Source organism: Poecilia formosa, unplaced genomic scaffold (assembly GCF_000485575.1).
Source record: "Poecilia formosa unplaced genomic scaffold, Poecilia_formosa-5.1.2 Scaffold418, whole genome shotgun sequence".
Taxonomy (NCBI): domain Eukaryota; kingdom Metazoa; phylum Chordata; class Actinopteri; order Cyprinodontiformes; family Poeciliidae; genus Poecilia; species Poecilia formosa.
In genome coordinates, this window is record NW_006800357.1 from 225,857 (window position 1) to 297,945 (window position 72,089).

At 38.5% G+C, this 72,089-nt stretch overlaps 2 protein-coding genes across 2 annotated transcripts; both read right to left on the reverse strand.

Moving 5' to 3' along the window:
* Nucleotides 1-19,250: 19,250 nt before the first annotated feature.
* LOC103155240 (PR domain zinc finger protein 1-like) lies at nt 19,251-23,249 on the reverse strand. Its single transcript, XM_007576870.2, has 3 exons — nt 21,942-23,249; nt 21,598-21,726; nt 19,251-21,487 (listed from the first exon to the last, which is right to left on the reverse strand). Exons 1-3 carry the CDS (start codon nt 22,995-22,997, stop codon nt 20,882-20,884), a joined length of 1,791 nt encoding a protein of 596 aa, XP_007576932.2. The 5' UTR covers nt 22,998-23,249; the 3' UTR covers nt 19,251-20,881.
* Nucleotides 23,250-27,239: 3,990 nt separating this feature from the next.
* On the reverse strand, nt 27,240-42,077 carry LOC103155236 (PR domain zinc finger protein 1). The gene is made up of 7 exons (XM_007576863.2): nt 41,696-42,077; nt 38,710-39,042; nt 36,706-36,825; nt 35,483-35,735; nt 29,933-30,999; nt 29,589-29,717; nt 27,240-29,478 (listed from the first exon to the last, which is right to left on the reverse strand). Exons 1-7 carry the CDS (start codon nt 42,053-42,055, stop codon nt 28,873-28,875), a joined length of 2,868 nt encoding a protein of 955 aa, XP_007576925.2. The 5' UTR covers nt 42,056-42,077; the 3' UTR covers nt 27,240-28,872.
* Between the last annotated feature and the right edge of the window lie 30,012 nt (nt 42,078-72,089).

Sequence of the window (72,089 nt, forward strand, 5' to 3'; positions counted from 1 at the left end):
ATGTTTAACTGCAGTCAGTTTTATTTATTCCTAAAACAAGCAAGAGATATAAAAATATTACATTTTCTCCCTCCATGTTCTTCCAGTATGAATTTCTACCTCATTAACAGCTTAACGAGAACAGCAAGAACTACAGATTAGTTGCCATGTATTTTTATGTTGCAGAGCCATTATGTCCAGAGTAAAACAACTATTCATCTTTAGTTATTTAAAATTAACCGATGCATTTTGTTTTGAGAATGAAATGCACGTTGTTTTTCAAAGCTGGTTTTTATTTTATCACCAAGTCAAAAGTGTCGCAGTTGAGTCCTTTTTACTCAACTGTGACATAGCAGCTTTTAGTCTTTTCATAAAACATTCCTCTCTGTATTATCTTTCAGAACATCCACAGTTCTGTGTCTTCTCCCTAGATTTTAGGTCAGTGGTAGCCTGGCCTTTGCCTTCATGTGCAACTCTGCTCCAAACAATTCTCACTTCCAGCAGTCTGGACTTTCTCCCCTTCACTCTGATTCTCACAGGTAGATTTTCTACTGGGCCAGTCAGCGAACAGAAGTTTTGGACAATGTTGATTTTCTACGCTGTTTTAAAATTGTATTCTTCCTGTAGTTTTAGCAATGGCAGCAGAGGAAGTGAAGGAAGGCATTCAGTCTGTGTTGGCCAAGCTCCCTAATATTGAATTGACATTAATAGCCGCCTCGGTTAGCTTGGCTCTTCTCTCTTTGGAGTGAAGGATTGTTGTTTACGGCACAGACAATTTCCGGTAACCTTCATAACGTAGAACTGACGCATTACATTCGTCACAGGCAAACGTTAGCAACTGGGTAAAATTTCAACACAGTCCACGCCTCCAGGAAGAAACTGTTTCTCAATAGTCGAGAGCCCAGTTCCTCTGTGCAAAGCAAATGGTGTTTAACCAGGCTTGGTCTGGATGGAAAAAGATCAAGCATTTTTGTTTTGATTTGCTCATCATCCTAAAACAAAATGGCATGGTGACTTATTTTCAGTGGTCTTATTTAAATTATCCTTGAATTTTAATATGCAATCTATTAGGATCCAAAAAGACAAAACCTTCAGAGTCTTTATTTTTCTTTTTTAAAGTTTGCGACACAAACCGTTTGTGTTGTGATGCGTGTTGAGTTTTACTGAAGACTACAGAGGTGCAACTTTCAATTTCCTTGAAATTGAAAATGCAAAATAATTAACAACCTCAAAAATATGCAAAACAACAAAGACTGGAATCTGAGTTCTCAAACTTTCAGATGTCAGTTGCTGCATTTATGTTGAGAACAAAAACACTCATGGTCATGAGGTCAAAGTAGTCTGAGAAAACAACCAAAAAACTTTTCCCTGGAAATGCTGTGTCCTTTCAGCAGTCATCTGTTTACACACACACATGCATGCACACACACACACACACACACACACACACACCAACCTGTTATTAACCCTGTCGCCCTCTAATAGGCAGGTGGTGAAGAGACGGAGACGGACAGACCCACAGAGAAACAGAGAATATGACAGGAGGATGTGGCTGATGGGGGCAGCCAAGTCATTACACTTTGATCTCTGCCTCTCCGATACCAACACACGCATGCACACCCACACACACACACACTCTCAGACACCATTAATAAGCAGTGTGTGTCGCTTTCCGCTCATAGCCTTGGGGTCGGGACATCAGGTTTGCTACCCAGGCGTGTGTGTGTGTTTGTGTGTTGATGTGTGGCTCCTGACTGTCTGGTATCGTTTGTCACAAACTGGGCAAGTGATAAAGCTGTGTTCAAATTAATATCTCCCCGTCTCTAAGAGACTGAAACTTTCCCACTGTAAAATGCAACTCAGGGAAAATTATTAAAAGCAAGTTTTGCAAAAAAAAATAAATAAATAAAAATGTGTCTGATACAGATCAATTTTGCAACCAAGCTTAACTCTAGGCTGTTATTTCTTTCTGAAATTTTCTCCTCCCATCCCCACAACCCCCCAAATCATTCTCCTATAAAAGCATTTGTAGGGGGAATGTTTTTATGATCTTTTTATAGATTTCAAATGTTAAATTTTGAAATCTGTCCAATTAAACCTAAAAAGACTTTGTTCACCTTAATGAGTATAAAATGACTCATACTATTTTCTTTAGAGATGTAAATGCTGATGACTGAATCTCCTGTAGCAGTCCTTATTGCAGTGGCTCTGTCATAAGGACTGAATACACTGCTGTGTTTTAATATATTTAGAAAGGTTTTAGTGCCCTGTAGATGGTTTTACTGTTCGTCCAGGTGGGCAGTGAAATGTTTATACTCCACCATCTCTTCTTCTTCTTCCATGATAGAAATGTTGCTTGACCTGTTTCTTCTCAAATCTACAAGAATCTACTTTTTTTTTCCCATTCAAAGTGAGATGATTGTTCCCACACCATGGCACAAAGCTTCTTGACCATCTTTGATATGACGGCGTAGTCTTCTCTGTATTTCTCCAGATGGTAAGAGTCTGTTTTGTATTGGATGTATTTATCTAATTCTGTTATAGCAAATAGTTTATCTCTTACTTTCCCTAAAAGTTGGGGGAAAATTATATAATAAAATTATGCAATTTTGAAATTTCATGGGAATGTTGTGTCCTTTTTTTGTTATGTTTTCTATATTTTTTATTTATTTATCATTTTGTTATGGGTAATTTTGTGTGGTTTCTTCATCCATTTCCTGGTCAAGGAGGCTATTTTGAGAAAAGTCTGACATGTTCGGATGTTGCGTGGGATTTTGTGTTGTGAGACAGGCCGAGTAAGGACTTTCCGAGAAGTGGACTTGGTAGCAACGACCTCTGAAGCAAACATTCATGGTCCGACAAGGACAACAGAGGGAATCTCGCTTCTATTTCTTGGCTGTACTTGTCTGTATCATTTTAAGTTTTAGTGTTTAAAATGATCGGTGTAATATATATTACACCGGTGTAATATATATATGTGTGTGTATATATATATGTCCAGCTATTTGTCCATATTAATATACATAGCATAAACCTGCATATGTTCAGTAGTCAGCTGTCTGGTTTCGACAGTCAGTGATGATGTTACACTAACTGTTAATTCAGTTTTCAATGAGTTGTCTGTCATCGTTAAAGTGTGGATTTGTGGGCAAGCGATCATCTTCAAATCCCATCAAACCCTCCAGGGTATCCATAGCTTCCCGGTAACCATATAAAACATTTCATCGCTGAGCGGCTCAGATGTGTGTGAGTGGATCTGAACGTGTGGATGGTGTACAGGAAGAGAATCTGGCTCTTTGCGGTTTCAAGAAGAATTGAAGAAGACAGAGGCTCCACATGTGGGAGATTCAGGAAGATCGGCGGGCTGCTTTCTGCTGAGTCACTTAGTCATCCCCCTGCACATGTTCGACAGCCTGAGACGCTGATCTTTAATGAGATGTCTGGCCTGCTACAGACAAAGATGGAAAACATAAAGCCAAACTGCAGTGTGGAATCCAAAATGGTCCAGGCAGATTATTGAAGCTGCCATGGTATCAGCTGTGAAAAATAAAACTGTTGAATCATGTTAGTTTTTGTATTCGCATAAAAATGGAGTAAATGAATTTAAGAGCAAAAAACATGAAAGAATTTCAAACCATAGGATCTTGGTTTTCCTGTGTATTGTTTTAGTGTGGAGCTTGATTCACATCTATCTCCCATGCATTTTATTATATATATATAATACTAGGCAGTTTGTTCCTTGTCTGCATGGTTGTTTATTAAAACTTTCTCTGATAATTAAAACGCATCAGGATTGTAAGGAATAAAAACCATAAAGTTGTGATTAAAGTAAAAAGTCTGTTTCTGATAGGAAGGTAGGAGCCACTTTTTTAGAATACATTTTGTATTCTAAAATACATAAAATGGCATACCAAAAATCCTGTACGCCCTCAAAAGATCCTTCTTACAATCGCCCTAATCTTTAGCTCTCTTCATAGATTACGTTTTTTTTGTTGTCTTATTTTTATTTTTTTTCAAATATGTGAATGATGCCAAGCTTCCCACTTAAAATAAGCTAAATTCAAGTCAGCATTCTGGCTTAGGAGCTCTCGAAAACATATAAATATCTTCCAGGCACGGAAAAACTTAAAACCTAATCCTAAATGTATGGGTTCAAGTGTACATAAAATTAAACTGAGATGACACAAGTGAGACTTGATTCCATGCATTTAATTAGACTGTGTGGGCACTGTGTGTTTAATATACATACAGAGTGTATATGTTGAAAGGCTGCTGCAGTGCATATTGACTTAATAACTTGTGGTTTGGAAGAACCACATCAGCTATCATGCACTCACTTCCTGCGCCATACAGGGGCTTCTGTGATGTGGCAAAATTAAGAGCCTGTCAGCCTCCAACTCATTTCCAGCTTGGGAACCGATGACGGCATTTTACCTTTTCACATGGCTCCCATTTCAAGCAGAGGTGTGTTGAGAACCCAAAAACTGTAATCAAGTAAGAGTAGCTTACTTCGACCTATTTCAACTCCTCCAAAAGCAAAAAGTAACTTTCTAGAGTATAAAAGTACTTTGTAAAAAGGCTAGTCAAGTAGAAACTGATCAAAACATGAATCATTTGATATTTAAACATTACATCATCATACAGACCATCATGTGGAAACCTTGCCCTTTCAAAGACAAAAATGAAAATTGTTCACAATAACAATATAATCATAGTAGCAATATTTCATAATAAACGTACATGTTAAAAGAACAGTGTAGTAAACATATTTCTAAAAGTTTTTTTTTTTTTTTTACAAAGTTACTCAAATAAATTTAACTTGGTACTCAACTTTGTTTTTAATAATGGTACATGTTGCTGTGAAAAAGAAACTTATGTAATGAGAGTGTTGTTATTCATCTGTTTTCCATCCAGAGTCGAAACCTTCCATGCTAAAGAACTATATTTTGTTCTCACCGTGGATTACTCTCTACAGTAATAATTAGACTTAATCCTATCATATATAAACCAGCCACGGTAAATTCTGCTAACATGGCAGTATTGTAGAAACATTTAAGCCCACAAAGCATTGCATCACGGCACGTTGAGTCTTGCTAGTGTAACTTTCAGACCGCTGCTGTAGAACTGGGCGTCTGGAGAAAGTCAAATCTTATACTTTAAACAGATGCAGTAAAAGTCAATGGTGAGGTGAATAGGTGGGAGAGTTATCAGAGCTCCAGGTGTCAATCACAGTGGTTCATAAAAAGCCACGTGGGAGATATTACTGCCTTTTTTAAAACCTCAAGGTTTTATTAGTTGCAGCCTGAGACTGTTTGAGACCATACTGATATCATCTGTAACACCTGTGTTGCTATAGGCAAATGATCGAGTTCTTTCATGTCCCCTTATATACACTAGAGAAGCACATATTGGTTAATTAGTGAATAAGTTTGTACCCCTTGAACTGCAGTCATACCCAATAAATTAGAATATTATTGAAAACTTTCCGTATTTTAAGTAACTTAGTTCACTAAGTGAAAAGTATTATACATTAATTAATGTTTAAACCTTTTATTATTTTAAATGTTATGAAGAAATCTTTGGCTCCATGCATTTTTTTCTGCAGCTTCTATACTCTTACCATAGGTTTACTGCCTACTCTTTTTATTTTCAGATCATCAGATTATCAGATGTTCAAAGATTAATTGTTTTATAATGTAAACTTTCTTTAAATTTTTCCACAACTTTATCCTTCATTATGTTTTTTGTCCTCTAGTGTACTCCAAAACCAGGTGTGTTCGTTATAAGATTACATTACACACAAATGAACTCAGTTTATTATTTAGGTACTCTTATGCGAAGAGATTGAATGCAAATATTCACCACGCTGTTTTGGTTTTACTTGTAAAAATGTTGAAAACTGTATCCTTCCCCTTCCATTTCACAGTTATGTGCCACTTTGTGTTTGTCTGTCATGTCAAATCGCAATAAAATACCATTAATTTGTAGCTGAAACAAGGAAACATTTGAAAAGCTCAAGGATTACAGATACCCTTGCGTGACATTAGGTTTTGTTGCTCTCTAGTTGACTGCTGAGTCAATGAGTTGTGGTATAGAGGAGTCTGGGAGCAACAATGACAGGTTATCCATGATGTATGAATCACATGAATCACTGGCTTGGATTGATTATTCGAGAATTTGAAGTAGGACTGGCTATGCTAACCTCAGCCTCAACATATCTACACCGAGCTGACACACTCCAATAATGCAACGTGATGCAAGACATTATCATCTGTTCAATGCTCTTCTATGATCTTGAGATTAATAATTCATAATCTCTGCTCCAGTAAATTTCTATTGAAAGAGGTCTTGATTTTTATATATTGTTAAATAAATGTTTTAAAATATATATACAAGCACAGAGACCACCATTTTAAAATTGTTTTGGTCTTCCCTCCTCTGCAGCAAGGCTGACACTGATGGTAGAGGTGCATAAAACTCTCATTTATATAGGGAAATTCCCAAAAATGGCAGAAGACATCCTGGTGCAGACGTGACACCAATTGTGCAAAGCAGCAGGGAAAGTCCTACTTCACAATAACAGAGCACAGCAGCGTCAAATGTTGACCGTCACATTTGAAATCATTTTGATGTAATCCAGGCACATTTTAACTGTCATGAAGATCTTTCAGACTTTGGGGAAAGTCTCAGATTAATTGGGTGCTAGTAGAGGTAGCTTCAAGCTCAGCTTTGATTTTTCCAATTTCCTGAAGAAACTGTGATTTCATAATGAGTTTCCCTTTGGTTATGGTTTGTCAAGTTATGTCTTGTTGCTTTATCAGTAGCATATAAAGTGGAATGACATGATGATAATCAGCAACAGGCTGATGTCAAATTCAGACTTTAACTTTCAAGAAAAGTTACTATTAAGGATCTGGTGGTTTTTGATCTGATGATGTTGTTGATTTAATCATAGCATTGTCCTCACCTAATGGCCAAGATCAGCACTCATGGAGCTATGCATCTAATACTCTAACAAAAACAATGTGTGGCTTTTGGAAAAGAAGCAAAAGATCAAATGAAAGAAATGATTGTCCAACAGCTTTTTCCATTTTAATTAAAGACAAAAGAGAGAATACTGAAAAAGAACAACATGAATGGATTTATAGGAAATATGGATCTAATTCCATCACATTTGCTTTCAGTCATCTGGATCCCATTTATGGTGAATGCTTTTAATGAAGTACAGAGGGTGACACCTTCCATAATTGTAAATTTAACAGAACACATCCAGAAGAAATATTTACTGCATATCATTTGGCAGCAACACCAACAGAGTCTTTGACTTCCTGTCAGAAACATTTGGAGACAAAAAAATTATTTCTGGGAAGCAAAATAAAGGGATAGAGAAGTAAGTGGGTTTAGTCACCCATTCAGACCAGTGACCTTCCACTTCTGTGTCTCAGCGACATCATGACATGATTCTGCAAAGCACTTACAGGAAAACAGCCGCTGGGGATACCGCTCAGTTTCTTTAGTGGCGTCACGCTGGAGCGCCGATTAGGCGAGATGGAGGATATGTTTTTCGTGTGTGCGTCTCTGTATATATGTCTGTGTGGGTGTTGAAGGGTTTGTTTGGTTTGTGGTTTTGCTTTGATAGAAGCTAATCGCAACATGTCAGGGAAAACTGACTAGATCTCCCGAGAGACAAATGATTAATCAGTAAATCGAGATATGAAAAAGGACAAATGTGTTTTTCTTGTGTTAGCTGTTGAAGTGCATGTTTTTTGTTTTTTTCTTTGGGTACATGTTTTTCCTTGTGATTTAATTTATTTGTGGAACAGGTTCAAGTGTGTTTATGTGTTTACTAAAGGAATGACTGTTTGTTTGAATGAGTGAGATTGTGTGTGTATGCATGTGTGTGTGCGTGCGTGTGTGCGTGCGTGTGTGTGTGTGTGTACATGAAACATGAATACAACTCCAGAAAAGCAGTCACTGTTTTAGTAGTCTCTTCAGGCCCAAAGTTGGAAGAAAAGTAAAAGTCTTTAGATCCACAGGTTGTTGTGATGAGGTCACTTCAACTTGATCCCTCAATACCTGTCCAGAAACTTGGCATTACAGTAGCTATTGGCGAAATATGTTTTTTTGTTTGTTTGTTTTGTTATTCCTGTAGAATCATCAATCCATTTTATTAAGGAAACACTGGGTCTACTGAGAAAAAAATAAAATTCAAGGTAAGCTTAGTAAATGATAGTTTGGATCTCAATCAAAACAGATTGAGCTTTACGTCACTTTTCATCTGCAGTCAAGTATCATCAACATTATCAGCGTTCATTATCTTTGTCAGCATTTGCTAACTGTGTCATAACATTGTCAGTCATCAGTTTGTTTTATCATCATAAATGATCACATTCACTTTTACTCACAGTGACTAAAAACACAACAATATTATGTATCCTCAGGACGAGGATGCAGGTGTCAAAAATGCTTCGCTCTACAATCTGTGGACTGAGGTTTTCAGAAATACTTTATATTTTGTGGCAATAGTTGACAAAATAAAAGCTCCTAGATACCTCAGGATGTTTAATTGTTTTAGAAATTCAAACCAGCGTCCATTTTGCTGTAAAAATGTCAGTGATATATTTATTTGCACCCGTCTATAAGGATCCTTTAGATTCCACCCTGGCCAACCATTTGCATCTCAGTACGGCACTACTTCAAAACGACAGAGGATATAAAATGTTCAATTGACACAGGATATTATTTATTTACAAAGAAAAAAAATGTCAATGTTCCCTCACAGGCAGGAAATATCTATATATGTCACAGTACCAAACTAAACAATTAATTACCAATGTAATATTTAGTTCACAGCTCCAAACTAAATATTAAGTTAGCATGCTAAGTAAATATTTTTTATTTAGTGTGCAATTCAGGTAGTGGCTTGCTAACTAAATATTAAATTTGAAGCTAAATATTTATCTTGTTAACTAAAGATATAGTTTCGAGCTAAATATTTATTATGCAAACTAAAAAGTTAGTTTGGAGTTAAATATTCATTTTATAAACTAAATTCTTAGCTTATTTAGCTTTCCAGCTAAATACTTAGTTTGGAGCTAAATATTTAATTTGGTAACTAAATAATTAATTTGAGACAAAATATTTAGCTTAAGTAAATAATTAGTCTGGTAATTAAAGAATTAGTTTGGACTAAATAACTTGGTGAAAATATAACGTTGAAAAATGCTTCCTGTATTTCAGGCTAAACAACCCAACTGACTGTGTAACTTTACAAACAACAACATATAATACATCACTGAGGTCAATATAAATATCAAGTTTTATGTTTTAGAAGTTTTTCAGTGGACACTTGCTTTAGTTTTTTTTCACCTCAATGATTAATAGCTTTCAACAGGATCTACTCAGTGCAGAAAAGCCAGCACAGCAGTTTCTGCAAAATATTCCTGAGATTGTGGCCACCAGCAATATATGTTTACAACACATGACAAATAATGACTTAATGAAGCAGTGAATGAAACCATTGTAGGAAGATAAGGAATGTTGTACTGTAATGTACAATTTTGGTAAAGTTTTAAAAATGTGTTTGCGATATTTCCTTAAATTGTAGGTTATTATAAATTACTTGGATGTGTTTACAAAGACATTCATCTATCATGGAAAATCAAGGCAAAGCAAATATTACCACAAATTTAGAGCAAATACCTCATATTACCGTAGGGACAAGGATAAAGTGAAGGGAAGTGAAGCAAGAAGCATGAAGCAGTCATCATACTGTCCCGAAAGCACACTGGTTCTGTGCAGCAGAGATGGATGTGTTTTTGTGTCACATTTGCATATCAACCCCAGAGCTACAAAAATAATAATAAAAAAAAAAACCTTAAGAAGATACTGGCTGAATGACGTGTTGAAGCATGCTTCAATGAAGAAGCCATTACTCCAAAAGCAACATAATAACTCAAATTACATCAAATTCCTCCAGAGAGCTTCATTTTAGAACAAATACACTGTGATCCAAAGAAACTAAAATTGCTTGGCTTAGTTATTCTTGCATGTGGAGGAAAAAGTTGGATGCTTGAAACCTGCAATCACCTAAAGTAGAGTGGTGGCAGCATCGTGTTTCAAGAGAGAGTGGTGTGCTTCATAAAAAAATGACATTATGAGAAAACAACATTGTTTTGAAATATTAAATCATCAGGCAGGAAGCTAAAGCCTGGGTGCAAATTGATCTTCAAAATAAAAACTGATTCTAAACATACCCCCAAATTAGCTACAGGGTGGTTAAAGAAGAATAAAATCAGTATTCTGGAGTTGTTTTCAATGGTCAATTATAATGCAAATCTGGACCAGTTTGCCCACACACTTTGAAATGAACATCAACATTTTTAACAAAATACAAAGATTCAAGAAACGAATCTGAGAAAAGCTCTATTTTAAAGAATTATTGAACAGCAGTCGTCACGTTACAGCTTCACGTTTTCAGGCAGAGTTCAGTTCACAGCAGCAAACTCTGTTAGAAATTAGAGGGACTTGGCCCACTTTCAGTCGTGGGCGTCCTTTTTCTTCAACACAGTGGGCGTTTTACTTGGAAATGGAGTGGTGTGTAAAACGAGATAAGATTTGAAACTTTATCAATCAGTCTTGTAAAGTCAGAACTCATTTAGCTTCTGTTCAGCACCGTTTTCCAACAAATACCAACAACTGGCTATGCACCGTTTCGTTTCAGTGAACCTCCCACTCATGTATGCTTCCCCTCCCACCTGTACTCCACAGGTGGTGGGCAACAGATAACCACACAGTTGGGTGAAGTGAATATTGGCTTCATGGAAGAAAAAATATTAAAAATCCATTCTTTTTTTCTCGCAAATGAGAGCCAAGCTTTCTTTAATGTTTTTTTTTTTCTTTAATAGGCATGTAGTGCAGAGCAGATTTCCACAGATTCAGTCTTTAAAAGATCGACATGGCGCAGTATAATTTTCACGATCACTAACATCTTAGTAAAAGCGAAATCTGGGGGTCCATAAAGGCTGACTTGTGAAACAATTACATTGTTTCGATGCCTGCAGCTGGAGTTATATTAACTCTAAATGTCACCAGTATTCTCAGGACCTTTTCGTACTCATGTAACCTTTTAATTATAAATTGTGGGCGTCTCTTTTCTTCAAAACTGTGGGTGTTTCACTTTGGAATGGAGCTGTTTGTCTGAAAGGGGGGCTGTGCAAGATGAGATAAGATTTGAAACTTTATCAAACCATCTTCTAAAAACGGATAGCGTACAAACAAACCTCGTCTCGACTCAGGCAAGTGGAAGGCAAACTTGTCGTTTCGGTACATGCATCTCGGCCTGTGGGATATCCCCCCTCCTCCAGAGCTGGAAGGTGATGTCCTCCCCCGGTCAGAAAAGTGCCGTGAAACCCCGACGCCATCTTGCTGAGGTAGTGGAACTCGCTGTGTCAACGTGTGACTTGAGAAGTTTCCCTGATAGTAATAATAAGATCGAACAAACAGGAAAGAGCGATGTAGTGTGCAAAAGTGAAAGATGCTGAGTCAAAGGCTGGGGGCGCACCGGGTGTTTTTAGTTGGGTGATGAGGTAATGGATGCTGCTTTTTTAGAGTCATTTTTTACTCTCCTCGGTATCCTGGACCATGTGAAGATGGAATATGTTTCATCACTTCTCGATGAAAAGTTATCTGCAACAGCTGACTGATACACAGATTAGTTTCAAAGGAAAAACTCATCTGTCATAAATATGCTGCCAATTCGACTTCTTGGAATTTGCATGAATGTGGAACATCAACTCATCATTTTGAGACCTTGTTATAGTTTTAACTGCAACAACGCAGCATTTGCATCATAACCATTTCTAGAATTTGGAGGCAGCTTTTATTTCTTTATAATTTACTCAACATAAATCCATATTTTGACTGTTACTTTGAGAAAAGTGTTACATCCTAGGTCTGTCATCAATTTCTGCAGAGACCTGGCAGTGAAATGTGTGATTTATATAGATTGTTTTAACCATGTAAGCCTCCAAAAACACATTGGACACCACTGCTGGCCCGCTCTTTAGATCACTTCTTAGGTTTTTCCAAGCAATTTAGATCTCTGTACTGAGAAGACCATGATAGAAAGTGAAAGGTGTGGCCATTGAGGTATTTCTGCTTTAGTTTTGCTGTAAATTTTGGCTAATTATTCTGTTAGAAAAAAATTAACATTACCCATTTTTCATTGGCTGACAGTTGTCATAAGATTTTTATTATCTATAATGTGATACACTTTAAAAAAGTGTACACTATTGCCTTTGTGGGGGAGAGGCCCACAGAATCCCACACCCTCCTCCATACTTAACAGAAATTTTCCCACATATTCATACTTTTTGTGACTGTATGTCACACTCTGTGTGCTGCAAAAAAGTTAAATTTTAGTTACTTTTGACCAATGAGTTCCAGTTACAACCCAAAAAATGTATGGCAAATGTCATGTTTATGTACAGATATACACATATAGTTTAGTTCTTGTGGTCATTTCATGAATTATGATCAGCTGTTTTGAATTGTGTGTTTGAAGAACTGGGCCTTTGTGTTACATCATACATGTAACACAATATATGTGTTTAATAGAAACAGCAAGTCGTCCTGCATAGTGTAAATAAAAAAAAAAACTTCAGTTACTTTACATTCATTTTGTAGAAAGTGTTTTCTAAAATCTGATTTTGTTAAATATGTGTGATTTGTTCCCTAATGTATGAAATCATAACATGGATTTAAAAATAAAAATAAGTTAGTTTTAAATAATGCTACAGTACAGCAATAAATGACAAATTTGTTTTTATCTTGACAAAAGAAACAATGTAGCAAAGATCTATAATTTTAAGTGTGCTAGAGCATTGTTCTGAGCACAACCTGTGTTTACGATAAACCATTTAAAACCAGGTGTGAACTACGCATCTGCAATGAGATTCCTAAAAGCCCAATACCCAAATTGGAACAAAACAAATATTTGTGACAAAGAGTTAAATTGTTTTAAATGACAGGGTTGAAGCGTGTAATTGGATAACCATTTCTCTTCTGGTTCGTAAATGTCTACATCTAACATGGGCTGACGCTCTGAAATGAGCCATGTTTCCCATCTCCTGTACGGTAGGATAAAAGACAGACGACAGTTACTGCAGCCCAAAGGCAGCAGGAGCTGTGTTCCCATTTCCTGCTCTAGTCTTAAAGCTTAGTATTGGAAGGAAACAGACATAAACATTCACGACTTTCCACCAAAGAGACTGCTTAACTTCAGGCCCAGTGATAAAAAGCAAGAAAATTGTTAGCTGTAAGGTTGAATGTAACAACAAAGAAAAGAATAGCTTATTTGACACTCATTGTCATATCGTTTTGATAAGTCTCTAAATCTTTGAATGCTTTTTCGTTCTTTTACTTACATTTCTATTCCTCTGATAACTTTGCTTGAATTTAATACATCTTTCACAGCCAGGTGTTCTTAGTTATTCTGAGTGATTAGACCTCTTCTCGGGTTGAAGCCAGGCAGAGTTACGATGTAAAATGAGAGTCCCGCAGGACGTTAGCTCTTCTCCTCTCTGGCTGCTTTCACATTTGTTACTCTAAACTGGAGGTTAAAATAGGATTTGTTGCATGTTTATGTGGCCTGTTTTGCAGGTGCTACAGTGGGTCTATTACATGTTCAGATAGACTAGAAAACCACAAATGAGTGATGAAAGATTCTTTTCCGGCTACTTTTTAATCAACATTGCATGCAACAACCTTTCTGTTGACAAGTAAATGTGAGATTAAGTCTGCAAAATAATGAAGTAGCAACTACAGTTTATATTTCAAAGACATGTGCTTTAAAACCTGTGTAACATTATTAAAAACATATTAAAAACATTTAAAGATGTTACACAAATAAGTGCATCAGATTTCTATTGATCATCTTTGACAAGTTTTTACAACTTGACTGGAAATTAAACACTTTGAGTTACACCCTTGTCTATGGAAGGTCTTACAGTTGATGGATCAGAGCAGAAAACAAAGGAGTAGTGTGTTGTAGCTTGATCAAAATGTAACTAAGAGTAACATTGGCTTGGTTGTAACATTTCTGGTGACAAAGTGTGTCCAAGATTTTTCAGAAAAATCAAAGGGAGCCTGCCAAAGAAAAATTGACTTTTACTTTCATGGAAAATGATGCGTCACTCTTCCCATAAAGAAATGTTCTGAAGAAGCTGCCTCAAGCTCAAAAGGTTGGAGGAACTGCAGGAAAAGAGCAGCAATTCACACTTTCCTGCAACCTGGCGGGGATGTAATGTAGAGTAATTAGAAGACGCTTAAATTCTGTGATAAAAATAGTGTTTAAAGCATTGTGTCTGACTGTGTGTGTGAAAGGAAATTTTATTACCACTCAGTGATATAATTTAATACCAATTTAATGTGTTTGATTGTTGATTAAATAAATGTTGCATGACTCTGTGTTTTTGTGAAGCACTTTGAAATGCCATGCTGCAGAAATGTGCTATACAAATAAAATTTGATTTGATTTTGATTCTAATGTTTTAATCAGTGCAAAATCTTTGTTATTTTGTGAAAATTTTGACAGATGCACGTCTTCAAGACTTGTTGTAAAAGTTCCTCAAAAGTATTCATGTTGTTTGTGGATTAAAAAAAATGCATATTGGAAATCAACTAAAGTTAAATATCAACATTGCTGTCTCAGCGAAATTACTCGACCCAGGCCTGATGTCGAGAAGGGGAGGAGGACACCTCCCTGCGAACAGGGTGACATTTTTTTCTACGAGAACCGATTTCAACACTTCAGATGAGGCACAGGAGATTCTTTAGTCTGTAGATCGGCTTGCAAAGGGACTTGTCCTTTCCTTTTCCTGTTCCCTGCTTCCCAGGCAAAATACAGATTAATGGCACCTTTGCTGTTTGCCTTTTGGACAAAAGAGAGGGGCAAACGTTCCTTTCAAGACATAATTTCTGTATCTCACCGTTTGACTGTAAGTCATCACTGTTAGGTGAGGAAGGGACAGAAGCTGCGTATCTATATGTCAGCAGCATTGGTTTGGGAAGTTGTGTGCCAGTAAAGGATTAGTGGACATCGACCTTTAAGCAATCAGAGGGAAAAGGACCGTATCCCCAACTCCAACATCTCAATTCCCTTCAGCCAGAAAAACATTTAAAGAGGAGTGGCAAAAGCAAAGGTGGTGAATTTGCTGTGCTTATTAATGACTGATGATATTATTCATTTACTATTAAATTTCATCCCTGCTGCCGGGAAATTGAGTTGTTAACTGGTCATGACATAGCAATGAGACTGTCAAACAGTCTTCACTCAGAAGTTTTTTTTAATTTACTGGACGGCTGCGACTGGAGATCCTCTCTGACATTCGCACAGCTTTTCACGACTATGAAGATACTTGGATGTTAAAAGTTAAAATATTTAATTTCCTACTGGGGGAAAAGTATTTTTGAAAGAAATGTTGAACTTGAAACATGATGCATAGTCATGATGTTAAAGATTATTCCTGCTTGTTAAAGAAAAGCAGGTTGATTTGAAAGAAAAACTGACATTTAATCCATAAATGATACCCTTAACAGGTGCCAGAGTCAGAATCATGAGGGTTTAGACCACCAAAACATTAATGTGGAGAACTCCTTCCTTTTGTGAGTGAAGCCCACAGTTGACGTCGAGTTGGATAATAAATATTCCTGTTATCACTTTTATGCAACCATTAGGCTGTTGGAAGACACCTTGGGCTACAAGTTTTTTATCTGAAAACCTAAAATTCATCTGTAAGCTACACTGCAGTGAGCACAGATTGAACATGTACCAGGCTGCCCAAGACAATAAAAATGACACTGTCTAATTTATGTGCATATGACTTTGACAATCCCTTCAAGCTGTTTAAGTTTTGAAAGTAGACAAGCAGCTCACTGTTGTAAAAAGTATCATTGTTGGGCCTATGTCTAATACATACTCTGTATTACAAAGACATGTGTCTTATTGCTTGAGGCCTACAGAACCAGTTCTTTCTTGCCAGGACATTTTATTCTTCACAAGAACTCAGATGAAGAACTGCTGGGAAGCCCTCACAGGTCCCTCCTACTAAGCATTTAAACCAGACATGATCTGAGTCCTGCTCTGATGTTGTCAAGGACAAGCAGTGATAACTCCCAAACCAGGGCTGCAAGACCAAAATAAAGTACTTCTGTTCTTGTAGCCCTGGGATCAAGAACAAATTATGTTTATGATTATGCATAAACCTTTAGACCAGGGGTGGGCAATCCTGGTCCTCGAGGGCCGGTGTCCTGCAACTCTTAGATGTCTCCCTGGTCCAACACACTTGAATCAAACAACTGAATCACCTCTTAAGTGCAGTCAAGTTCTCCAGAGTCCTGCTAACAACCTCATTATTTAACTCAGGTGTGTTGAAGTAGAGGCACATCTAAAAGTTGCAGGAGTCTGGCTCTCGAGGCCTGGAGTTGCCCATCCCTGCTTTAGACAATAAACCATTCTTCCTTTACAAAATATGGCACTAACAAAAAGGGGAAAACATGTAATATGAAACAATATGAGCAGATGAAGGCATCCTTCCTTGCATTTTGTCAAATCTACACCATCAGTGTCTTGATAATTCCATTGCCTACTCATCATACTTTGTGATCTTGACTGCCTTCGTTTTGTCTGATTGCACAGTTAGCAACAAGTCAGGAACCTAATTTTGAATTAAAACAAAACCTCTTGCACTGTTGTTTCAGTAGAGGTGCCTGATTATTTGTTTTTCCTTCGGAGAGACAACAAGAAAGTTAGCTCACTCACCAGTGATGTGCGGTCAGCGGAGGCAGAGAATAATTCATAATGATGAAATAATTTATATTGCTATATTTACCCTGTGGTTTATACAATAAAGTATTTATTTTTCATTTAGCTTAACCAATTTTGATAATTTTTTTCTTAAGTCGCTGAATTTTCACTATTTCCTATTCAAATGCTCAGCAGCAAGCTGAGCTGAGCCTCACCTTGGATTGCGCAACCCCTCGCTAACTGCTGGCTGCCATTCAATGAGGGCATGCTCCTCTTGTCTGTACGTCGCCAATAAAATGGTTAAAAAACATTTAATATATGAACTGGTTTTCATAATTAAACTTATTTATATAATGTACAGTGTTTTTTTTGTCACCAATTATGACAAAAAAACACGACCATAAACGGCAGAGAACAGATTCGAGGTGAGGCAGGCAGTTCTCTTGCTTCATGGCAGGGGGCGCTCATGATCCCAGACATTGTGACTCCACAACTGCAGAGTAAGTGACCGAGAGCTAGCAGTGCAGTAACTAAGTGAAGTGCAGCGATATATTTATTGTTTTCTCATCTCTTCCGACGTCAACATGGATGACTACATTTCTACACTTAGTTTTCTAAAGTTGATTTTCAACTGAAGCAGGAAATAATGCTATAGTAAAGACCAACACCGGAGCTGAAATGTTTGCTTCAAAACAGAAGGATACCCGCTCTTCTCAAACGAAGTGGTATACAAGAAAAGACAGGCTTTGAGAATGTCCTTCGAGAAACGGCCTTTTCTGCTTTCCTGACTTTCTTTTCTCAGCTTGCTGCACTCTGTGGACTTGGATGGGATTTTGTGACTTAAACCAAACATGAGCGATTTGGGATGTCGAGGATAAACTTGGCTTTGGATTAACGGACATGTTTGTGCTCTGCATGGACTTCATTTATAAGTAAAGGTAAGACAGGAATATATTTTTTAAGGAAATGTGCGTTTTGTGGTCGACAGTTTGTATGTGATGTATGTAATCTAATGCCTGCTGTATTAGATTAGCTAGTAGCAGCGGTAGCTATAATCTACCACAGCGATAACATTTGGACTAAAAACATACTGACTGAATGTTCTGCTCTTTGTGTAAAATTGTTGCCAGTTGCTATGGCAACGAGTCTGCGTGTAGCTTCACCGACACAGAGGTCACCACTTAGTGATTTCGAGTTGTACTTTGGTTTTTCTTTTTGCTGTGGAGCATAGCACGAAATTATTACCTACATTTTCAAGTTTCATTGAGCTAACGGAATTGTCATCCATGTCATCCATAGCTGCGGCAGCGCGACTATGGATGACATGTAAGAGTAGTCTTCTTGCCCTCCAGCGTTGTGCGCATGCGCAAAATTTCCGTATGTAAAAAAATAACATGCAAGGTGTCTGTAAACCTGATTAAGTCAGTGCCTCACCAGCTATGAACCTCACCGCAGATCACTGTCACTCACTATTGCAGACAAAAGGCCTCGTCATTGGTCTATGCCTCAAAGATAATTTTAATATGCCACAGAAAATGCTAGAGTGATACATTTTTCTGAGGTTGTAAGGAGCAAATAGATGCTCTCTCATTCACATCTGCTTGACGGCTGCTACACTTTCCCTCACTTACGGGGACAGTTCTAGGACACTGAAAACATCTATTAAATAATAAAATTTGTTGAGAATTATTTCATATTTTCCTTTGGTTATAGGACTGGATGATATGACGGAAAAACGTATCATGATATAAACATTTATCAGACAAATTTTAAGCACTTAAGAGGCATATTGGTGAAACCTCAAACTGCTAGTTACTCTGGTAACTTGCGTATACTTGTAATATACTTATATTTATGCGTATATTTTCCTGCCTCTTTATAAGTTAGACAGGAAATAAAAAGAGAGCTAGTTCTAAGCATGTGGCTCATTTATTGTTGTCATGGCAACTCCATAGTAACTCCATGGCCATGACAGTTAGTTACAGATGCCTACCAAGATGGCTGTCAGCTAGAAAGAGTGAGCGTGATGTCAAATTGGAACTATGTATTCTATATATTGAATATTCTATCAGACATAATAACAGTGGTCACATCTGTTGTGATATAGTTTTGGATTTATTGTCCAGTCCTAGGTTTATGAATTAAAGTAAAATGATAATAATAATAATAATAATAATAATATTATTATGTGGTTCTTCAGTCATAATAATTAAAATATTACATTATGCTAGGCATCAGCGGAAATATTTGTTGCTTATCTGTTCAAAAATAAAATTAATTGATCAGCTCACAAGTTGTTGAAGTTAGTGGGTAAATATTGTGAAAATGTAGTTTTTTTTTACAAGAGAATATATCAAGGAGAAACTTTAGTCATAAGTTTTGTCTGTGTTTAATTTTCATAGTAAAAAAATTAAATAACAAAAACAACAACAAAAAAGAAATGAAGAGTCATAGAGCCTTTGAATTTAGATTAGAGCAGTGACATTTATATCATAATTTACACTTTTTGACATTTTGCACATAAATAACTTTGTAAACCAGCATGTAAACAGAGACAGGTATTTTAGGGGATTCTCCTCTGGAGCGAAAACTCTGACCAGAGAAAGAGGAAAGCTTTGGTCGAACATTTGAAACATAATGAAAAAGTAAAAGTAACTTCAGGTTATTGAAGTGCACCTGCTACAGAAAATCACAGCTGCTGCAGTAACATTAAGCTGGTTCTTAATGCAGTTTTGACCAGGTTTACAGATACTGTACACAGTGTAAATTATATAAGCATCGGCACTGAAGGAATAAAGTAGGAGGGGGGCCAGTGCATAAAAGAGGGCCGAGGTGCTTAGGTGTTCTTAACAAGGCAGCAGATTGATGGGGCTGTTTTTCAAAAATAAAACAACAAATAACAGCAACAACATGAAAAATATATACAAAAACAGGAGCAAACACTTCATCATCAACACAACGTACATCTTCCCTTCTTCAGCATTTTCATTCTTTTAGTCCTTCTTTCCCTGTTTAGATTATTTTGGAAACTGAAGCCAAGTGAAGTTTGGTTTTTAGCATCTAGTGTAGCTCCCCGAACACATTTAAAATTCCTGCTGGGTACTAACATGATTTCATAAAAAAATAAAGATAGAAAACAAAAGGTAAAACAGGGGAAATGACAGCTAATCAGCCTCCTGAGTCCGTTTATGTGCTACATTTTAAGCGGGCTATGCCGCTCCTTTGGACCGCATGAAGAGGTGCTCTCCAGTTCAGTTTGGTTTATTCTTCAAGTAGAAAAAAAAGGAATAAATAAAAAACTCCCACCTTCAGCTGTCCCTTTGAACACACAAACACACACATCATCACATCCACACTGAGGTAACTGTTGTGAAAAAATATACAAAAACTGAATGCCCTTTTTTGTTTCATTTAAATTAAGGATGCATCAGAAAATGACATAGACACTTCTGGAAAGCGATTCAGACAGGTTGAAATAACGCTTTTCTTTGGAAATGAACTAATTTACTGTATGTGCCATAAGTAGGCAAGGTTTTCTACTTTTCCTCTGGCTACTTTTATTTTTGGTATTTAAATAGATAAGCCGTGCAGAATGGACACAGAGGAGACTAATAAGGGCAACGAAAGAGTGGATATTTACAGAGAAATTGAGACAGGGTAAAACAAATTAACATCAACAGAAAAAATTGTTTTCACCCTATTAGTCAGCAATCCATTCACTTATTGCTTTTGAAGACACAAAATTAAATGCATAATAAGTTAGATTATATAACAAGTAATTTATCAAAAACAAGAATGTTCGAAAAAAGACAAAATCATTGAAAAATTCAAATAGAATTATATTAATTACATTAAAGAAAAAAAAATCCTTTTTAGGTGATTGTCTAGGAGTAATAAACACTAAAATCACTAAGTAGTCATGGGACATTGTCTCTTGCAGCCCTGAGTGTGAGAGTCCCTGATAGGTTGAAACCATGGCGTGTTCATGGGGATGACAATAGATAATTATTTATTTACAGCTGTTGCTCCTGGCAACAAGTCCACCATGCAGTTCAAAATCAATTTTTCATGTGACTTGCACATAAAAATAGTCTATTAAGCATGATCCTCTGACTCCTGCTTGACGGTAATGCTAGCAGCAACTGGTGAGATGGGGTTGCTGCGGCGGATCTTGATAACTGACGTCTCATTCGGGGACTCGAATGGACCATAACCTGCAGACAGAAGATCGGTGGCAGTGCCATTGTAACTGGGGTGGAAGTTGGGGGACTTAAGGTCAGACTCCCTCCACAGCATCCCCAAGACTTGTTTCTCCAACATGGCGTCCATCTCCACCGACCCCTGCAGCTGCTCCAGTCGCTCAGCGTGCTCACTGACATCGAAGCGCTCAATCTCTTCGTTGGCGCGGTGCACCTCTTCCAAGGCAGCTTGACTTGAAACATTAGGACAGCCAGGACCAGAGGTTGCAGCCAGGCAGTAGCCCTTCAGGTGTAGCCGCAGGCTAACCAGGTGGATGTAGTGGCGGTGGCAGTGGGGGCATTTATGTGGACGTTCGCGGGAGTGTAAGCGCTTGTGCAGCTTGAGGTGGACAAACTGGGTGAACTTAGCGGGGCAGAGCTTGCAGTGATAAGGCTTCTCTCCTGAGTGAAGGCGTAGGTGAGTTTTCAGGTTGCTGGTGCTGCTGAAGCGCTTGTGACAAACCTGAAACGGGAGATCACATTAAGACATGGTTTAAGCAGCTTGTTGTTACCTGTGAGTTATTACAAATAAACCATCTAGGCAATAAGCTCTTTTTGAACATTTTGTCTCACCTGACATTCATGTGGTTTCTCCCCAGTGTGAACCAGGTAGTGTTTTTGCAGATGAGCGAGTTGAGTGAAGCCTTTGCTGCAGGTTTGACATTTGAATGGCCTTTCTCCACTATGCACCCGAAGATGAACCTATGAGGAAAAAAAGCAAAAAAAAAAAAAGCATATTTGCTTAGGTTTCTTCAGGTCATAACCTTGATTATTATGAAGTAGTTCATTTAAGCCTGTTGTACTCCCAGCTGATTACACTTTACGCCTTTCAGAGTGCACAAATGATTACAAGGTAACAAATCAGATCAGCAGGCATGATGTTAAAAAGCAATAACAGAGCAAATCTCAAGTCTTACCTTCAGGTTTGACAGCTGCCCAAAGGTCTTACTGCACACGTTGCACTCATACTTGATTTTGCCATTCTGCTTCTTCAGAGGGTAAGGCAACGCCTTGTATCCTGCTGACCCTGCACCACGCTTCACTTTGGTCAGATTAATAGCCTCTTCATCTGGGTGACGTTCACTAGTGTTTCCCATATGGGCTGAGGTAGGCTTGGTTGGCATCTGCTCGCTGGGAGGTGCTATGGCGGCAGTTGGAGAGCCGCTGGAGGGAGCGTGAGCTGGTCCGTGTGGGTTAGGGTGCCCTGGATAAGAGCTGTGAACTCCTGCTTTGTCTCTCAAAGTAGCAGTTGAGAAGGCACTTCTTGGCCCGGGCAGGAGATAGTCTCTGTGGGCAGAGATTGAGGAGGGGTGCACAGGTTCAGGTATTACAAGGCGCCTTGCTGCAGGGTCAGAAGGCAAGAGGGCTAGATGAGGGGGCATTAGGGTGCCATACACTGGATAGATCCTAGGGAAAATCCCTCCTACAGTTGGGACACCACCGCCAGGGAGAGGATAATGATGTGGTAGGAGATAACGCGGGTACTGGTGAGGAGGGTAGAATGTTGAGGGGAGTGGGGCAGATGGAGGGGAGTAACCAGGGTAAGGGTAAATAGAAGCTGGTGATAATGCTGGACCAGAAGGGCTACTATGAGGGCTGGTTTCTGGGCTGCTTCTTGCAGAAGGGCTTGGTGTGGCTGATGACTGTTTGCCAGGGGAATGAGTTAAGGGGTAACCAGGATGGCTGGGTTTGAGCAAGTCTTCAGAGAGGGGGAAATGTGGTCTGAGAAGGGGGTAGAGAGCACGGGGGTACAAGGGCCGCTCCGGGCTATCAGCACAACGTGGGCGGGTGGGAAGAGGGCGGCTGGGCTCCCTCTTAGGGGCCAAGGAGGACGAGGTGCTGTTGGTGCCACGGAGAATGGACAGGACACTGTGCTCCCTCTTGGGAGGAGTGGGAGTCATTGAGACTGGAGACATACTGGACATTTCAACTGTGCTGTCCTCTCTGTCCACATGCTGCTGCTTAACCTCCATAAGTGACTGCTCTGTAAAGACAAACCAAGAAAAAATTAGTCATCAAATAGATCTAGATGGCAGCCCACATTTAAGACATGTTAAATTTAACAAAGTGTTTTAAAAGCAACCTATTATATTTCCATGAACAGGGTAGGATGGGTTTATGGGCCAGACAAAATATGTTCATTATATTTTTTTTACACAAAATTATTCTTCAATATTGAGATTTTTGTCTGGTCAGTTCTACCTATTTTGAGCTCCTTTCAGAATGACCTCCTTTACAGCTTCTTGTCACTTTAAATCTAAATAAGCTGCTGCTGGCCACGCCCCCAACTCGCTGTTTACCCTCACATTGTAAAATGTTTCGCTGGGATCATTGAGGTTATTGAACATATTAATGTTAAAATGATAAGGTCTAAATACATAGTATGAATTCCAAAAACTATCTGACTAAATGACTGAATCAAATTGATTTTGATTTGATCTAAATCTATTTGGATTCTGTGTAACCTGACATGAATTGGACCGGGTTTTAAAGTGTCTCAAGATGACATTTGATATGATTTGGAGTTAGATGGATGAACTGAATTGAATGAAGGAACACCATAACTAACTCAGTAGACTAATTAGGTTGACAGAAGTAATGAACGAGGGTGAGGGGCAAGGTAAGGACCAAGCCACAGGAAGTGAGGCGTGACATCTGCCTCCAGGGCTTGTGTGTGTGGGGCATGTGATGCGTGTTTGCCTATAAAATCAAGATAATATCAGAATGGTGGCAGACAGACAGACAGGACTGATGGAGGGTTTCCTGCTGAAGATATCCTCAGAAAAAGCTTGGCCTCCACCTGCCCTCTTCAGAGCACACACAAACACGCCCCACCCCATGTGACAAGGTACACACACACGGAGGCGCCTGTAGACAAAGGCCTCTGTCTGATTTGTTGACTCTTCCTCTTCTGAACAACTTGCACACACTTCTGATCAAGCGCTTACTCCCCAGCTTTTTCTGGCCATTTGCTATTGTTTCGAGGTCGAAGGGTAAATTAGAGAGCTTCCTCCCTTTAGTCACTCACACCTACAGTCGCCTCCCGATGATGAAAGAGTGGATTAGGGAGGGGAGCTCCCTAACACACATACTAAAAGCTCTGGGATGTCAGTTAGTAGCACATCTCGGCTGCTAAATTGCCACAGACGAGCCTTAAAATACAGCAACCTATTATCTTAAACCTACTTTACAGCCCACCTAAGTCTTTACCATGAGGTCGCCCAGAGGGGACTGTGTGTGTGTGTGTGGCTGTAAGAAAGTGTGTGAGAGAAATGGAGGCTGTCAAAGAAAATCCCAAATGCAGCACTGGTGAAATTTACCTCTCTTTCCCCCTACGATTCACCTTCCCAGTCAAACACACACACACACACACGCACTCAACCAGTGACCCTTTCACCAGTAATATCGACAGTGTGTAAACATTGGGGTTATCAGTTAGCCTTCCTCCTCCTCTTTTTCCTCCTCCCTTCATCCCTCTTTCAGAAAACAAACAGGTCGGCCATCTTGGAGATATCAATCTGTCAACACGGCCCTTCTGCCAGGAAGTTCAAGTAGTCAGCCGAGTGGGTAGGAGGTGCGGCTCAACCAAACCCTCCTCTGTCTCCTCTCTGGTCTCTTTAAGTGACATGTATATATCAGGGTTATTGGCCAACGCACACACAGACTACTATGTGTGAGTTTGCATGTGTTTGAGATGAAAAGCAGGGTGTAAATGTGTCGGCATGTCGCCCTTATATCAGCATGAGTGTGGGAAGAGAGACTGTTCTTTGAATATCTTTGAAGACACACACACACACACACACACACACACACACACGGATGACAGGTGCTCTCGAGTGCTAAAACTTGAAGAATGCAAGATGACGGCAGCAATAAGAGCGAGAGAAGTAGGGAGAGGAGAAAGTGAGGGAGTGAGACAGCGATGCATGCCCAGTCATTTTGCTCACACATACACACACGTCTGGTTTTGTAATGACTGTACTGGAAAGAGGCGATGCAAAGAGAAATGATACAGCCAACAGTTGTTGTCTCTTCCCACCATTTAGGAATGTGTTACAGGATGTCATATAATTTTGGCCAGAAACTCTGGCGCCCCCCATAGGACAAGTGGCCCAATTTGTGCAAAGAATTATGTCATTTTGTGAGGAGCTATGTGGACAATATGTGCAAAGGTACTATTAAAGCCTGGAAAAGACTTGAACTATGAGCTATAAAAATGTATTAATCTCCATTCAACATCTGTGTATTTTATACAGATTTTTATGACTGAATAACACATTTGTGGTATTCCTCACTAAGCCAATATTTTGCAGAACAGTTGCAAATCAGATGGGGAATATTTCTACTAGTTTTGCACATGTAAAGATTGACGTCCATTCGTCTTTGCAAAGGGTTACTCAAATTAGGAAAACTGTTTGCAGTACTGCAACAGATTCTCAATTGGATTTGTGTCTAGGTTTTTACTAAACTGTTCTACTGAAAACTTAACCAGTGGCCTTGTCAAACGTTTCTTCCAAGATTGCTTTGAATGTAGCTCTTTCCATCTGTCAATGACTCCATAGCAGGATTCTGTCTCCACCATGAATTTTGCATGTCAGACAAAAAGTTAAAGTTGTGTTGGTAGATTTGTATTTGTGTTGTGGTTTTTTTGGTCTTCTGATGAAGGATGTGTTGAGAATATTGTTTTATAACCTAGTCCTACTTTGAACCTCAGTACAATTTATAATTTAAATGCTAGTAGGATTTATTTTTCTGTTTGGTGACCTCTGTCAGCAATTTTGTGGCACTTGATTTTATTTATAGAGCAAATAAATTATTTTGAAAAATGTGTCATTTTCATCCACTTTGCAAAATTATGTGTGGGATTTCAGAAACAATCCTTCTGGAATGCATTAGAGTTTGTGGCTATCCCAAATTGTAACCCAAATGTTCATGCGCGGGTTATAATTCTAATGTATGCATGCTGTTTGAAATTACTTTCATTCCCTCCTGCTGCTGATATTTGAACATGAAAGATTATACAGTAGACTTCCAGCATTAATTATTGGTTTGCACATTTTACATATTTAGTATTTGCAATGACAAGGACTTTTCTTGCCAGCTTCCTCCTCTTTTACCTTTTGCCCTTTAACTGAGTTTCGTTCTAACGTTACTTAGTCAGAAAGATTGTGGTTTTCTTGGTTTTACTCAGTCAGTCAGTGACATTATTTCTTGCTTCGCTCATAGAGCCACCGTAACAGACAATTGTTTTACTCATTTTAGGAATGTAAATTCAGATGGTTGAGGGAAAAAAAAACGAAAAAAAAAAAAAAAACGAACGAAAGCCCTTGAAACTTAAAGCTCGAGCCCTGAGACAAGAGACAAGTGCAGCAAACAAAAATTCAGTTGAAATCTGCTTTAAAGTCAGCTGCAGGTCAGCAGAGGCCTGCGGGGGCTCAAATGACAGATGAGGCTAATTAAAAGACGACTCATATAGTAAGTTCACAATGTGTTGAGATAAAGGAGGAGGGGATCAGGGGATCCCTCCTGTGTCTGTCCCCAGGTCATGCGCATTTTTCCCTGGGTAGTGGAGCCACTCTGGCTGGGTGTGCTGGTTCCTCTGCCACCTTAAGACTGCTATTAGCCTGCAGTCACACCTGGAAACCACTCAACTCCTGCTCTCAGGCTTTGTTTCCCTCAGAGCCCCCTCACTCTTTGATCAGCTCAGCCACAGTGGATGACTGCAGTGAGTCTGCTGTGGGACAAATCTGGTTGTGAGGTGAATTTTTCTGTTGATATTTCAGGTAAAATCTCAGACTCATGACTAACAGTCGCTGTTGTACATTATTTTATTTTATTTTTTTTATCATTTTGTGAATACAAACAAACTTTTAGCTCACTTCCTAATAAAAACTGCCAATGAAGACAGAGTCAAGCAAACACTCTGTCTCTGCTGCGTTTATTNCTTCAGTCATAATAATTAAAATATTACATTATGCTAGGCATCAGCGGAAATATTTGTTGCTTATCTGTTCAAAAATAAAATTAATTGATCAGCTCACAAGTTGTTGAAGTTAGTGGGTAAATATTGTGAAAATGTAGTTTTTTTTTACAAGAGAATATATCAAGGAGAAACTTTAGTCATAAGTTTTGTCTGTGTTTAATTTTCATAGTAAAAAAATTAAATAACAAAAACAACAACAAAAAAGAAATGAAGAGTCATAGAGCCTTTTGAATTTAGATTAGAGCAGTGACATTTATATCATAATTTACACTTTTTGACATTTTGCACATAAATAACTTTGTAAACCAGCATGTAAACAGAGACAGGTATTTTAGGGGATTCTCCTCTGGAGCGAAAACTCTGACCAGAGAAAGAGGAAAGCTTTGGTCGAACATTTGAAACATAATGAAAAAGTAAAAGTAACTTCAGGTTATTGAAGTGCACCTGCTACAGAAAATCACAGCTGCTGCAGTAACATTAAGCTGGTTCTTAATGCAGTTTTGACCAGGTTTACAGATACTGTACACAGTGTAAATTATATAAGCATCGGCACTGAAGGAATAAAGTAGGAGGGGGGCCAGTGCATAAAAGAGGGCCGAGGTGCTTAGGTGTTGTTAACAAGGCAGCAGATTGATGGGGCTGTTTTTCAAAAATAAAACAACAAATAACAGCAACAACATGAAAAATATATACAAAAACAGGAGCAAACACTTCATCATCAACACAACGTACATCTTCCCTTCTTCAGCATTTTCATTCTTTTAGTCCTTCTTTCCCTGTTTAGATTATTTTGGAAACTGAAGCCAAGTGAAGTTTGGTTTTTAGCATCTAGTGTAGCTCCCCAAACACATTTAAAATTCCTGCTGGGTACTAACATGATTTCATAAAAAAATAAAGATAGAAAAAAAAAGGTAAAACAGGGGAAATGACAGCTAATCAGCCTCCTGAGTCCGTTTATGTGCTACATTTTAAGCGGGCTATGCCGCTCCTTTGGACTGCATGAAGAGGTGCTCTCCAGTTCAGTTTGGTTTATTCTTCAAGTAGAAAAAAAAAGGAATAAATAAAAAACTCCCACCTTCAGCTGTCCCTTTGAACACACAAACACACACATCATCACATCCACACTGAGGTAACTGTTGTGAAAAAAATATACAAAAACTGAATGCCCTTTTTTGTTTCATTTAAATTAAGGATGCATCAGAAAAGGACATAGACACTTCTGGAAAGCGATTCAGACAGGTTGAAATAACGCTTTTCCTTGGAAATGAACTAATTTACTGTATGTGCCATAAGTAGGCAAGGTTTTCTACTTTTCCTCTGGCTACTTTTATTTTTGGTATTTAAATAGATAAGCCGTGCAGAATGGACACAGAGGAGACTAATAAGGGCAACGACAGAGTGGCTATTTACAGAGAAATTGAGACAGGGTAAAACAAATTAACATCAACAGAAAAAATTGTTTTCACCCTATTAGTCAGCAATCCATTCACTTATTGCTTTTGAAGACACAAAATTAAATGCATAATAAGTTAGATTATATAACAAGTAATTTATCAAAAACAAGAATGTTCGAAAAAAGACAAAATCATTGAAAAATTCAAATAGAATTATATTAATTACATTAAAGAAAAAAAAATCCTTTTTAGGTGATTGTCTAGGAGTAATAAACACTAAAACCACTAAGTAGTCATGGGACATTGTCTCTTGCAGCCCTGAGTGTGAGAGTCCCTGATAGGTTGAAACCATGGCGTGTTCATGGGGATGACAATAGATAATTATTTATTTACAGCTGTTGCTCCTGGCAACAAGTCCACCATGCAGTTCAAAATCAATTTTTCATGTGACTTGCACATAAAAATAGTCTATTAAGCATGATCCTCTGACTCCTGCTTGACGGTAATGCTAGCAGCAACTGGTGAGATGGGGTTGCTGCGGCGGATCTTGATAACTGACGTCTCATTCGGGGACTCGAATGGACCATAACCTGCAGACAGAAGATCGGTGGCAGTGCCATTGTAACTGGGGTGGAAGTTGGGGGACTTAAGGTCAGACTCCCTCCACAGCATCCCCAAGACTTGTTTCTCCAACATGGCGTCCATCTCCACCGACCCCTGCAGCTGCTCCAGTCGCTCAGCGTGCTCACTGACATCGAAGCGCTCAATCTCTTCGTTGGCGCGGTGCACCTCTTCCAAGGCAGCTTGACTTGAAACATTAGGACAGCCAGGACCAGAGGTTGCAGCCAGGCAGTAGCCCTTCAGGTGTAGCCGCAGGCTAACCAGGTGGATGTAGTGGCGGTGGCAGTGGGGGCATTTATGTGGACGTTCGCGGGAGTGTAAGCGCTTGTGCAGCTTGAGGTGGACAAACTGGGTGAACTTAGCGGGGCAGAGCTTGCAGTGATAAGGCTTCTCTCCTGAGTGAAGGCGTAGGTGAGTTTTCAGGTTGCTGGTGCTGCTGAAGCGCTTGTGACAAACCTGAAACGGGAGATCACATTAAGACATGGTTTAAGCAGCTTGTTGTTACCTGTGAGTTATTACAAATAAACCATCTAGGCAATAAGCTCTTTTTGAACATTTTGTCTCACCTGACATTCATGTGGTTTCTCCCCAGTGTGAACCAGGTAGTGTTTTTGCAGATGAGCGAGTTGAGTGAAGCCTTTGCTGCAGGTTTGACATTTGAATGGCCTTTCTCCACTATGCACCCGAAGATGAACCTATGAGGAAAAAAAGCAAAAAAAAAAAAAGCATATTTGCTTAGGTTTCTTCAGGTCATAACCTTGATTATTATGAAGTAGTTCATTTAAGCCTGTTGTACTCCCAGCTGATTACACTTTACGCCTTTCAGAGTGCACAAATGATTACAAGGTAACAAATCAGATCAGCAGGCATGATGTTAAAAAGCAATAACAGAGCAAATCTCAAGTCTTACCTTCAGGTTTGACAGCTGCCCAAAGGTCTTACTGCACACGTTGCACTCATACTTGATTTTGCCATTCTGCTTCTTCAGAGGGTAAGGCAACGCCTTGTATCCTGCTGACCCTGCACCACGCTTCACTTTGGTCAGATTAATAGCCTCTTCATCTGGGTGACGTTCACTAGTGTTTCCCATATGGGCTGAGGTAGGCTTGGTTGGCATCTGCTCGCTGGGAGGTGCTATGGCGGCAGTTGGAGAGCCGCTGGAGGGAGCGTGAGCTGGTCCGTGTGGGTTAGGGTGCCCTGGATAAGAGCTGTGAACTCCTGCTTTGTCTCTCAAAGTAGCAGTTGAGAAGGCACTTCTTGGCCCGGGCAGGAGATAGTCTCTGTGGGCAGAGATTGAGGAGGGGTGCACAGGTTCAGGTATTACAAGGCGCCTTGCTGCAGGGTCAGAAGGCAAGAGGGCTAGATGAGGGGGCATTAGGGTGCCATACACTGGATAGATCCTAGGGAAAATCCCTCCTACAGTTGGGACACCACCGCCAGGGAGAGGATAATGATGTGGTAGGAGATAACGCGGGTACTGGTGAGGAGGGTAGAATGTTGAGGGGAGTGGGGCAGATGGAGGGGAGTAACCAGGGTAAGGGTAAATAGAAGCTGGTGATAATGCTGGACCAGAAGGGCTACTATGAGGGCTGGTTTCTGGGCTGCTTCTTGCAGAAGGGCTTGGTGTGGCTGATGACTGTTTGCCAGGGGAATGAGTTAAGGGGTAACCAGGATGGCTGGGTTTGAGCAAGTCTTCAGAGAGGGGGAAATGTGGTCTGAGAAGGGGGTAGAGAGCACGGGGGTACAAGGGCCGCTCCGGGCTATCAGCACAACGTGGGCGGGTGGGAAGAGGGCGGCTGGGCTCCCTCTTAGGGGCCAAGGAGGACGAGGTGCTGTTGGTGCCACGGAGAATGGACAGGACACTGTGCTCCCTCTTGGGAGGAGTGGGAGTCATTGAGACTGGAGACATACTGGACATTTCAACTGTGCTGTCCTCTCTGTCCACATGCTGCTGCTTAACCTCCATAAGTGACTGCTCTGTAAAGACAAACCAAGAAAAAATTAGTCATCAAATAGATCTAGATGGCAGCCCACATTTAAGACATGTTAAATTTAACAAAGTGTTTTAAAAGCAACCTATTATATTTCCATGAACAGGGTAGGATGGGTTTATGGGCCAGACAAAATATGTTCATTATATTTTTTTTACACAAAATTATTCTTCAATATTGAGATTTTTGTCTGGTCAGTTCTACCTATTTTGAGCTCCTTTCAGAATGACCTCCTTTACAGCTTCTTGTCACTTTAAATCTAAATAAGCTGCTGCTGGCCACGCCCCCAACTCGCTGTTTACCCTCACATTGTAAAATGTTTCGCTGGGATCATTGAGGTTATTGAACATATTAATGTTAAAATGATAAGGTCTAAATACATAGTATGAATTCCAAAAACTATCTGACTAAATGACTGAATCAAATTGATTTTGATTTGATCTAAATCTATTTGGATTCTGTGTAACCTGACATGAATTGGACCGGGTTTTAAAGTGTCTCAAGATGACATTTGATATGATTTGGAGTTAGATGGATGAACTGAATTGAATGAAGGAACACCATAACTAACTCAGTAGACTAATTAGGTTGACAGAAGTAATGAACGAGGGTGAGGGGCAAGGTAAGGACCAAGCCACAGGAAGTGAGGCGTGACATCTGCCTCCAGGGCTTGTGTGTGTGGGGCATGTGATGCGTGTTTGCCTATAAAATCAAGATAATATCAGAATGGTGGCAGACAGACAGACAGGACTGATGGAGGGTTTCCTGCTGAAGATATCCTCAGAAAAAGCTTGGCCTCCACCTGCCCTCTTCAGAGCACACACAAACACGCCCCACCCCATGTGACAAGGTACACACACACGGAGGCGCCTGTAGACAAAGGCCTCTGTCTGATTTGTTGACTCTTCCTCTTCTGAACAACTTGCACACACTTCTGATCAAGCGCTTACTCCCCAGCTTTTTCTGGCCATTTGCTATTGTTTCGAGGTCGAAGGGTAAATTAGAGAGCTTCCTCCCTTTAGTCACTCACACCTACAGTCGCCTCCCGATGATGAAAGAGTGGATTAGGGAGGGGAGCTCCCTAACACACATACTAAAAGCTCTGGGATGTCAGTTAGTAGCACATCTCGGCTGCTAAATTGCCACAGACGAGCCTTAAAATACAGCAACCTATTATCTTAAACCTACTTTACAGCCCACCTAAGTCTTTACCATGAGGTCGCCCAGAGGGGACTGTGTGTGTGTGTGTGGCTGTAAGAAAGTGTGTGAGAGAAATGGAGGCTGTCAAAGAAAATCCCAAATGCAGCACTGGTGAAATTTACCTCTCTTTCCCCCTACGATTCACCTTCCCAGTCAAACACACACACACACACACGCACTCAACCAGTGACCCTTTCACCAGTAATATCGACAGTGTGTAAACATTGGGGTTATCAGTTAGCCTTCCTCCTCCTCTTTTTCCTCCTCCCTTCATCCCTCTTTCAGAAAACAAACAGGTCGGCCATCTTGGAGATATCAATCTGTCAACACGGCCCTTCTGCCAGGAAGTTCAAGTAGTCAGCCGAGTGGGTAGGAGGTGCGGCTCAACCAAACCCTCCTCTGTCTCCTCTCTGGTCTCTTTAAGTGACATGTATATATCAGGGTTATTGGCCAACGCACACACAGACTACTATGTGTGAGTTTGCATGTGTTTGAGATGAAAAGCAGGGTGTAAATGTGTCGGCATGTCGCCCTTATATCAGCATGAGTGTGGGAAGAGAGACTGTTCTTTGAATATCTTTGAAGACACACACACACACACACACACACACACACACACGGATGACAGGTGCTCTCGAGTGCTAAAACTTGAAGAATGCAAGATGACGGCAGCAATAAGAGCGAGAGAAGTAGGGAGAGGAGAAAGTGAGGGAGTGAGACAGCGATGCATGCCCAGTCATTTTGCTCACACATACACACACGTCTGGTTTTGTAATGACTGTACTGGAAAGAGGCGATGCAAAGAGAAATGATACAGCCAACAGTTGTTGTCTCTTCCCACCATTTAGGAATGTGATACAGGATGTCATATAATTTGGGGCAGAAACTCTGGCGCCCCCCATAGGACAAGTGGCCCAATTTGTGCAAAGAATTATGTCATTTTGTGAGGAGCTATGTGGACAATATGTGCAAAGGTACTATTAAAGCCTGGAAAAGACTTGAACTATGAGCTATAAAAATGTATTAATCTCCATTCAACATCTGTGTATTTTATACAGATTTTTATGACTGAATAACACATTTGTGGTATTCCTCACTAAGCCAATATTTTGCAGAACAGTTGCAAATCAGATCGGGAATATTTCTACCAGTTTTGCACATGTAAAGATTGACGTCCATTCGTCTTTGCAAAGGGTTACTCAAATTAGGACAACTGTTTGCAGTACTGCAACAGATTCTCAATTGGATTTGTGTCTAGGTTTTTACTAAACTGTTCTACTGAAAACTTAACCAGTGGCCTTGTCAAACGTTTCTTCCAAGATTGCTTTGAATGTAACTCTTTCCATCTGTCAATGACTCCATAGCAGGATTCTGTCTCCACCATGAATTTTGCATGTCAGACAAAAAGTTAAAGTTGTGTTGGTAGATTTGTATTTGTGTTGTGGTTTTTTTGGTCTTCTGATGAAGGATGTGTTGAGAATATTGTTTTATAACCTAGTCCTACTTTGAACCTCAGTACAATTTATAATTTAAATGCTAGTAGGATTTATTTTTCTGTTTGGTGACCTCTGTCAGCAATTTTGTGGCACTTGATTTTATTTATAGAGCAAATAAATTATTTTGAAAAATGTGTCATTTTCATCCACTTTGCAAAATTATGTGTGGGATTTCAGAAACAATCCTTCTGGAATGCATTAGAGTTTGTGGCTATCCCAAATTGTAACCCAAATGTTCATGCGCGGGTTATAATTCTAATGTATGCATGCTGTTTGAAATTACTTTCATTCCCTCCTGCTGCTGATATTTGAACATGAAAGATTATACAGTAGACTTCCAGCATTAATTATTGGTTTGCACATTATACATATTTAGTATTTGCAATGACAAGGACTTTTCTTGCCAGCTTCCTCCTCTTTTACCTTTTGCCCTTTAACTGAGTTTCGTTCTAACGTTACTTAGTCAGAAAGATTGTGGTTTTCTTGGTTTTACTCAGTCAGTCAGTGACATTATTTCTTGCTTCGCTCATAGAGCCACCGTAACAGACAATTGTTTTACTCATTTTAGGAATGTAAATTCAGATGGTTGAGGGAAAAAAAAACGAAAAAAAAAAAAAAAACGAACGAAAGCCCTTGAAACTTAAAGCTCGAGCCCTGAGACAAGAGACAAGTGCAGCAAACAAAAATTCAGTTGAAATCTGCTTTAAAGTCAGCTGCAGGTCAGCAGAGGCCTGCGGGGGCTCAAATGACAGATGAGGCTAATTAAAAGACGACTCATATAGTAAGTTCACAATGTGTTGAGATAAAGGAGGAGGGGATCAGGGGATCCCTCCTGTTTCTGTCCCCAGGTCATGCGCATTTTTCCCTGGGTAGTGGAGCCACTCTGGCTGGGTGTGCTGGTTCCTCTGCCACCTTAAGACTGCTATTAGCCTGCAGTCACACCTGGAAACCACTCAACTCCTGCTCTCAGGCTTTGTTTCCTTCTGAGCCCCCTCACTCTTTGATCAGCTCAGCCACAGTGGATGACTGCAGTGAGTCTGCTGTGGGACAAATCTGGTTGTGAGGTGAATTTTTCTGTTGATATTTCAGGTAAAATCTCAGACTCATGACTAACAGTCGCTGTTGTACATTATTTTATTTTATTTTTTTTATCATTTTGTGAATACAAACAAACTTTTAGCTCAGTTCCTAATAAAAACTGCCAATGAAGACAGAGTCAAGCAAACACTCTGTCTCTGCTGCGTTTATTGAGGCCGAGGAAGACTGTGTGTGTGTGTTTGAGAACTTTTATGTTAAAAGTGGGTCTTTAAGTGTGTAAGACCGTGGCATTAGGGGCCATACAGCCCTGCGTGTAATTACACTGTCACTGGCACACACACACACACACACACACACACACACACATGCACGCACGCACACAAGAGTACAGCGATGGCACTGACAGAGATGAAAGGATGTTGGTCTTGTACTTTTGTAAGTGTGTGTGTTTAAGAGAGAGAGAGAGAGATAATGACAGACTAACGCTGAGAGAGGAAGGAGACATAGCTACACTCAAAAACAGGCTTTAATAGCGGCGACAGGACACATTCAAGACACATGGACATGCACCGCCGATTGATTTAATGTTTGTAATGCAAGCCGGTCACTCCTTTAAGCTTCTAATAAAACCACTGATTTTTATTGTGAAGAAGAAACTGAAAGAAATTTCCACAGCACTTCTTATCAGCCAAATTTCTCATGAAAAGATGGCAAACAAAGAGTTGTTGAACTTACTGAGTTTTTGCATCATCAGCTCCCCTGATGGTGGGTATCTCAGGCGACGGGCGAAGTCATGACAGTACCAGACGAGCAGCTCGGCGCCGGCTGGGACGGGCTTCACAGTGTAGAAATAAATCTCCATGCCATTCTGGCATGCTGCCAGGTTCTGCTCTGCCGCCGATTTGGCCGGGTTGACGTACCGCATCCAGTTGGAGCGGGTCTCATCCAGACCGTCCACAAAGTGGTGGAACTCACCATCCACAAAGATCTGGAATGAAAGAAAAATAACATTTGTTTTGATCAATTTTACAAGAACAAGAGCTATATTTTCCTTTTACAAAGTAAACATTTTACTTTTAAACTTGTAAAATTTACCACCATTTCCCTGAATCAAACAACAACAAAAAATGGAGCACAAAGCCAATAAATTGATTACATCATCAAAAGAACAAGTGACCTACTGTAAATCTTTAAATGAGACAATTGTAAATGATGAGAAAGACATGTTTTATCTCAGTTCAAAGCATCAAATTAACAAATCAAACACAATTAGTCCATCTGCAGTAAATGTCATCTAACCCACATTTCTTAACCCTTTTTCTTCTATCACCCCTTACCATCTCTCTCCGTCTTCATCACCTTCCGCGAGGCAAAAAAAAGACAGACAGAAAGTCTATCACAGAGGAGGAGATCCTCTTTTATATTGAAAAGGGAAAGGAAGGATCAACTCATTTTTTAACCTACCACCCTCCCCCATCCCCTTGTGTGTTTCTTTTTCATTCTCCCCCTATCTCTGCCTCTCGTTTCTGTCATCTCGCTGCGTGTGAGAAAGTGAGATATGAGCATGAATGGAACCTTAATGAGTTAAGTTTCTGCTTGTGGTTACACTTTTTCTTTTCAAGCGAGTCAAACCCACTACACACACACTCACACACACACGCACACTCTTAGAGTGTGTAGGTAGAACAACCATGTAGGTGGTTCGTGAGCGTGTGTTGTCTCATTGTCAGTTACCGGTAGTGATGGAGCGTGTTTTAACCATGTACCAGTACGTGTGGATTTACAGGAACCTTAGTGTGGCATGTTATTTGTGTGAAGGTGACATCACATCCCCACACACACCAAGCAGAAAGCCCTGTTTCCTGTTCAACTGACTGCCTTTTGAAGCGAGAGACGTCACAGGAAGGGGTCTCTTGGGCTTCTGAGGAAATGTGTGTGTTTTCAACCGGCATACTCACCCTCCAGAAGTACTTCCGGTTTGCGTCTTTTGGGACGCTGTCGGCCGTGTAGATCTCGCCCACCAGGGGACCGAAGCGGGTTCCTTTGGGGATGTACTCCCGGCTGCACACTCCGACCACCTGCATGGCGACACACACAGACACAAGCAGGTAAAAAATGTTGTATGTAAGATATGGCAAAGTTTGCGTCTGTTTTTGGAAACTGTTGTGCACATCCATCAGTGACAAGACTCATTAGGCTTTAGTTTAGATCCAAAAACACACAATCAACCAGCTGTCAGCAGAGGCGATGATTGATGACATATGGGCACGCTTCGTATGACTTCGAGCTCGAATGTTTGGCTGAAGAATAACTAAAAAATCTCTTTCTCTTTCAAATCTCTTTTTCTTGTCACACCTCCAATGATCGCCACATCAAACCTAAACCACTGCCACTTCAAATACTTCAGGGGAAAACACTCAGCTACTCAAACGAAAAAAAAATCCTTTCTCTTCTCATTTTTTTTTGCTTTATGATCTGATTGAATCACAGAACAAGGTGAGAAAAAGAAGAGGAAGAGGAGAATTGCAAGGAATTTTCTGCCTAGACTCCAGCCATGGATGAACGAGAATCACGCTCACATTTTTTTTCTCTAGCTAAACCCACGCAAACACGAGTCTTTCCCAAACCCCTTGTTCTCCTGGTGACGTGGGAAATCCCCTTTTCCTCTTTTCCCTTCACAGGACCAGACACAAGCTTGTGCTAGTGTTTGCACACAAGCTTTCTTTCCTTACTTGTTGAGTCGTTTAGTTCTTTCCTGATGTCTTTGGAGCGAAACACAGTTTTCTTTCATCAGCTTGTCCCTTCTTCCTCTGCTGGTCAAACTAAATATTAGCTCATAGCGTATCAGCTCGTAAGCAAAACACACTCCTCTTCACCGCTCTACTTCCCCTTCTTACCTCAGTTCCTTATTGATAAGCCCCTGATGAGAAAATCTATGCGATCACACCGTTTCACTGATAAACTCACAGTAACAAAATTGACAAAGCTGGAAACTTTTGACCTGCAGACATGCACATTTTTACTGGTGTAAACACCCTGGAAAAAAAAACGCAAAATGCATCAAAAGTGCTTTAAAAAGGAAAAATAAAAAACACATACTTTTGTTTCAATCTGACACAAAATTCAGAATTCTGCAGCAAAATTAAGACGCAAATGAACACAGCTTCTTATTCCACGTATAATGAACATTTTAATAAAAAATGTGAACTTTCAGGAGCCAGCCGCCGTGAGTTTTTTATGTTTTATTTTAACAAATTACAAGAGTGTTATTTTGATTCAGGTTGCCCTATTTCAGTTTTAACCTTTTGCCGTCTGACATTTTGACTGATCAAAAAGAAATAGAGAGGGAAATGTTATCATTTTACATTCATCAAGAAGGTCATGGTGGCTGATTGTGAGTTGAGGAAGATTAAAAGACGAATTATGTTAGTAATTTTTTATTTTTTCATGTCCAATTCCAACTCCAGATCAAAAGGTTTAAATTAATTTCCTGCAACTTAGTCACTAAACTTAAAAGGTGATATTAAAAGTCTAAGGTGTTCGTTAAGGTGCTGTACAGTGCCCCCTGGCTGCTGGCATGAATATTTCAGGGTGGTGAGAGGTTTATGGCATGACACACACATTTCAGGGCTAAATCACTGTAATCTTCTCAGCTGACATATGAGTTTCAAACGAAAGATTCAAGCTGAAGAAATGTGTTTTTGTGTAAAATTTGCTTCCGTCAGTTTTTCTCCCACTCACACACATTCCTTTGTGTTCGTGTTTGTATGTGTATGTGAGCGTTTACAAGGTAGACTCGGCAACCTCCTGCTCTCCATTTCATGACCAACAACTGACTCACGCCCCTGTTAACGTACAGATGGGCTTTCTCTGCTTGGACGTGTGTGAAAAGTTGAGACGGGGGAGAAAGTTTTCCTGTCTGCTGGCAAAGGACTGTGTGAGTGACTGTGTGGGAGTCTGACCTCCTTGGTGCCTGCCAGGTGTTTGAGGACCAGGTTTCTGGGCAGCGACGCCTCTGCTCTAGTCGTCGTCATTGCGAAGTCAGCGTCTGGCCCCGCCTCCCATGGCGTGTCTTTGACGATGTATGTGCATTTCTCCTCAAACTCTGCCTCTCCCCAATGTGTCATGTCTGCCTCCTCCATCTCCATGTCCATGTCCACGTCGGTGTCGGTCATTGTCTCTGCTCCGTCCGAACCTGTGCTGGTAGCTGTGGAGGCCATCTTGTGGTTTGTGCCATCCTGCTCCATAGCGTGCGCCCCCTCACTGGTCAACATGGCCGAGCTATGAGAGGTCGCCTGGACGGGGTAAGAAAGAGAAAAAAATACATTTCATCATCTCTTCTTCATAAAAGTTCTTAAAACTTCCATCTGGAAGTGTACAGTGAGGTAAGAGAGAGATTAAATGGAAAGTAAAAGAAAAAAAGAGATGGAAAAACAAGACAACCGTGACGAGCAGAAAAATACCAAACATACGATAAAAAAACCTAAGAATACGACAAGTACAAAATCAGCAAATTGTTGAAAAAAATAAGATAAGGATATGAAAGGAGGTGGGAGGAAAGAACTGATTAAGAATAAAAAGAAGACAAGAGATAAAAATGAAAGATGATAAAACACTGTGATAAGTAGAGACAAAGAGAGGAGAGGAAGATCCGTGATTATTATATGTGGTGACTCAGTGGGAAGAGGGGGGGTTGAGTAATGCCTCAGTCACACACAAACACATGTGCACGCGCACACACACACACACAAGCGCAAAAGCACACAAAGAATCAGGCGGTAAATGTGTCGTCTGCCGTTTCAACTAAATGGTAACTAATTTGGGAAACGATTCATTCATGTTTCACTTGCATAACCTGATTTGTTTTTTTTTCCCCTGCTTTTGGAATCTGATGATTGTTTGACATTTTTTGGAAACTTATTCCATGTTTATCTCATTCTATGACATAAAACTACCAGATTAGATGACCACTGCCCTCAAGCAAGATAAAAATTCAATGTAGCAAAAAAATAAAAAATAAAAATCAGTAAACAACCCTCAACTTTTTAGTTAGTATTCAAGTTATGTATAGTTTTGTACATTCATATTCAGTGAAATAAAATAAGTTTTGGAAATCAGACTTGATATTTTCCACCTTGAACACTTTCACTATCCTTTTGTCTAACGGTTTCCAAGACCAGTCAAAATATGGCCAAACCAAATCTGTTTATCAGCAATTTTCCTGTTTTTTTCACTTCTCTATATAATGACTCATTCTTTTTCTGACAAGAAATTGTCATGTTTCCTTTTTATCAGTTATTCTGTATAACTAATATTTCTCGACAGCATGCTGAATTTACTCAGATATTGCAAATGCAATATTTCCCATGTCTCTGCGCTCTTCGACCCCCGTGTTCACCCACATCTCCCATGGGTTGAAGACGGAGGAAGGAAATGCTGTCTGTGTCTGAATGAAGCTAAAATTGGAAGCAGAGTGGCAAAGCAGGAACCGGCAAATCATCCAAACTCCTGGCGTGTGTGTTCTTGTCTGAATGTGTGTGTGTGTGTGTTGGTAATGGACACGGGGGAAGTGATGAGGAAGGGAGCGTCAAAAAAACTTTTCCATTTGGGGGGCCACGGCAGCGCAAACAAAACTTCAAACACGATCCCACCCAAGACAATCCCACACACACACACAGGAGCAGAAATCCACACAGGGGACAACATGCTGCTTGTCCCACGCTGAAGAGCGGAAAGCAGCAGATCTTCGTTGACCACATTTCGCTCTGTGAAATTATCTGAAGCCACAAGAAAGAAAATTGTTTCACATCCAAGTGGCTTCGGCTAAAGCAAACAGGGTTTTGATCCCCAAGAGTAAAACAAGTTTCTGATTGAAAAGTGATTATAAAACTTAAGATTGCTTTAATTAAGATTCAGTTAAAAGCCACAAAAAAGCAAAAGCATCCTGGATTCAGAGAATATTTTGTCTTGCAAAACTGACCTCCCATGCTAAAAAAGCATGTTAAAGTTAATATAAGTTGCTCTAAACATTAAACACAAACAGAGCAAATTCCCAAAATACATTAAAATCCAACAAAAGCCACAGTATCCATAATTTGCTTTGTAAAACTAGAAAATTCCCAGTGAAAAGTCCGTCTTTTTCCCAGACAGCAGCTGAAAACTCGCATAACCAGACGTTTCCTCTTTATTTGCCATTGAAATGAATCAAATCAAAACAGTGATCACATATGAAAATGTCTCTTTTAATATCTCTGCTTTCAGCAAAACTGCAAATCCTGCCTTTGCATAACAGCTGCAGCATCGAAAACTAATAGTGAAACCAAGAACCAAGAAACAATTCATCTCTCGTGAATTTAGACCAACTGAAAACATTTAAAAGCTGAACCTGCACAAAGTCAGAAGGATTTCAAACTTAAACTTTGACAAGCACGGATGGATTGTTTTTAATCAGAAAAATAGAAAATATTTAAATTATTTCATCAACGAATTTACCTATAAAATTAGAAACTTTACTGGAAAAACTAAACTTGTTTTTGCTTAAAGTAGTGAATAAAATGTATTAAAGTAAGCAAAAAGTGCCTAAATTTTAACACAATCCCAGGAATAGATTTACAAAATACCCCAAAAGCGCCAGCTAAAACACAAAAAAACTTTAAGAAATTTGTCCAAAAACTTATTTCAGTGTAATAATAAAAATTTTAAAGTTTGTAGTAACTGTAAAAGTAGTAAAAGTTCAAAGTTTTTTTTTGTTTTTTAATTCTGATTTAATTGACAGTATGTTTTTGGAGTTCACAACTTTCAGTATAAATCATAAAGTGTACACAAAGTGTCAAAAAAAGGTCAAATAAGTTAGATAAAACCCCGTACAATTTTCTATGTTGCGCTCTAAATCAGTTGTTAGTGAAACGACAGAGAAGGCGAGGGTGTTCAGAGCTGCTCTGTACTCACCGTGTAACTTTGGTCCCATCCACACATAGGGACGAGCACTGGGATCCTCTCTGGAAGTCTGCCTGTGAGGATAGAGAGTTTATGCGGGACAGGTGTAGTTCTCCCCTTCTGCCTTCCCACTCCGAGTGCTGATACTCCACACCGAGCTCTCAAGTTTCTTTGGGCAGGAGTTTGTGTGTGATCCACTTGGAGACCTGATATTAAATGCCTGACAACATCAACATCTCTCAGACTAAGCCCTCTCCCTCTCCCTCTCTCTCTCTCTTGCTCTCTCACTTGAAGCCACACCCACAAAGCACTTCTCACACGGCTTTCACCTGAGGCCATGAGCCATACACACACAAACACACGCACGCACATAGCTAAAAATGTAACTCCTATTTTTCCATCAAAATAATGATTTTTCTACATGATAATCACAAAGTGATTGTGTGATTAGTTGTATTCATGTGTGGAAATGTCTGACCAAGTTTAAAATGTAAACAACATGTATGCGCGTACTTGTGCACGATTGTGTCTAGTGTGCGTGTGGGTGTGTGTGTGTGTGTGTCTGTGTGTTTGCGTGCTTGTATAAAGGAAGTGTTGAGTCACCGTCACAGGATGTCCCTCTCTTCCACAAGATAACACACACACACACAAAATTGCACTCTAGGGGGCAGAACTGATCTGCTTTGGTTTCTTTTGCAAAATGAAATGTAAAGTACACTCACTCACTCTCCTGTGTTATTCTTTGCCCTTTCTCCGTCACTCCCTTAAAATGTGTTTTCTGCCTTTAAGTTTGTCTTTCTCTTTATTTATTGCATTTTTCTTTACATTAATATTCTTCCTTTCATCCCCCCAAATTATGAAGTTCTTTTTGGGTAAATTAATTAAGACTGATAAAAGTCAAACTTATTTTTGTATTAAGACGCAAGGATGAAAACAGGAATGAACACTGAGAGGATTGGTAAAGGGAGTGTCTCCGACTTACTCTAAGACTGTTGCAACACATAGGTTAAAGACTTTCTGAAGAAAATTAAGAAAAGCACCTAAAATTTTCACAAGCTTATTAAAATTTCACTCAAACAGTTTCCATATGCTTGTGATTTTAGTGTATGTCTATTTTAAAACCAACTAAAAGAGCTTTTGGGACGGGAGCATGGGGTAGAAATACCTTCTCCTGATCCTATAAACAGCCTTCTGCTTCCACTTCTACTCTACAATCATAGCTAATACTAGCTGCTGTAAGCAGTTATCGCAATCAATGATCTAAAGAAGTTCTGCACTCCTTACTATGTTTTTCTCTTTCGTCTAAACTGGGTTACTACATGTGAGCAACGGGTATATGTTTTTTTTTTTTTTGGCTTCGTTTGCTTTTAACAACTGTGCTTCTCCCTCTGGGCTGCATTAACAATGTCCATTGTGCGTCCTTTGAAGGAAAATAACAGTATTTAACTTTTAAGTGTTGCACAATAAAACAATGTTTTTTTTTTTTTTTATCTAATTGATTTGACCTGAATGTTTGAAATAAATATGGAGCCTCATCAGGACAGAAAAAGAGGGAAGCGCTTATGCAGAATCCTCAGCAGGACTTAAAAACGAAAGAAAAACACAGACTTTTTAAAATCCTCCAACACATAAATATATGTTGGGCCAAAGTGCTTTGAAATCAGAAGATTTTGCAACTTATGATGCTTTTCATTGTTAGCAGACTCTGGCCCTGAATGCATGCAATGCGAGATGCGAGGTAACAAACAATACAGTCTGGTTAAAATTATAAACATCTGCTATTTAGTTTAAGTCAAATCCATTCTTGAAAATTAGTCTTTATGACTCTGTTGATGTCAGTCTTAATATGCTTCATTTTGCAAGCGTAAATACTTTCATAACCTCATCTTCAATTAAATGGTTGTGTTGACAGAGATTTATTTACTATTACAACTCTGGAAATAAGAAATGAAAAAGAAGCTCTAAACTTTGGTGTTTTTCGAGTGATCATCGTGATTAATGATGCTGGATTTGGAGGCAATAATTCCTGATGATGCAGAGAACCACAGTTAATTTTGTCATATTGACTCTGTTACAGTTTGTAACGCATGTAATCATGAACTGCTGCTGATTTTAGTACCATCCCAATCAGTTCATTGCTATAAAATGACTCATTCACTCAAATAGTGTTTTTTTAACTTATTTTTTCATAAATTTTAAATATTGAACTAAATCCATTTCATGCTTTAATATGCATCTATTCCCTTTTTATTTCGATTGAGGGTCTCACGCACTCACTCACTCACTCACTCACTCACTCACTCACTCACTCACTCACTTATAACAAAAGCTCAGTCTCTTACTAACACTGGAAATTCCCATCTAATTGTTCACCCTGTTTCCCTTAATTTAACTCCCACTCACCCACCTCCCTCAATCCCCCTTTTCTCTCCATCTTCCCTTTGATTTTGCACATTGTATTTACAAAAATGATTTTCCACACTCACCCCTCACGCTGCTTTTTCCATGACTTTTCTCTCAACCATTTTTTTTGTCTTTTTGAAGAAAATAAATCACTCCAGAAAAAGTCATTTGTTTGTCTTTAAGCATTTTGATGTTTGCTCGCGAGGATTTTAATCGTGCAGCCATAAAAGAAAAGAAACTGCTGTGGCGAGCACAGTTTGTTGGACAGAAACAACAAAATAAATCTGTGGGAAATGTGACATTAAGATCATAAATAATGTTCTACTAACTCCGAGAAAGAAAATGCTGGAAAAAACAAAAACAAAATAAAAAATAATTCAAATTTGTTGATTTTTTATTTTTTTATTTGGTGTTTTCTTTTTGTTCATTTAAGTGAGAATTTATACTTATAGCCTTTCTTTCTTTTCTTGCATACAATTATCTTAAAAGGTCAATTCTGTTTCTGTATTTAAAGTAATAAGTTAAGCTGCATTTGTTTGAAACACACACCCTATGCACAACTTTGTAGAAAAAAATATCTTTTTTTTTTTGTTCTAACTAGAATACTGTATTAAGCTGTGTAATTGCCAAGTTGTATCTTCCAGCAATCATCAGTGTTAGTGAAATGGGCCTTAGATTCTTTGAGTTATTTTCTTTTTCTTTTATATATAAAAGAAATATTATCAGGAAAGAAAACAACTAACAGGAAGACGACGAAAAGACAAGAGACACCGGACTCTTTCACTCCCTCTCAATGGTGACACAGGGTCTGACCACATCACTCGCTGCCTACTGCTTCCTGCCAACAGACGACCCCTACACACACACACACACACACGCACACACACACACACACACACACACACACACACACACACACACACGCAGACACAGAGCTGAAGATCTGTCCCACAGCTGTCGGACATGTTGATGCTCAGTGTTTTCTCTTTGTGCAAAACAACCAGATGCTGAAGGGGACCAGAAAGCTGAGAAATGCATTAAAACATGAAGTCTTATGTGTGCAGCTTTAATTTGTTTTTGGAAGCTTTACGACATTTTACAGCAATGCTCTCTGTAATTAGGGTTAGCAGAATTTCAAGATTTTTAGCTTAATTTTCAGTATTCAGTAATAAACTCAGAAATTCTGTCTCTTTCTGGCTTGTGAATAGACCAAACTAAGTATCTCCAATTTGCGTACTTTGAAGTGGAAACTGTTACTTTAAAAGAAAGCTCAGTGTTAGCCATTTTCAGTCAGTAAGATGTGTAGACAGACAGAAAAGAAAGAAAACAGAATAATCTACCTAAAAGACTTTTAGGAGATAGCAAAAAGAATATATGGAGTAACCAAAATTACTCTTTCACAAAACATTCTGGACATCTTGGAAATCTTTTAGAAAGATAAATTCATGATCTACATTCTCTCAACAATGCAAAAAATAAATAAAAAAAAAAAAATATATATATATATATATATATTATATATTATATATATGTATGTGTGTGTGTGTGTGTGTGTGTGTTAGACATGCTGCTAATTGCTCAAATCACTGATTCAAGAGGCTGAAAACAGTTTAAAACCAACTTTGTAATTTTATTCTTCTTTTCTTATAATAGGAAAATCCTTTCTTAAAGTGGCTACTCTTTCAAACATCGGCATAACATTGGTTTATTTTCAGTCAATGCATGGTGGCACAGCTGGTAGCACTGTTGCCTTGCAGCAAGATGGTTCTGGATTTGAATCCCACCTGGCAAACTCTTTCTGCATGGAGTTTGCATGTTCTCCCTGTACATACGCAGGCTCTCTCCGGATACTCCGGCTTGATCCCACAGTTCAAAAATATGACTGCGGGGTTAATTGGTTTCTCTAAATTGCCTTAGAGACCTCTCAAACATAATACACCTTTGATGGCATTTGTACATCACACCTTTGGTGTACAAGTCTTTATTGAAAGGACAGAGGTAGGTCAAAGTTCATGTGCTGGTGATAGGGTATGAGGTAGTTACAGAGTTGAGTTTTCATGTAGTCAAATGTGAGTTTTTCCTTACTTCTCATCCTCACCAATCAAAGCAATGAAACTGTTGTCAGGAAAACATATAAATACTGATGTGATACTGAGCTGCCTCTGTTGTGGGAACTGGCAACAGACCTGACAAGAGCCAGATGATATAATAATTGTGCTTGGCATTTATTAAACCTTACCCATGTCATTTCCTTTTTCCCTTTCTTTGTGAGGATCTGCATAGCTGCAGGGTAACTGCATTTAGAAAGGTGGAGTGTCTTTAAGGTGGGCTTCACCTGAGTGCACACAAACAACTCAAGTCGACATGAAATGTCCCTTTTTGTGTCCCAGAGGTCCTACCTGCATGCCTTCAGGAGAGAGAAAGAAGGGACAAAAAGGAAGCAAAGACCTCCTGGGTCTCTGTTAGTTTAACACTGGGCCAATATCACAAACGCACACAACAACTTGGGGATACACACACACACCTTCATCTTACATAAACTCCACTTGCAAGTTAAAATTTAAGAAGAGATCAGTCTTTACAAATTTTCAGTCTGTAAAGACTCTTAAAACACAAGCAATGAAGACTCTGAGGGTGAGCTGAAAGTCAGATAAGTTTACTGCAGGTAGGATTAACACTGCATTCTCCATTTAAGAAGAACAGTGACAATTTTGTTTCATAGTCTGAAAGTAAAAACTAAGCTGTCACAAATGTCTGTCATTTATAAAAATATTTACTCACTAGAATATTTGTAATATTCGGACCTTCCAGTTCTGAAAATTAAGTAAATCCCAGAAAAGAACATCACTGAACACAACCGTAAAGAAATATAAGCCCCCTTTTAAGGATGGAGACAACTCATGTATCTAAAAAATACCAATAAGCAGGGAAGCAAAACAATATCTGTTGTTGAATAAAATTGTGGCACAAAATTAGACAAAAATATGTCAGTCAAGTAAAGAACAAACTGAAGTGAAGGAGTTCACTTTAGGACCCAACCCAACATCCCACAAATGAAACTGCTTGGTTTGGAAAAAAGTAAATTTTTTGTGTGTTTTTGCACCTTTAACGAATACAGAACTTCAAAAAGCCATCCATTTTACATGGCATGTTGGTACCTATCTGCAGTGAGGTGTTTACTCAAAGGCAATGTAAAATGGCCAATAAATATTAGATTCATGCATTTGGACTGTGGAAGGAATGTTGAGTACCTGGAGAGAATCCAAGCATGCATGCAAAGGATATGCAGAACCAAGGACAGGACTTGAAACGAGGACCGTCTTCAAGCCAACAATGCTAACAATTGGATTTCTGGATAGCCCAACTTCAGAAATATGTCAATTTAATAATTTCTTGATCCTTTTGAGAAATATAATTGCCTCCATTGCAGGTTGGTGATGAAGTTTTGTGAAAGAGGTGTGGTAAATTTACCAAAGAGCTGGATATGCTTCTGATTTAAATGAGCATGCTCAGAAGAACCACACTTTCAGAGAGAGAGTTCAACTTGATGAAACTCTCATGACTTGTAAACACTTTCCTCTCTTTTTTCTCTTTCTTCTCTCAAGCCTTCCCATCTTCCCCCGTCCTCTGCCCTCCAGCCTCCTCCTGAGTCCCAAACATTTTAATTGCAGCCCACAGGCCATTTGAAGCCTCAGTGAAGAGATCAGCCATTGTCCATTTCCTTTGTGTTAGTGTGTGTCACTGTGTGTTACTGTGACGGTTACACCATGGGCCTGTGCATGTTGGACCCTCTGTGTGTGTGGATTTAGGGAGTTAATCCCTGAATAGAGAAGCCATTAGGGAGAATTAGGCAGTTTAGACCTAGCCATGATCCCCTCTGCTGTGCGTGTGTCTGTGGGTTTCAGTGTGTGCAACGGCGTCTACGTGTGGCATGTGTCAGGTCAAGGCCCTTAAAAAGAAGGGGTAGAGGTGCATCAGGAAAGTAAGGAGGGGGTGTGGGATAGCGTATGTGGTCATCAGTTCCCGTAATCTTCCCAATCTGCTTGTGCTGTGTCCCACACACACGTACACAAATAGGCTCATCTCGACACTCTCAACAGATGGCTGTAGCAGAAAGGCCAAGGGTAAACTTGTGCAATGCCTAAATCAGACAAGCACACTCCAAATGAAAACCCCTCCTCTTTGTCTATAGCTAATCACTTTGTCCTCGGCACGCAAGCAGGACTCTTAATTAAGTGGCAAGTAGTCTGTCCTTGTTAACAATGGTTAGATGTTATACCAGTGAGGAATCTTGTCCTGTATTTGACTTAAGTTACAACATCACACACCAATGTCTATAATTATTTTTATGGGGCCAATTGACATGTGTTTAAATGCTGTGCAAATGTATGGAATTTGAAAGTAGGACATTTTCATACTCATTATTGATATGAATGACATTAGTTTTAAATCAATCAATCAATCAAATTTTATTTGTATAGCACATTTCAGCAGCAGGGCATTTCAAGGTGCTTTACATAATTAAAGAAAAAAAAAATAAAAACTTAAACTTTAAACTTAAACTAACAATTTTTAACCATTTTTCAGGGTGAAATCATAAACCAATGATTGACCTAACCTATTTTTGAATAAAAATTGGATGCAGAAGATGAATTTGTTGATTTTCCAACTCACACTGAGTCACATCTAACATTCAGGCCTGAAACACAATCACCCAATAATATTTGGGTAGTTGTATTTGTTGCATTTTAACCCAACATGTTATGTTGGGTTAAAATATCCTTTACGTAATATCCTGGCTGAACGTTTGACAAGTCTTGCTGACATAACTAGTTGCTTTGTATAGCATGGGCATCGATGATGGTGGAGAAACAGTTTTCCTGGAAATGTTGTTTCTCTGAAATTTAGATTCATATTAAGCAGTGCCTACACATCCACGATTGACAGCGGTAAGACACTCCTCCTGGCTCTGATAAGTTGTTTTTAACGGGGATCAGTCCATTTCTTCAGACATCAATAATGGCACTGAGAAGGGGAGAGGGTGCTTGATTTTTTCAGATATTATAATGTCACGACATGGTGACAGTTTTAACAAAGGTGTAAAAAAACAACTTGTTTTTTAAATAAAAGTTATATACCTCAGCTTTAGAGCACTTGAGTTGTCCATTTGGGCAGAATCTAAATTCTGTCAAGCTTGAAGGCACAAGTGTCAAACTATAGTCCTAAACATCTGGCGTTCATCAAATTTTCAATGTTTCTCTCCTACAGTACTTGAATCAAATAATTATGTCATTATTAGGACTCTGAAGAACTTAGCCATATGCAGAAGATGTGTATCAAGCATCTGGGGTTGTTTCTGAGCATAACTAGCCAATTTCATTTCATCTGCAGCTAACAGTTTACATTGGTCCAAACCATGACAAAGTGGCGACACATGTGTATAACTTGTACTCATCTACAGTTCTTCGAAGTGATAAACAATTGCTTAGAAATGGCTCCAAAAGATTTTCCCAACTTGTGCAACTCTACAGTTCTCCTTCTTAGGTATTCATTGAATCCCTATGGAATTCCTAATGTTTTGAGTATTACACATTTCATTGAGTGCCGTAAAACGAATCTGTATGCTGATGAAGACAAACTATTAGCCACCTTTACTCACATAAACACTAGTGACCTACTGTGTACCAGAAATAATTGCTTAATTCAGGAATATACAACCTAGTATCTCAAGCAAGTTGGACAGTCTCACATTACATTTATACATGCATACATAAAATATTGCAATTTATTCACATCAGTAAATCAGTAGTATTTCTGAAGTTTAATATCTCACTGTTAGATTATCCCAACAATGATTACCTGGAGGCAGAGACCCTTGTAATTTTGTCCAGATAGGAATGTAAATTAAATAATTTGTTTTATTTTAAGAAAGTGAGTCAGTCATAAAATTAATCAATGATAAAACTTTTTTTTTTTTCCGCTTACATTTAATGCCTATAAAGCACCTGTGTTTTGCACTGGCCTTAGTTTCCTTTTTTTTTTTTTTTTTTTTAGCTTACATTTAATGCCTATAAAGCACCTGTGTTTTGCACTGGCCTTAGTTTCCTTTAGTCTTCTACCCATTCCTAGTAGAACTGCAATATCAGGAAAAGTGAGTAGTCACTGTTTTAAGAAACTATAATGACAAGATTACCTTATTTGTACCTGTTTTGACTTATCATTCTGTGAGTTTTTAGGGTCTTGTCACTATGAGGGTAATTCTTTGCTGCTTTTTGTCGTTTTTGGTAAACTGTGCTAATCACCTCATCATTGTAAATAATCCCTCAACAGTCATAGCAGAGCGAATGATCTCATCTTTGCAAAGAGGATGTAAATTATACCCTTTTCCTGTAAGCTTTGTGCCAGCAGCTCTGACAAAGCTTGAAGCATGGAAAGTTGTATTGTTTGTGGGTAACCTGTGTTAGACACAGCAGCCGTTTAAGTTAGCAAGCTGGATCAAGGATGTCTTGGTAACTTTGAAAACCTTTAGAGTAATTAATTGCTCTGAAGCAATTAATTACTCTGAATTAATTGCTTCAGAGCAAATTTATGAACCTTTGTTCTTCACTTTGCCTGGCCCAAGTAGTCTTCCCATAAAGTCAGGCAATGAACATCTGGAAGAAATATCTTTGGTTCTTGTTGATAACATAAAAATAAAGATAAGCACAAATAGAAAAGCTGAGCCATAACTTTAGAATGTTCACAAAATGTGGAGCTGCTATTACTATGTTTGTTTATTTTTTCTTATTTTTATTTTTTTTATAATATTACAGGCTGAGTACAGAGCAGTCTGGATGTGTGTGTCTGTCTTGCTACATCATGCGTCACTTTCAGTCAACAATGAGCCTCAGTCCTGAGATAATCTGAGGAACACCACTAAGAAACAAAAATAAATCAAGTTTTTATAAAGCACTTTATTAGGAAAAAACAGGACTCTGAGGCTTCCTGCACTCACTCTCAGGTAGCCATTAAAAAGCTACGGACATAAACATGTTCCAGCTATCTTCCAGTAAATAGCGGAAACGTGCAATGAGTCACCAAATGAAACGGCAACATGGAGATAACACACACACACATGCACACACACATCACATCTGATGTCACACAACCCCCCGTCTTGGTAGTTTCCACTTAAATAACCCTGAGGACAAACCACTGTTATACACGGTGACTGTGGTTAAAAAAAATCTAATTAATAGTGACTTCATTCTTGTTTGTGGTATTTTTTTTTATCATGCACCGTATCACTATTACATTCCCACAGTATGTTTAACATTCCTAAATGATGTTTGTGGTCCTTTAAAATCTGATTAATGAGTTGGTTCTGTTTTGGTCTTTATTTGTAGCAAAACAAACTACAGCTTTTACTTAGAAATGTTATCATTTGCAGGTGCTTCTTTGTCTTTCATCAGATCAAGTGTTAGAGGATCAAAATGCAGGGCTGTTTGATGAAAACTAAAGATCTTGATTCCCAGAATACCACAAAGTAAATTTGGTCATAAAGGTAGATGCGTGGTTGGCCCCTATTTATCCTGAATTTGGTAACTCAGATTCTGCACATCCAGGTGTGTGAATAATTTTGGGTTTACCTGTAAGGACCTACTTAGTATTGGAGCTTGAACTTGAACCACTGATAATATACCTCTGGCTCAGCTAAGAGGGGTGGTTACAGTCATAGTCACATGATTTTCTACTTGCAAAAATTAGCAAGACAGACATTTTGCAGAAATAAGTGTAAATTTGAAAAATGACAATCTGGAATTAACTTATTATTTGTAAAATAATTCTCAACGCTCTGGGCTAGAAGTAGAAGACAAATTTTAGTTCTACTAAGCTGTACACAATATTCCTTTGGTTCCACAATCCTGGGAGCATGTTGTGTAAGCACATCTTGTTGCAGATGTACCCAACTTCACTGGTGCATTAAGAACACATAAGCCATAAGGTGGGGTGCATGTTTGTGGGTTTGTTGCAGAAGTGCCTTCTGAAAGGAGCTTTTGGGATATAGGAGGATACAAATACCTGACATGCAACTGACTGAGCATGATGTAGGATTATTTATTTTAGAGATGCAAATCTGTTATTAGCAGATGTTTTTTGTAAAAGAATTTGTGAATTTTCAAAATACCTTATATAAAAGAGTATATTAAATTATATTGTTTTGAAGACATAGAGGAAATGCAAAATTAACCTTAGTCACTTGCAATTTCTTTTAATACTTCATTTGAAACATTTATAGCGCTAGAGCACAGAAATACAGAACGGAGTAACTGATGTTTTTATTTTATTTCATAGCCTTGTATTTCTGGATCTATTTTTTGCCTAACCCTACCCTATTGTTTGATTGACTAGTTATTGGTCGCATTAGGAAGCACATGAAGCCGGCCTCTTTTAACCTTTCTTTTTTAATGCTGATTTGGTTCAGATTATTTAAGAGACTGTCTTGTGGGGAGCAAGAGTTGAACAAAAATCCATTTGGTTAAACAAAGTTGTGTCTTAGTAAATGTCCATCAAACAGACGCAAGTTAGGAAAACTTTCAATACACAACATTTAACCATTAAAGCCATCACATTAAGTTAATTAGGATTCACACCGTAAATTGTAACTACCCATTTGATACTTTTAACTTTCACTAATGTAATCAACCTGAACACACAAACAGTGTGTGTTAAATGCTTTGCAGCATTTGTGATGGAGAAAGGAAATCTGTTGACACATCAGTGACACTGCATTTTCTACCCCTAAAGCCTGAAATCACACACAAAAGATAACTTTTTGATTACCTTCTCCCCTGGATGAAACTCCCTGCCTTTAGGGAAGATTCTCTGAAGAAAACAGAGGCTTTTTTCAACTCTATATAAAAAGTAGAATAACATTTTTTTGGTGGACATTTATTTGTTTTTAACTAGTACAATCAACCAGGACAAGAAAACTGTGTTAAATCTAATGAAAACTAATTCAAATTGTACATTAAGTAAAACAGTGCAACTATCTTATTTAAAATGCTAAACTCAACTATTTAAATTTTCCAATGCTGATGTAACAATTCATATTTACAAGTAATGTTACTTGTTAAAATAGCACATATTATGCTTTAGACAACTGAAGAGACTTCTTACGTTAAGGACTTGTACTTGAAGTTTTTGTTTTACTTTAAGCAACATTTTACTAGTACAACAGTTCAGGTCTTATTTACATTGTGTTTTGATAAATAGCACTGCTTTGGAGCAAAAATAATCTCAATGCACTTTACAAAACAATTTTTTTCTAATATTAAGATAAATATTTATTAAAAGATTTCAAAGTGTGATCTGAACTATAGACAGGGAAAGAATAACCTCTGCACTACGGTTGTTCAATATCAATTAAATACTGGATTAGTAATCACTGCACAATAAGTCACAGTATTAATTTATTCTACCCTGCACCATACTATTCAATTTACTCTAACATGCTTGGATCACAATAAATATTATCTACTTATAAGTACTGTAGTATGTATTAATGCAGTACAACTGTTGTGTAATGCAAACATTATTTTACCATGTTTCTGGAGTTTGCAGCAGGTCATTGTTCTCAGCTGACAAGTCTTAATTAGATTATTTGTGCTATAAGCAGCTCTTTCATTGGTGCTAATTGAAAAATCAATAAATGGATGAATGCTTGGGCAATGGGCAGCAGCTTGCACTTGTCCATATACTTGTTTGGATGTGCTCTCTGTTTATTTTCATGTCACTTTATTTGACTTTCTTGTTTCACACTGTGTCAGTGGGGTCTTTTTTTGTGGTTATTGTGCTTTTAGTGTTCATGAGTGCGTGTCCAGATTGAGTGACCACTCATTAGAAGGTTAAATAGGATCCGTTGTCTGAATGCTGTGCTGATTAAGCTGAAGTGGTCAGGGGCTAGTGGGCACCTGCCATAACCCGGCTTGATCTCATCAATCACACACTGACCTGGCCGCTGTCTGGTCCCCTGGACTTTGCAGAGGCCCTGAGGCCTCAATGCTACCCCTTATCCCGGAACTGGGAACACCATTACCCCTTGGACCTGGAGCCACAGTGACCCATTGAGGCCCTCTCTTCTGTCTAACCCTGGCCACAACCCTAGCTCTGACCTTTTGGGATGACAGCTGAAATAACCCTAAAAAGTAGCAAAATATAGGAATTTCTTTGGAGATTTGACTCTAAAGTGCCACCATTACAATGTCTTTTCTATTTTAAAAACTTTCTTGGACTACATACTATGAACTACATACTATTTATCTAGATGATAATCCATTAAGGGTGGAACTACTTCCTTATCCAGTTCTGAATCTAAGCACACTAGACATCTTTCTATCTCTGATATCTTACTTGAGCAAATCGTCAGCATTCAGAGGTCCTACAAAAGTACAATTACAGAAAAATTAAGAAAATCTGTCTTTGTGGCTTATATAATCAGGATTACATGGTTTAAAGCTCGGAAGCTGAAACAGTGGACTATGCCATAATTGTAGTTTCAGGTGCTCTAATAATAATCTGTTCACTCCTTCAGGATAAACCATCAACCAGGCTTCACATGCAACATATTGACTGCCTAAAAAAAAATCAATGAAAGAAGCCATGCCCCCCAGCTGTCAGCTATAAATAGGATTCAGATTATCATCACAATTAAAAACAAAACACCTAGATTAAACTGACTCTTCTTGTGGTTTATATAATCAGGCCAAATGATACCAGGAGCTCTTCCCAGAAGAGTGACTAGTATAAGATATTGCTGCTTTTCTGACATAGATAAGTGTTTAATGGACATTTAAGCTTTTTAACAGCTATACTTTTTTTTGTGCTTTTGCTGTTACAGTTTGTGTAAGTAGCATTTGAGTCTTGAGCAAATCATATTTAGCATTGAAATGCTGAAGGAAAGAAAAGAAGCATCAAACATGCATTTGACACCAACCTTCGCAGGATCTGTGAAGGTTGGTGCACCTGTAAGGGATCCTTTAATCTCTGGTGGCAGCCATTCAGGAGATGAAACACCTGGGCGCCATGCTACTGGGTGGATTGGCTGGCGCTTATAAAGCAGCCAATCCAAGACCGGCATTTATTTTCCTTGCTGTTGATTGGCTGTACCCCCAAAAGCAGAGTTAAGGAAAACTGTGGAAGTGCAAAGATGGTTTCCACTATGCATATTAATTCACATTGAGGTATATTTTGTGTTTGAACTACTAAAATAACAAGTTTGAAATGTCTTTACATGGGGTCTCAAGTAGCTGTGGATTTTAGTAATTTTTGACTGGCTTTCAATACATAGTTAAGTATACTAAAGGTTTTTTTTTAAATCTTTTATAGGAAATGTGGAGGTGTGTTTTGGGTGTGTATGTGAATGTTTGTGTTTCCTATCTGACCAAAGGGCTTGGTAACTGGTTCAAAGTTTGGGATCTGATATGAATTCCTATCACTTTTTCATGATAAGGTTGTATGATGAGTATGTGATTTTTTTAGCACACAGAAAACCAGTAAGCATATGACTCTAACCCTTTTACAGTAAGGAGCTGGCCCTGAGGAATGAAAGTGATGTGTTTATCTTTTATTCCAGCTTTCTTTTTTTATTATAGACAAAGAAGAAATGTCTTTGCAAAAAATTTATTTCATGTAATATAAATGTAAATGTTATGAGAACCACATCAAGCACACTTCAAGATGAGATTAAAACAAACCACTGTATTCCAGATTGTTTGGATTACTATGTCAGTAACACTGCTACAATAACCTCAATACATCAAATTCTTCATAACTCTTAAATATATTTGGCTGACAGTCCCATATAGTAAATAAAGTTCTTACAGCTTCCCTAAATCCAGCAAGAAAAAAGTGAGAGTTGTGCAAGTCGAAATAGACAGTGTTTATGGTATTTAGTTCCAGACAGGGAGGACTTTGAACTTTATTTTGAGACAAGTCAAGGCCCATATCAGCGAACTGCCTGAGCTGATTTATTTATTAATGTCATAATTGTAAGTGGTTGTAAATCTTTCCACTTTGAATGCAAACAATAGTTTAAACAGCAGACACTCCCTTTGTTTGAATTCCTGAACCACAAAGAATTAACCTGCCAGAAGCAACTACGAATAAGACACAAAGTATTAGCTTCTGTGTAGTGCTTAACAAGGGAGGAACAGTTCAATATTTTATTAGCATTTAAGTTAAAAAAAAACAAAAAGACCCAAGATTGAGTCATTTTAGAAGTTCATTATTGACTTGTGTCTAGAAATGTCCCAAGTATTCAGTTTTTTTAGAACTGAGAAACTTTTTGTGAACTTATTTTTGTCCACTGATGGACCCTTTTTCTTTATTCTCCTATTTATTTTAGCGACAAAAATCGTAACATCAGTTCTCACAAAACGACAGACACCTTTCTAACGATTGGAGACTAAGGGCATTTTTCTTTTACATTTTTAACCTGTGCACAAAAAAGTGCTCAACAAAGGTCTTAAGATGGCACGAACCAAAATTATACCTATGGTTCTATCTAATGTTCATTTAGTCCCAAACAACAAATTTTAAGTGATGTTTGACCATTTGTGATTTATATATCTAAAAATTATGAAACCTTAGCATCTTGTGTATTTAGATTTTGATACACGGCTTTGTCAGACAGAAACTAACTCAGTCAGATATTTTAGAAATTATATCTCCAGTCTTCACTGATCTGTTTTCATTGCACTTTGTCACTTTCTTCTCATGCATTTTAGCTACAGCAATACATCAGCAGAAACTCTATCACACATGTTGTAAAAAACGTCATAAACCCTGGTGATCTCACATAAATCTGATAAAAAAGGAAAAAATGATCACTAGACAACAATGCTACTGTATGTAGTCAGGAGCAAAACAATCATGTACATCCCCTGTTATTTTTGGGTACTTTATGACCCATAATAAATGTTCTGATTGTGTTTAATTTTACCAAATCAAGTTTAAAGGAAAGGGTCATTGTTGATATTTTAAATTAGTATTTTATATTTAATATTGGACATTTAGACTATTGCTGCATAACCTCAAATTCAGTATATTGCCATATAGCTGTAGTGCAATTTTCATCTCACAAAGGACTGTTTGGAGTGCAATAATTGTTGGCTATTCCTAGTGTTATTAACTTGCATTTTACATTTTAGTGTAATATTTAGTCAGTTACATAAGCAGATGATTAGACAAGAAACAAATGACATTGCCCAGACATGCTAACAGTCACATAGTGATGGAAGCAGAGATGAAAAAGAGAGGAAAGAAGGAAATGGGAAGAGATCACGACTCATATCGCCATTACAAGATTTTGGAATATTGTACAGACCTGGATCATGAGTGTAGTCTAAGATCAGGAGATGACAGTTTTGAATAAATAAAAATATGTAACCTTTTTTGTTGATATTTTAAATATAAATATATCTTTTGTGTACCTTTTACAGTACAGGGACTCTGTACTTGGGCTTATGACACATGAAATTATTCTGAAACTGCTTAGTTGTTTTTGTTGTTTTATCAAATTTAATTTTAGATTCTGTATAAGGAATCTGGGAGGACCAAAAACGTAACTCTCCTTCATGAAATCATGTGAAGTTGATGAATTTCTTCCACATACCCCAATGCTCAAATGTTCAGTTTCAAAACCTGGAAACTGATACAAGATAAAATCTAAATACCAAAGCAGAATCACAGCAGGTTTTGGCACGTGGCTGCTGCCGTAGAGAGAAGTTTGGCTTCAGCCCAGCTTCCCTGGCTGTCTGCCAAGCTAAACACACGCACACACACAACTGACAAAACACACTACCATTCACAAGTTAGCGCCAAGCTCAGATAAAGGTTTCCCTCAATCTGGCTGGGTGGTTGTACGTGTGGACAGGGAGAGTGGGGAGAGGAGGTAGTTTAAGTACAGTCAGACAGGAGAGAGTAAACACTGATAACTCCCAGCTGGGTGTGTGTTGTCTGTGTATTCAAAAAGGCAATGTGTGCACCACCACCCCCGACCCGCACACACTAAAACACTTCCGAGGCCCCCAACCTTTCCATCAAATCCATCGTCCCACACACACTTCCACCACTTTGATGAGGTGAAGTGTGTGTCTGTCCTTAGTATGTGGGAATGTGTGTGTGTGTGTGTGTGTGTGTGTGTGTATATGTATACATATGTGTGTGTGTGTGAGAGAGAGAAAGACGGAGTGCCTGATCTGTTTTGTGTAAAGATCAGAAGATTTGGATCATGGCCTCGACGGAAGTGGAAGCCACATACTTTGAAGAAAGAAGAGGAGGAGGGGGGAGGAATACAGAGGAGTATTAAACAGTAGCTGCATGAAGCAATGGTATTTGTAAGTGATTAGTTCATTTCAAATCAGTGCACAACAGGATTTCTTGTTGCACAAGAAATCCTGTTGTTGCTCAACTTACATCAATTGTTAATTTAGCTGTTTTCCTTGTTAATAATCCTCATTGTTCTGGAAGATAAATGTCTCTTTGACATGACCTGTAGGTATTCACTGAGACAGGCTCAGTTTTAAAAATGTAACTGCAGTAAAAGAAAGCCTTTATATAGGCAAAACTCCCACAAACATAAAAAAAATGTCTTGATTTATCTTTAACTGGTTTCTGGTACACCTGAATTTCTGAACAATGAACAATGAAAGATATTTCTATTCTATTCTAATTTATAGTTTTTGCTAATAAAGTTTAAGCTATTATTTGATGTGACTTTCTCCTGGTGGCTTTAGCTTTGAATACTGTTTAATGCTAAGTTTAGCAAAATTAAATTAAGTTTGCATACATTTTAAAAGTAACATACCTATTAGTATAACTTAGAAAAATATTTTGTCCCACAAGAAAAAGAAGCAAAGTGACAAGCAACTAAGGAATTTAGGGTCATACAAATATAGAAATATTAAAATTCTAAAAATATATATATATAATGATAATAATAATAATAATAATAAATTAAGAACCACTAGTAGGGGAAAATTATCACATAAAACACTGTGCTAAAACAGCATACATGATCCAAGGAAAAGTGTAACTGAGTAGAATAATTTTGAAAAATGTACAAAATGTCCATGTGCATTTGTGCACTAAAATAAACAACTGACTGTGTACAATGTTTACAGTAAGAGCAAATAAAGCTGTGCAAATACTAGCAGAATTGTTACTTGAAATGACTAAAACTGCAAATAATGCAAACATCAGCAGGGTTATAAGCACTTATTGAGTTTGTTGGGAGCAGTGATGGCTTTTGACTAAAGTACAAAGGGTTGGAGTCCCAGTTGACGGTGTCTCAACTAAAGTTCTACAGCTTTTAATTTCTCTTTCTCACTGTTAACGTTTTAATTATGTTTTTTAAATCTCTTTCTCTTTCTCTTACATGCTGTTTTTATTTTAATTATGTAAGGCACTTTGAAATGCCTTGCTGCTGAAATGTGCTATACAAATAAAATTTGATTGATTGATTTGATTTGAATCCTACAGTGGTCAGAGGAAGACTCTGTGGTGATGTTCCTTTGTGCACCAAGGATGCAGCAGTCTGTCATTGAAGGAGAGATGGTGGTTCATGCAATAAGATTATTCTATATGTTGAAATATCCTTATCCCATGTGGAGTAACTGCTGAAGAGATATTTTTTAAAATCATACATTGGAAACTGTTAATTACTCATTATTATGTTTATGTATGTACTAAAACATCCACTTGTGCAAAGGCCATTTTTCCTCCATTGGGTAGAATAAGTTATTAAATTTCTTTATTAATAAAAAAAGACATTAGTGTGGTTTGCTTAGGGTTAAGATTTGATTAATAAAAAAATGAAGGGCCTGATTTCACGCTTTGATATTTTGTAACGACAGCAAGTAAAAATTAACAATGATTTTTCATCACCTGTAGTTTTCCGAGAGATTTATCTCTGTAACTTTTGTTCTTTGCCCTAAAGTGGGAGTTTTGGCTCCACGATGGTTGGCCCGATGACACACAACTCTGTCTGGCCTGTGGTTTCCTCTCAAGTGGTCAACGGACCTCCCTTGCACAGCAGTTTACAGACGTGCACGTACACGGAAACTGAGACAAACACACACATGAAAAACTACACGCATGTGCACAGAAACACCAGAGATGCACTGATTGAAGCAAAAACACACACAGGATGAAAACATGCTGCTCAGGAACTAGCTCAATCACACGGATACACACACACACACATGGACTCAAGTGCACACAAACAGCTGTTTCCAACATGCTGGGGCGGTCTGGAAACCACTTCCTCTCAGCGGGTCAAACACATTTTATTCATTTACTGTTCGCTCAAACAGGCTGGCAGACCACTTTCACTGCACACACACACACATGCACTGTCTGCGAGTCGGACTGTGTGAGTGAGTGTGTACATGAAAGGAGGAAAACATGTTTTTTCCATGTTTTGGATGGATTTTTACTGTGTTTATAAGAGACACATAGTTAATCTAGTACTAGTACATTTGAGGACACCATTTATGATCTGTTTGTGTGTGTGTGTGTGTGTGTGTGTGTGTGTCTTTCTCAGTCTGGAGCTTAGCACTGGTGAGAGCCACAATGACTAGTTAGTCATCTTAATTGCAAAATAAAAAAGTAGAAGTTTTACATTTTGAAGACGTGACTGACGTGAACAAACTAAATCATACGTGTTCAACAAACCCCTTCACGTCGAGGCTGGTGGCCGCTGTCTGCTCAACACTGATTGGCCAGCACTCTGTAAATATTTAGAAGAAGTAGAAGGGTCCACCGTCCAGCCTGTCGCCATGGGAGACGGATCGCCTTTTATTCTTCAACCCCTCCCCAAATACACACACAAACTCACGCACACACACAAAGACCTGCACACAGTTATCTCCGGTCTCAGACCTATAACTGCAGCCACCAAGTTGAATGGATCAATCATGCACACAAACAGACACAAGCTGCAAAGTAGATATTAGACGAGGTGTTGATATCCCCCTCTGTGCATACTCCTCTGCAACCCCTAAATGACCTTTCACCTCACCTCAGTGTTAGTCCAACCAATCAGAGACCACCTCTCTTCCTCAGATGATGATGTAGTCACATATAAGAACTAGCTGTTGTCTTTTGTCTAATGAAATCATGGCGTTATCTCCATATTTCTAGCCAGCAGAATTTATATTTTTCATAGGGGGATATACAGGGATGTGGAAGTATTTGCCTTGATACAGATTTTTTTTTTCATATGTCTTAAATGTTTTGGATCATCAGAAAATGTCAAAGACAACCTGAGTAAACATAAAATGCAGTATTGAAATTATGATTTCAATCATTAGTAAAAAGCACCAACATGATTTGCACCCCTAAACTAGTCTTTGAGATAACTTGGAATATGTCTTTTATGTCATTATCAATGAATTTTAGGCCTACTCGTTTTTTGCAGAATTAATATATTTCCAAATTGGTGGAATTCTGTGCATGAATGCCACTTTCTCTGACTTGCATACAAATATAGACTTTGCGTAACCAGAACCTTAAAGTATTTTAAAGCATTCAGAGGACTTGATGGTGTGCTTCAAATCAGTGAGATTAAGGTAGAAACTGATTGGACTTACTCTTTCAGGATTTTCTGCAAAAGAGCAGGCAGAGCAAACCTATGGAGCCCGCTAGGAAACATGGAGGATTTTTTTTTCTTTTGCGTTACCTCGCAAAACTCTTGCGTTCCCTCGAAACAGGTTTTGCGTTACCTCGCAATAATGTACTAATCAGTTCATGCAGTATAACTGAATACTATAAGCCTTTCTTACGGTGGCCATCGTAAGGCTTTTCCACGTGTTAATATCTCATTGTGTGGGGTGCTGTGGTGGCGCAGGGGCAAAGCACAACCCATGTATTGAGGCCTTAGTCCTCATGCCGGTGGTCGCAGGTTTGATTCCCAGCCTGGTGACATTTGCAGCATGTCTTCCCCCTCTCTCATAACCCTCTGTCCTGTCAAACTACTTTCAAATAAAGGCCACTAGAGCCAACAAAACCTTTAAAATATATATATGTGTGTGTCATTGTGAAATATCTGAAGTGTTATATCATTTTCTTTAGGATAGAAATGCACCACAGACCTAAGATATAAACGGAAACTTTCCATAAGAAGGAAAGAAATAAAAAATACATCCAAACTATTTGGACTATTTCTGAGTTATTATCACAGGGGCAGAGTAATGAGTCATCTGACAGTTTTGATTGTGTCTTTTTTGTGTTGGTAGTCTATATGGTTTAAAGGGTTTTCTCAAAATTAATAAGAAATTCTGGGGAAAAGTTTTTTTGTTCACCAAATTTGGTTATTAGCATTAGTGCTTTCAATTTGTTTCTAAAACAAGTGGGTATAGCCCATGGATGGATGTATTATTTTCCCCCATTTTAAAACTATAACGTTACTTTGGATTGTTCCTTTATGTAAAATCCTATTAAAATAGACGTACAGTAATTAAAAAAATCCAGGGGTTATGAATCCTTCTGCAAATCGGTGTAAATCATTTATTCCATCATCTCCAATAGCAATGTGAATGTGGAGATCAGAGTTTTGCTCAAGGACGTCATAACAATGTTCCCATCAAATCACCATTTGTCTTTGATTAAAACCAATCTACTAAAGCTTTATCTGTGACTGACCCCTCTCTGATAAAGCTTTGGATTATTGCTTTCTATTAAACCACGATGGTGAGTCCATCACTCTCCAAGAATTTTCTTTGGTTTTAATGTCCCATTTCCAACTCACCCACTGGATCAAAACCTTTGAGAATTAAATGGAATAAAAATAGATTTTGCCAAAAAAAAATCTCTTCTTTTTCTCACTGTGAAGTTGGAGCACAATATGACTTTTACAAGAATGACAAAAAAATTTAAAACAAAAATTCAACATTAAGTTATCACACTGGTGATAAAGAAATGGTGTGGAAATCCGTATGAGGAGAAACATTATTAATCCTGGAATGATTGTGAAAATCAGGATGCACCCTGAAATTATTCTTACGATTTGTATATTACGAGCTTTGACCTTTAACCTGTTGAATGTTTTTATTTTGTCATTATGGAACTGAATAATAACAAACACAACTGAGAAACCACACCCTCACTGACTCATTACCTTTCTACCTTCCGCTATATTCTGACTCTGTCTTTCTTTCCTCTGTCAGCCAGCCATACATCTCACGTCCTCCACCACACACACAGACACACACTTCCATTACTGCTTCATCATGCTGACCCCGCATCAACCCCCTCAACGTCAGCTCTGACCCCATTCTACCCTTCCTCCACTCATTCCTCTTCTCCTCTTCACCTTCTTCTGTCTCTTCACCTTTGCCTCTTCCGCTCTCCTAACTCCGCCCTTTTCTGCCTTTTTTATTGATACTTCCCCGTTCCTCTTGTTCCCCCATCAACACTTTTTTATTCTCCTCTTCCCCTCATTTTTCTGTCCTCCGTTCCTACGCATGAAAGAGTCATTGTGTGGTCATACTGAAGGACAGAGGGAGCAGGGAGGTAGAGAAACAGAAAGACAGACTTCAAAGATGGATGTGAGGAAGGAGGAGAGATATTGAAGGGGTGAGCACATGAAAGAGGAGAGGAGTGAGGGAAAATGAGGAGGTGAAGAAAGTGGTGAAAAGCAAATGAGTTTTTTGGAGGAAAGACTGTCATGTTTAATCAGCTATGTTGGAAAAGCAAACTTTACGAAAATGTTTAGAATCATCTTTCTCTGAAGCATCAAGGAGTTTCTAAGGTGTCCTTTTGTTCAACCTTCTGCACAATGAGCTGCAAAGTTAAACCTGTTTGTTGGCGTCTATTGCAGTTAGATGTTATTTTTATGAGCTTGTCTGGGCATTCCTGGTCGCTGCCCCCTGAGTTTAACACACTGCTAATTAAAGACGTGGAAAAAGGGACAGAGAGAAGGAGAAAAGAAAGAAAGGACTTGGGTAGGATGAAGAGAACATAGTACTTTGTGAGTAAAAAGGGCGGGCAGGAGAAGAGTGAGTGTAATAGCACCTATTAGCACATACCTTTAAAGAGTAACATGTTTTACAGACTGTCAGTACTTCATAATGGCTGAAGAGATGTGGTAAAGAGGAGAAAGACCAGAGTTGAAAGTACAATTTATTATTTTCACGCAAGAACATCTACTGTTGTGCTTTTCGATAAAACAGGTAATGCGGTTGCTTGATTTTATGCACAAGTTGTGTACACACTATCAGACATATTATTATACCATATTTACAACACTGATTGTTCTAAGTACATGTAAAAGCAAACCCACCTGTTCCTGACCAAAATGTAGCTCCTGACAAGATTGAAGCACATCTGACTGTGTCAAATCTCTAAAACAATGAGTTTCTGCAGATTGCACAGCAGCATGGGATGATTCATCCCTTTAACTGATTCATTCAAACATCAAAAGCACTGATCAGTGTATCAGGTTGTAATATTAATATCATCATAAAGAAATCTATCAAGTCAATATCAAGGCAACTTTATTAACTGTTGTCCCAAGAGACAATAGAGTCTTGCATTCATTAAAACATATTGCTAGAACAAACAAGCAAACAAAAAAAACATAGAAAAGAAACTGACATGGAATAACTTAAATGCGTAAACATAAAGGTCGGATATGATCCAGAAGATGTTAGTAAAGTGATATTGTAGGGCCCTATTTTGAAAGATTCTCAGTAGTTTACTGGAATTCTGGCCCAGTCATCCTGAGAACTGGTGCAACTGAGTCAGATTTGTTGGCCATCATGTTCATACACATCTTTCAGTTCTGTGAGTGCAGTGACACCCCTGGTATCTACAAGGGCTAGGCCCTTTCAGCAACAAGGCATTTCAAAGTGTTTGTTGCTAAGCTATCTTGGCACTATGGAGGAAACTAGGATCTCCAGTCTTCGGAGTACAGCTGATCAGTGTCAAGGAAAATAAATGGCCACCAGCCAATGTGTGCCAAGTAGCATTGCTGCTAGATATCTTTGCAAAAATACATTTTTTTTTTCTTCATATTTTGTGAATAGGTGAACCAGGAAGACTGAGGCTTTCTATTTGAAAGACTCATTCATGCACATGCTTTCACTTCTTGATTGATGTTTTTACCAAAAGTTTTTTCCTCATGATGGGATCTGTTTTGGGAAGTATATCAGTCAGGAGCCGTCATTGTGAAACCATGGACACCAAACATAAGTTGCACTTCATAATTTGCAAACCCAAACGTGACTTTTATTCACAGTTTTTATGAATACTTGTGACACATAAAAGCTTATTATTGTCTAACTCTCATAATGCATTATTGAATATGTTAATCTCCAAATTACCAATTTATTCCTATTTTATTGTGATGTTTCTGTCTATTTGTGAATTTCTTTTAATCCAACTCATAAGTAAGAGTAGCTTTCTTTGCTACCTGTATTCATCATTACTGTGCTACTCATGGACATTGCAACATTTTTACCAACATCCATGGTGGTATTCCTTTGAATATAAATATTTCAAGCATATATGTAAAGCAGAGATTCTTAATATATATATATANTATATATATATATATGTAGGGGTGCCTTCCTACTGAACACTGTTGGAAATAATAATGATAAAAAAAAATCCTGACGTTTTGTTATGTTTATTTCACTGGTTAAGGTTTCCTCATGTATTCAAATATTTTCCCGTTTTATGAATTCTTTGGAAATTTTAGAAATTGAAAAATGCTTTCAACACCCGAGTGCTTGTTGGTATGAGCAGCCAGAGAGAGGATTTAAACGCCCATCCTGTTACTCAACAGAGTTTTAGTTACTTAGTAACTCACTGTCGCACTTATCAAACACTCTCCAGAGGAAACCTATCAACACCAGTAGCGTGCTGACATCAACTACTTCCACTCACTGCCTTCCTCTTCCTCCTGGCCTGTCATCAGGTGACGACTCCTCCTCATCTTCTCCCACTCCATTTTCCATCAGACAGACCTTATCTAACATCTGACCAATGATGAGCACAGATAACGGTAACAATCCACACTCTCACACTTTAAAAACAACAAATCACCTCTTTGTAACTGCGGGGCGACAGGTCACAGCTCACAGTGTTCACTGTTGTTCTTATTTGGTTGGAAGTTATCTTATAATAAAAACAGAATGTGAATGTCTTTGTTATGACAACTTGACATTAACCAAGAAATCATTACTGTTTAAACTTTATATTTAATAACATAAAGTTGCCTAATTTTTTAAGTGCAATCAGTAATACTTTTATAACAAATTTATGTCAGTAATGATTTCTTGGTTAATGTCAAATTGTCATAACAGACATTTTCAATAATGTCAACTTTGTATTAAAAGTGTCATAATTTATCGAATGACGCTTTATGACAACAGTCATAAATATTCATGAAGGCTTATTGATGTTCATGACAGGCGTTATGTCATGTTTATGTCAGTCTTATTCAACCCCCTTCAAATAAAGTGTTACCAAAAACTTTCATCTTCCTGTTACCTCTAAACAGGCTCTCTGTCCCTGATGAAGATAAACTTTCCGAAAGCATGTACGTGCAACCAACATGTTTCATAGCAGGGATGTATGTTCAGGTTTATATATTAGTTTACTGTGATGCTGCCTTATGCATACACAACAAAAAGTTTAATTTTAGTCTTATCTGACCCAAACACCTTCTTCTGCATGTTTGCAGTGTCCCTATGGCTTATGACAAAGTGTATGCAAGAGATTAGATTAACAACAGCTTTCTGCTTTCCACTCTTCCAAAATGGCCTCATTTGCAGAAAGCACAACTAAGAGTATGACAGAGTTACCACAGGCCTCTTGGGTGCTTCAGAGATTAGTATGACACTTTAGCAGGATGGGAATGTTCTGGTAAATTTGGAGTTGTGCCGTACTCCCAAGCTTGGGACATTGCTTTATAAGCTAACCCTACTATAAAATTCTCCGCAATGTTATCCCTGACCTGTCTGGTGTGTTTCTTGGTCTTATGTATGCTGTTTTTTTTGGAACGAAGGTCCTTCAAAAACCCTTGAAACCCTCAAAAAATAACCAAAATTAAAACGGGAATAAAATAAAACAAACCGGAACCCAAAACTAACAAATAAACGAACTCAAAAAGTGAAGGGTGCAAAGAAACTTAATTAAAAGCAACAAAAAGAAAAGCAACCTAAAGTTTACCGGAAAAAAAAATTCAACAAAAAAGCAAATCAAAAGGCCTCAAGCAAAAAAAAAACAAAAAAGTAACAAATAAGAAAAAAACAAAAAAAAATAAAATTTGGTAAAACCCAACAACAAAAACAACAAACAAAAAAACAACAAGTAAAAGAAACAAAGGTCCAACTTAACAACAAAGAAAAGGTTTGGGGGGTTAACCCCGAACTTAAAAAAAATATATTTTTCTCTGTTGCACAGTTCTCGAAAAGTTTTTTTTAAATTCCGGAACAAAATATCGGATGCTCCTTCTCCATGTTTGGTTCTGGTTCTGGAGATGCAGAGTAGATCTGGAAGGTTGATATAACAACAACAACTAATCTATAATGTATTCTGGAGCTAAGCCATTCAGTAATTTATGAAACAAATGAAGTATTTTAAAGTCTATTTTCTGAACTATATGGAGCCAGTTTATGGACTTTAGAACTGGGTGACGTGCTTTATCTTCCCGATTTTAAGAATACGTGCAGCAGAGTTCTGGCTCAGCTGCAGCTGTCTGATTGATTTTTTTAGGCAGGCCTGTAAAGACACTGTTACAACAATCAGTGTGACTAAAGATATGACTGAGTTTCTCTAAATCTTGCTGGGACATTTGTCCTTTAAGAGTGGATCTTCTCCAGGTGGTAGAAGGCTGTCTTTATGTGTTCCTGAAGGTTCAGGTTTGAGTCCATCACTACAACCAGATTTTGGGCCTCATCACGTTTCTAGCTGTAATAACTGAAGCTGCATGCTGACTCAAGATTGTTCCTTTTTAGGTCCAAAGACAACAACTTCTTTTATATGCTGTCCTTGTTGTTTCTACATCATAATTTTGCAGCACAATGTACATAAACTGCCAATAAAATATGAACTGTTTTGCAATCTGTGCGCTGATGTGCAGCTTCTGTTTACAAGAGTAATTCATAGACCCATTCATCCATTTTCTTACACTCTTATCCCATTGGGGTCTGGACGGGTGCTGCTGCCTGTCTCCAGCTGTCAACAGGCAAGAGGCAGGTTACACCCAGGACCGGTCACCAGTCCATTGCAGAAGAGTAATTAATTAATTAGAAATTAGAAAAATTTCATAATAATTGAAAAATATCTTGTGGTTAGTGCCAAAATATCTCACATTCAGTAAATAAACATTTGTTTTAAACTTGTGCATATGTTTTAACTTGTTTTACTTTTGTGTAACCAGTTTTTTTTTGTGTTGGAGATTTTCTGACCAGGTCCAGATCTCAATGGGGTTTTACCTGGTTAACTAAAGGAAAAGGAAAGCAAAGTCCTAAGTAGACTTACTGCTCGTTTAGAGATTTCACTTCTGCCAGCAGAGAATAAGTTTTTATGAGTCATTACAATCCTAAATTACTTGTTCCACATGCTGTAAGGGGTTTCGGTATTTCCCAAGTGTAAAGCAAAGGGAGTGTGTTTCTACCTTTGTGTGTGACGAGCATATTTTGTTATGATCTGATATGACTGAACATTTCTGAAGCAATGCCAGAGGTTAAGAGGGTGGAGAGGAAAAGAGAAATAGAGGTAGCTACATGGATTGGATCGTGTGTGTGTGAGAGAGTGTGTGTCTGTCAGATCCTCTGTAATTTGTCCAGGCTTTGCAGTTAGCCTGTAATTACCCTTCTGGCATGCACGCACACACAAACCAAAGGATGTGTCTCATGATAGCCCATGTGACCGAGATTATGTGCAAAACACTTGGTATACTGCGCAAGTGACACACATACACAGATATACACACAGGTGACTGACTAGGAGTGTACTATGAAAACCCTATAGCTCTTGTGACATACACACACTCCAACCAGTTGACATACACACACTCCAACCAGTTGTCATGTTAGTTGATGAGTGGACAACATACTGACACATATTTAGTTGCAACTCACATGATTGATGTAGTCTGGAATAAAAAAGGAGAACAAGCAATGAATGACAGCAAGCATATAGGAAAATATCACTTTTGTAATTTCAAAAATCTTTCAGAAAAATATCTAACGACGTTATTAAAGGGATGGCAATTGTTTGACATGCTGGTGCTTCTGGTTGTCTTTGAATCACCTCAAACTTGTACAAAATGCAGCAGCTCACTTTTTAGCTCATTAAATGTTTTATTTTCACTATATTTGCTTACTATTTATTTCAAAATGGTTTTAACAATTTTAAAATATTATCTTAAGTTTTAGTTTCTTAATGGTCTTGCTCTCCCTTAGTTTTTTATGTTATTGAGCTTCTTTAGTCTCACCAGGTTTTTACCACACAGTCAAGGTTTACTTACGGTTCTACAAACAAAGTACATATAATATGCAATAATGTACATATGATATATATTTATATACAACATATAAATTAATACATATATTGGCTGAATGGTTTAGTGCCTTTTACTTCACCAAGGCTTCTATCAACTTAATTGTTTCTTTGTTTGTCAACAAATATAATTGTTTATTTGAGATAAAGGAGTAACCAGAGAAAACCTGGTTATAAAATAATATAAAACATATTTAGTTTCACTTTAAATATACACCAGTCATTCAGCAACAACAAAATGTGAGCTTTGTCTTCTTATTGGACTATATGGAAATAAAACATTGAGAGACGCTTAACCTTCATAGTAATATTCTCGTCAGCAACGAGAGTCTTTTGGTGTGAGTGCATTTATGTTCTGAAGTAACCCTGGCTCCCTCTATCAGCGCAGGGCTTAAACCCACAGGAAGCCACACATACACCAAAGCCTGCAATCATTAACCTGCATCACACTCACATGAAAGCACACGTACAAACTCACATGCATATACCACTGCATCGCAGCTTTGGCATCCACTAAAAAATTCACCAGTTCACAGGTTGATTGGTAAAAGCAAAACTTAACTAGGCATGTGACTCATAGCACCGGCTACAAAACAGTACAGAGTCATGCTACCGAGCAAACCACCGAAGCTAGTCATCAACTCATCAACAAGCTCGCAATGAGCAGTCAGGCCCCTGGAGATATGGAAGCTGCCAGAGCCTCAGAGCAATCAATCACTGATAAAACACCCCAGGTTTATGGTCCTGGAACAAGGTGAGCACTGTTTACACACTTTTAGATAGAGAGTTTGTGAAATAGAAAGTATGGAGGCCAAGGGCTCTAGCCCTGCAACACCCTGATAAATATGTCACCAGGTTGCCATGAACCATCACGTACACACAGCTAACAATGGACAATTCTAAAAATCCTCAAGACAAACCTGTAGAATACCTCAAGCATGTAACAAAAAGAGAGAGATAAATGTATTATGTATTTTATGATGTCTCTTTATGTGAAGGTAAGACAGTTTCAGAAACGGACACAAAAACACTGACAGTAAAATCCAGTCTGACTGACCAGCATTCTTTTTCTGCATACGTCAGTCTTTCTGCCATCTTCATCAACATATTTTTCTTGACATGTTGCTAATATTTGCTAATTTGTTCCAAACAGTTGAGGCATTGACTACTTGTATTTTTACCGTAAAAGTTAAAGCCAGCAACAAAAGGGTTGCTGCAGCAACAAAACTTTAACTCATGTTATACCTAAAGAACACGTCTGCCTACAGTTAACTTATAAAAGCAGCGTAACCTGTTCAGGTGAAACCAAACGACTTTTTCTAAGGAAGGGGTCCAGTTTTGTTCTTCAAAATACAACAAAAACTTCCGTCACTGCATGACTACGTGTATTGCATTTCAGGTAGTTAAGGCCGTTGTGTTTACAAAAAAAACACGTTTCTGTTTGTTCTCCTGCCACACACACAGTAAAGGCCTTAAATGAGCTGGAACAAATAGTATCATTTTAAAATAGAAAGTAAAACTAAAATTTTTCCAGGTAATCCTCTGACTAAAAATTCTGAAATGTTTGCATGATCATTCCTGTCATCTGGAGAGACTCTGTTGTTGCAGTACGATGTAATATTGGGATTATAAAATCCCAGTGTTTGGACAGACGGCATAAACAAGTAATTGTCCTCAGAGGGAGATGCATGCAAGGATAATATCCTTAAATATGTCCACTCACACATACACACAGTCATGGGAGTTACCGCTTTTTGCATAACACAGTTAAAATTTGCTGTAAATGTCCCTTAGTTCACTTATGTGTCATTTAGTGAAACTCAAACTTGTCAAATTTTTCAAGTGAAAATAAGATCATGAAGTCCAAAGTTCCCAAAAATAGAACTTCAGTGAGCAGGTATTTCTCTGTGAGGTATTTCTTTGTGATGCAGTTGCAGGCAGTGTTGCCTTGCAACTCAAAGGTCCTGGGTTAAAATCCTGGCCTGTGATCTTTCTTCATAGATGGATTGTCTCTGGCTTCCTCCATAAACAGAACTGTTAAGTCAGATGAATATTTTTAATCGCATATAGGATGTTCATGGTTGTTTTGCCCTGTGATTGTTAGGCAACCTATTTGCTTCTTGCCCAATGACTGCTGGAGGCACAGCTCCTCTGTAACCGTTCAAGACGTTCCCTTAATGTTGAAATACTAATAAACACAATTGTCAGGAGTTATCAGAATTTACTGTGACAGAGTAGATTGGTCAACAAATTTGATTTTGATTCCAAATGTGTTTTTCTCATTTCTCATTTGCCCCCCAGCCTACACATTACACACACATTGTGACCAAACTGACCCACACATGGTGACCAAAGGGACCCACCAGCTCTGCAATAACAAGGTAACAAGGTGACAGACAGACACACAGACGGACCCAAGGGGAAAATGTGTGTGTGCGTGTACGTGTGT

What these genes read in the sequence shown, in the direction of transcription:
- LOC103155240 (XM_007576870.2), bottom strand. Translation starts at nt 22,997, where the DNA reads ATGGAGGTTAAGCAGCAGCATGTGGACAGAGAGGACAGCACAGTTGAA. An exon ending in GGCAGCTGTCAAACCTGAAG is followed by an intron (nt 21,727 to 21,941) that starts GTAAGACTTGAG and finishes TTTTCCTCATAG; the next exon opens with GTTCATCTTCGGGTGCATAG. An exon ending in AGAAACCACATGAATGTCAG is followed by an intron (nt 21,488 to 21,597) that starts GTGAGACAAAAT and finishes CTCCCGTTTCAG; the next exon opens with GTTTGTCACAAGCGCTTCAG.
- LOC103155236 (XM_007576863.2), bottom strand. Translation starts at nt 42,055, where the DNA reads ATGTGCGTGCGTGTGTTTGTGTGTGTATGGCTCATGGCCTCAGGTGAA. An exon ending in ACCTGGCAGGCACCAAGGAG is followed by an intron (nt 36,826 to 38,709) that starts GTCAGACTCCCA and finishes GTCGCCATGCAG; the next exon opens with GTGGTCGGAGTGTGCAGCCG. An exon ending in ACCGGAAGTACTTCTGGAGG is followed by an intron (nt 35,736 to 36,705) that starts GTGAGTATGCCG and finishes CTTTCATTCCAG; the next exon opens with ATCTTTGTGGATGGTGAGTT.